Below are 72,089 nucleotides of genomic sequence, written 5' to 3'. Positions count from 1 at the left end.
ATTCACACAAGTCCCACGATTACATATTTTACAAGGTGCTCAAAAAGCCCCCCAACTCAGAAACACAGGTCTGAGATCACTGCATCTTTCTGTAAAGGGTATTGTCCCCAGCGCAGTAAGGTCTGATGAAGGCTATCTGTGCATCATAGTGCATTACAATTTCTACCCTACTAGTGCAAAAACTGTGCTGTTAAGCCAGTTTTATGACATGGAAGCTTAAAGTCATGACTGTGATGCAGATGACCAATGTTTTAGTAATGTCCCAATCCATGGAAGAGCCAGCCAGGGAGAGTAAAAGTGAGTGGGCTATGCCAGCTATGTCATCCTGGAGAGGAGTCAGCCTGGACTTCTACACTTCTGACATCCAGAAAATGGAATGAATACATTTCAGACAGGGAGTACACAATGCTGAGAGCAAGCAGCCACCAAGCAGTGTGCTCTCACTCTATGGTTGGAGTTGATGCATGCAAGGGGAAGCATGTGGATCTTTGGCTGGTGTTGTGGGAGTTCTGTTTGTCAAAGCTGCCGCAAGCCAATATGCAGTTGAGTAAACGAAATCACCAGGCTTAACAGGAATGATGTCACCACCAAGGATGACCTATGTGATGTCAAGTTCTATGGACAATTACATGCCACCTGCATGCAGCTGTCTGCCTATCTGGGGTAGCTCCTGATCTAGCAGTGGTAAAGCTGGATCCTCAGATGGAAGAGCAAAGGGAGATTTTGACCTGGTTAGCTAATGATCAGACCAGCCTAGAGGAAAAAATTACTTAATAAAAAGAAAAATAAATGCTGTAAAGAATTTCCTTATCTCCATTACATCACAACAATTATATATGCAGGTGTCATCAACCTGGCATGCCCTACGCATTTGTACACTTCAGAAAATGTATATAACTGTCAAGCAAACCTCAAACTGTCATCACACAAAATAAAAATAGAAAACAAGAATGTTATTTACATAACTTCTGTCAGTACTCCCAAGAGTGACACTAGCTTAGAAATGCAGAACTGGGCTGTTTGATTCACTTACTGTAAGTTCACAATTATGGTAAATTAGCTGAATCTTATTTTTAGGCTCAGACTCCTGAAGTACACACAGAACTGATGTTAGCCATTGTCAATCTTTCATCATCTATGTGTCATATTTATTTTTTTTTCCTATAATAAATACAGAAGTATATGGAATTGTGAGTTAAACACTGAATTGTATCTCTTCCAAGACACATCATCAGGTCTTTAACTCTATAGATTTGAAGCCGTACTACACCCTCGCATCTTGCATATTTTGTTTCAGTGAGAACAGTCAGTTTTTTCCTAGTAGACAGTGAGATTAGGCTAGCTTCCTTTATGCTTTCTGTGTTCATGACATTTCCTGTCTTGTCATGATATTTCTCTTGTTATGCTAATCCTTTGGAAATATCTCAGGAGACTCCACTTAATGGTTGTTGAAATATATCTTTCATGAGGCTGGCATTACCATTTCAGCACAATATTTATCACCATCCATTTACAGTATGTACCTCAGGGATGAAATTAAAATGTAAAAAAGTCTGGAAACAGAGACAATTGAGACAAAGTAAAACAAAACAATACACCAGGACCTAGGCAGTTCACAGTGCTGAATCAATGGTAAATGTAGTACTTCACGCTTTAGCTTAATTTGTTGGGATGAAATCTAATTAAGGGTACATATTATACTGGAGTTAAAGAGCACTAATACACTGAGTTTTCAGACACTAATACAGATTTCATGCGTAACGACACACTAATAACCATGAAATGCTGATCACAGGAAAGTCATAGGCAGGAGTGGCCTTTGAATGTATGTGTGACCTAGAGTGCTATAAGCAAGCTAGCCAATAACAACCAAATAATCAAATAACCACAGTATTTCTGCAGCTGGGAAAATTGTTCTCCAAAACACCAGGGTCCTTCTGTACTTGAGATAAATGTGGCCCCACATATCTTCAACAAAATCTTACCTTCATGCTGCAAGCAGGGGAGCTCTGCCCCCCCCCCACCCCCCCCCCGGAACTTAAATATACCAACTTTGAGATCGCACTACAGTGCAGAAGATGGAAATCTTTCCAGTCCGCACTGTACGGAGATGCCGGTTCTGCATGGTCGACATTTCGAATGTCGATCATATGGGTCTCGGCCATATGGTCTTCGACATTCTGAAATGCTGACCATGTGAAGGGGACCCATATATATATATATATATATATATATATATATATATATATATATGTGTATATATATATATATATATATATATATATATATATATATATATATATATATATATATATATATATATATATATATATATATATATATATACACATATATATATATATATATATATATATATATATATATATATATATATATATATATATATATATATATATATATATATATATATATATATATATATATATATATATATATATATATATATATATATATATATATATATATATATATATATATATATATATATATATATATATATATATATATATATATATATATATATATATATATATATATATATATATATATATATATATATATATATATATATATATATATATATATATATATATATATATATATATATATATATATATAGATATGGATATATATATATATATATATATATATATATATATATATAAACAGATGACAATTTGCAAGAAGTATCCCACCTTTAACATCCATGCTTCCTGAGTTATTTCAGTTTTTTTTTTCTTTCGCTTGATTCAGAACTGGACAAACAGGCATACTGAATTATGGGACAAGCAACATGGGAATTGCCTCACGTGCTGAGCGTACATAACATCTACTGGAGACATCCTATTAATTCCTGCATCTGGAGGTCTACTGCATTGTATAGAGAACCTGTAACTTTCTTTTACTTCAACTTGCCTGAGTTCCAAAAATCTCATTACAAAAGATGTCTGTTATAGTATTCAATACCGTTGTTATGGTGTGTGGATATCTAGATAACAAAACAACCAAAATATCAGTGTTAGCCACAGCAACACCATTTTCTCACAGGCCACACTGTTTTCATGTCTATCCTCTTTAAATGCTAAAGAAACCACCCAGTACTGAAAAGTAGCCTCCCTTGACATTTTATATGAAATCCTTATTCCTAATTATGTTCATTGTGAGCAAATTTTGTAGTTCTCTGAAATGCTTTAGCTTTAATAATGGACATTTATATGGCATCTATAAGTTCCCCATAAATGGCCAGTATACTTCTGGTTTGATTTTTCTCTATACCTGATTCCACCAATACTATATTTTGCTGACTATGTTTCTTATTCATAGAATGTGACTGCAGTACCGTAATTTCAGATAGTTTTTTTTTTTTCTTGTGCAGGGTATTAATTGGACGGCGCAGTGGTGCAGCGGTTTGCATTGTCACCTTACAGCAAGAGGCTCTCCAGTTTGAATTTCAGTTGTGCCTTCTGTGTGGATTCTGCATGTCCTCCCTGCATTTGTGTGGATTTCCTGTGTGTCTCCTCCCATGTTACAAAAACATTTATCTGGAGTATTTCACCCTGGGCCACTGCTGAAAATTGGCTCGTTCCAAGTCGGACTTTTCCGGTAAACAAACGTTAAATAAAATAAATTAATTAACAAATTATTGCCCTATAATTGTATGACCAATGAGATATTACATTTAAATCTGGAGTGTAGGAAGTTAATTCCTTATATATGGGGATCAGAATAACTTTAAATCTGGAGTATAGGAGGTTAATTCCTTAAATATGCAGATCAGAATAACTTGTCTTCTACAAAAATATTGTTATACTGTTGTGGTGCATAGTATTTAAGGCAGCTGGTCTCAATTGGCTGTCATCAATAAGTTTGGAGATTAAGTTGCTAGGTCTCAATCAAACACAAGAAATTTTCTTTTCTGTGATAGGTAAGTATTTGATTTTATTAATTATCTTTTCCTTACTCAAGTTTTTTTTGTTCCTGGTGGTTGGGGTAGGAGAGGTGGCCTAGATAGAGTCCCTTAATCCCTTTCTTCCAGTGTGTAGAGAAAAAAATGGCACTGTGAAGTCCAAACATGACAGCAGTAGCCAGAAAGATCTAGAGACTATGGTCATTTTTTTATTTATTATGCAGATTTAAAAAAAAGTTACATTCTTTTTCTCTTATTCCTTTATTTTGCATGTTTACTGAGCAATATTGTTCAGAACTAAATCATTGAATAGGTTTACAAATGTATAACCAGGATTTCTGAAATCATATCCTATCTTGACAACCAACTTCTATCAGCTAATCCACCTCCTCACCAACAAGTGTGCTCCCCAACACCCAGAACAGTGCATGTTTTTGGATAACAGATTATCAGAGTAAGTGTCTCAACATATAGCATACTAGCCTGTAATAATGCATGATCTTGAGTCTGTGGGTTTGATTCCAACATCCAGTACTTGGACTTATTTCATCTCACCCAATTTATAATGTCTCTAAATATCTTTGACTAAGAAAATCTAGGATTAAGCTCATTAAGCTGTCTGGCTGGACGGAAAGCCTTCTCCCTACATTCTTTACCATACAGAATCCTGTGTGTCAACCTTTGTTTAGCCTTCTATGCCAAAAAAAGATTATGTTCTACTAGATCTCTTTAATTTCTGCAAAACTTGTAGCACCATGAATAGACATACCAGGAGAGTGTTGTTTTTCATCACCACATAAATAGGAGCTGCTGCCTGATCAGACCCTTACCTATGGAATAAAGGCTCCTTGTTAATCAAACAAATCAACATTAACCATGTTTAAATCTGGTATTAATGTTTGGCTAGAGCATTGCAATTTCACTTTAGGTGTATGTAGAATGGTGCTTGATGACTGGCATGGATAAAAGATTGACTAATTTATTAGACTGCTAATGCATTCAGAAAAAAATGGGTTTATTTGACTATGCTACTCAAAGGTCATTTTAATAACACTTTTATTGAAATATACAGGAACAAACACATTAACATAATAAAAAGGATAGCAGCTATTTACACAGCTTCTTATATTAATTTTTACTATATACATTACTAAGATTCATTCATCAGCCAGACAGTATAAACTGATCATAGATCATAAATTAATGTTCTACTAATGCATTTAATTGTATCTAGTAATTGTATTCAGTGGTTAGTATTTTTGTTTTCATCCTAATAGTAGACATTTTTTTTCAGAATACAACACACTGAATACATTTATAAATTCTGTAAATGAAGCCATAATCTTATTTTTCCAATTCTTTGTAGTCATTTTCTTGGTTATTGTTAATAAGCTTTACAGAAATAGGGATTAAGATGTGGGTATATTTGGGAATTGGATCATTAAACAACACCAAAAGTTTAGTTAATATAAATTTATTAGACAACATTTGCAGCAAACATTATTTTTCCCCCAAAAAAGGGTTGTATAAGTTTGTAATCATAAAGCATATGTCGCCAATCTGCTATGATTAAGAATTCACACCTCTAACTATTTATGTTTGTATGTATTTCAATTCTATATGAAGTGATAGATAAGCTATGTAGAAATTTCCAAGAGAATACCTTCCAAAATAAAGATGATACATTTTTTTAGGATATTTCAGATATGCTCTCCCTACCTTACCATTTGTTTTGAGATTATTTAGAAAGTCAAAAATGTGTAGATTTTTTAATTATAATTGACATTCAGTAGCTTTACAGATTGTCTTCCCATTTATATTATAAGCCAGTTTTCTTTATCCAGGTCATATTTGCTCATTAAATAATGTGTGTTAAGCTCTTTACTCTCTCATTTGATTCCAAATGTTGGAATCACTAATCTTTAACCATATTTTTTTTAATTCAGATCATCCTAAATTCTGATGTAAATGGTATAGGAAATAATATGAAACATAATCCCCTGGATTCACTAATCTTCGGCAGTTTAAGAGGAGGATGGCAGCGCACCATGTATATTAAGGAAAGCACACTGCCTGAACTCCTAATACTACACAGAGCATGGGCGAGTGGAGGGGGCATGTCTGAGAGCAGAGCTCTCAGAATAAACATGCCCCTGCAAAGTAGAACAGAAGAATGTGTAAATAAATGAGCGAGACTGCTCATAAGTGTCCATATATCCCCACCAACAGTCCCTGTGTGTTCAACAGCAACAGTACACTTAAATAAATTGAAGAAACCCTTGTAGTAATTTTTTTAAAACTCGGAGTACAGCTAACCGTAGGTGTGCAAGTTTGCCCATCGCTTAGCTACGGGTAAAGCAGCTGAAAAGGCTGAAGAGGATAACAAGGAATATATATGCAAATGACGCAGCACAGTGGTTAAAGCATCCGCCTAATAAACAGGCATTCCCGGTTCGAGTCCCACTGCAGCACATGTCATTTTCCATCTGAAACCTGTATATGAACATATTTTCACATCTTTTTGCCGTATAACCTATGTAATAACATTTAAATGTGAACTTGAGAACTGCATTAAATGCACATGTGAAGTGTCACTGTCATAATGAATAAGGCACTTGTAAGCAGATTTAAGCAAAAATAAGCAGTAGTAAGCGTGTTTAAGTGCATATGTGCAGGGGTAAGCATTGCCTGCACCGATTAAGCAAAGTAGAAGCTAACTGAGTGTAAGAAACTGTAACCAGAGGTAAGCATTGCTTACCATCGCGCAAACCCACACAAACCTGCTTACAACTGCTTTAAACTGCCTTAATCACTCTGTATCCAACGGCCCATGTTCTGCCCAGCAACAAAATAAACTGCTTCTGCAAGGCTCAAACTCAGGACCCTGTACACTATAGTCATAGTAGTTAACCACTAAGCCATCAGAGCAATAGATATGAATGAAGTATCAGCAAACATATCCTCACCACAGGAAAACCAAACCAAACATGTGAACTGAATCTATGTACAGTGTGAAGTGGTATAATCTTCTACATAAGATAAATATGTGAACTGGAGTACTGCAATAAGCATAGATCTGAGGTGTGATTGTAATAAAGTGTAGAAGTCCCCAGGTCCCCATACAGTGTATATACACATGAATCACAGATACCAGACACATATATAACCTGTAATGAAGAATAAATCATTGCCAAATGGCAAATATAGTGATAATTAACTATTAAGCAATGCTAACCACAGCACAGCTCAAGTTAGTAAGTGTAAGCACTGTGTAGGGGAGCCAATTCAATCTGCCCAGTGGTATACCTCTTTAAGCAGTGCCAACCTTATGTAAGCAGGTGTACCCATAGCTTAGCCTTTTCAAAACTGGCCAATCATGGGAAAATGGCCATATTTAAACCCCACAGGCAGGAATACTTCTCATAACTGGTTGTAGCTTCCTACTGCAGGCAAAATGGCTGGTGTGGGTGAAGGCACTCGATTTAGGGTGCAGTTCTGGGGCATTCAGGAGTCAAAAATCATGGTATGGATCCTGGTAAAATACCATGATCAGAGAATACTGCAGGGCCAGTACCAGGGCTCGCAGTATAAAACGGAGGCCTGGAACAGTCTTGCCCATGACCTCACCAGTGCCACAGGTATCCGCCAGACTGGTGAGCAGGTCAGGCACCACCATGCTGACATGAAGCGGTGGAGTGGGGATGTACTGGAACAGTGGATCCAGGAGTCTCGGCAGATGGTCAATGCCCCAGTACTGAGTAAGTACTCATTCTACTAAGTAGTAAATAATTGCCTAGCTTGTGTATACTATGGATAGGTATGGCTAAATATCAATGCATTTCTCTGACAGCTGCAGATGAGCGGGCTGCCAACAAGCAAGCCCATGATGCAAAGCTGCAAAGACTGAGTCATGAGGCAGGTTAGTAATCAGTCTGCATGTACTGTCATAACAAAAAATATAAGAGCCTTAGAAAGTGTTGTACCAGTAGAAATAAATGTGCAATAGTCTGTGAATATAGGTATAACCCCTGGAGTGCTTCTGTTTACTCTTCTCTCATATGTTAGCGATCTGTTCCATACTATAAATAGTACTGTTGTATCTTAAGCAGTGTCACCCACACCGTGGTATGCAGATAAAATGGGTATGAAGTCCTGCATAACAATGTTGGAAGTGCCAAGTGGTCAGTCATATCGTAGAAGTTAGGGAGACTTAGATAGAAAACACTCAAAAGCTTTACATCAATTCCCTGATAGCACAGTGTACTGTGATGTTAGCTATAATTTTTTGTCACACACAGCAGGGGTTTGAATCCTGGGAGTGCTACTAAGTTGTATGCATAATCATACACCACAACTGTACAGATTTTGATACAATGTTCAGATAGAAAGCTATATGCATAATTACACCCAACTGTACAGAATTTGCTACAATGTTCATATTGTAAGTTGTATGCATATTCATACCCCACAACTGTTCCAATCTGTCCAGCATGTCTAGATAAATGGCCCATATCACCAGCTTAGTACCTTGTTCCCCAGAAAATTCAGTGTGATGATCCAAGAAATGTAAGCAGCTGTCAATGACATACAACTGATAGTCAAACATGTACATAGTCAGAGAATGTATATGAAAACAAACCTGCCATTCTAGCACCTCACCCAAAGTGTATGACAGCACTTCTCAACATATGTTGCATTAACACCTGCAACCTGTCATGCCTGTATGTAAGACACAGGTCACGTATATAATAATCTATAAACATACCAGTGTACAATATAAGGCCATTGTGTAGTGTAATAATACATGTAAGGGAAAGATCACTGCAGTGACTAAGAATGTGAAAACTACAGGGATATATTACTTGTTAATTGAACCCTCTCTCTCTTACCCCTACCATATGTGCATAATAACCCAATGACACTCCTCATCTGGTATGTGTACACTCCAAACTTTTGTTAGGACATATGTCCTAATGGTTTATAAATATTCACATTTGTTTCTATGCATGTGCCATGTTAAAATACACCCATATTGGTGGGCTGTTGCCATCAATGAAACCTGCATGCTCTTGTAATGACCACTGTTGTTCCATATATGCATGTGTTCTGCTTGCTCTGCAACTGTGTTAAATCTGGTGTGTCGGGTTAATGGGAATACCTATGCATGCTGTTATAACTAATTCTGAATGCTGTTGACTGTTACTAACCCATATCTATCATAAACCTGCGACAACACAGCTTGTACAGGAAGGCCGCTCCCAGTGGACCCACCTGTCCCACCTCAGCTGGCCATGGCACTGGGCAGCAGCACATCTGGGACCCAGCCTGGGACCTCCTCCTCCGTGAGCCCTGTGTCACCTTTGGGAGGAGCCGTTGCAGGGGATGGGGCTCTCCCCCCCCTCAGAGTGGGCGCGGAGGGGAACCTGTCACCCGTCAACAGGTCCGGGCCGTGGTGCATAGGGAGCTCGATCTGGAGTATCAAGAGTGGCTACGCCAGTTTGAGGGCTGAGTGGCGCTATTAGAGGGTGAGCCTGCACCTCCTACACAGCCCCCAGCACAGCCACCTTTGGGGCCATGAAGGTGCAGTGGTGACTGCTCATGGGTGAGGACCTCAGTCTCACTGTTTCCAGTTGGGGGCTCATGGGCTTGCGACTTCCAAACACCCCTCCCTGTCCAAGGTATTTACCCCCCACATGTGTCATATACCGGCCCTGTATGCATCTTGTGTGTCTTGTCTGTTAACCTACCCAGCCTACCTCCCCAAATATGCCTACTACCCCTCCTCAACATCTCACTCTCACCTGAAAAAAAAAAGGGGCAATCTGTTCCCACAAAAAAATTTTGGACCCATACATAGCTGGCCATTTTGCACACGAGTCCACTGGACACATGTAATCTGGTCTAATTGGCATCACAATGAATATATGTTGTCCTCACCCCTCTCCCAGGGGTTTGAGGGTCCAAATGTACCTGCAAATTTAGTGTATATGCACAGCTGTTGCTGTAGAAGAAATGGGAAGCTATGGTCCTTTCCTATACCCTTCCTGCACATGCCTAGCTATTTTCCCTACTGTCTTTCCCTCTTTGTGCCCCATTTTTCACCACTTTCCTATCAACCCCTTTTTCTTTTCTTTTAAGGAAATTAGCACGGGGGTAAGCGGCAGTAAGCACTTTTAAGCAGCGGTAAGTGGGTTTCCATGGGTTTGCACAGGGGTAAGCTATGCCTACACAGGTTAAGAAATTCGAAGCTAAGTGACTGTAAGAAAATATAAGCAGAGGTTATCAGTGCTTACCATCATGCAAACCCATGCAAACCCACTTACAACTGCTTAAAAGTGCCTTAATCACTCTGTAGCCAACGTCCCTTGTTCTGCCCAGCAACAAAATGAACGGCCTCTTCAAGGCTCAAACCCAGAACCCTGCACTCCATACACAAAGTGATTTACCACTAAACCATGGCAAATTTACATAGCCTAATGTTTTCACAAACATATCATCCAGCACAATCAATCAACAGTACAGGAAATTGTAGTAATACCATACCACACAACCTCTTAATGCAAGAATTCTGGACAAAGTGTGCCAAAATGTGGGTACAAGTAGGGATATATGTCAAATACTGCTCTAATACACCTAAAATGTTGCTAGTTACATAGTTATATGTATTAGACCACATATTTTGAAGGAGATGATGTCTGAAACACAAAAGTGTTGGCACTAGTTACTGACTACAGTCCTGAGATCATCCATATCAATTGCCAAGAGAATGAGGTACAGCCAAAAATATGAGCCGAACATGCATGGACATATGGACAGATATATATCTGGAAATGTAGACAGATAGACAGCTACATGTATGTGTATATATATATATATATATATATATATATATATATATATATATATATATATATGTATACAGATTGAAACGTGTATAGCATTACCAAATGGGAACAAAATCCTGAACCACTCACTACAACATAACAGACCATATGCACTGTTAATGGGGGTGGGGGCTCAAATGAGGGATACCTAGTAATTAGTGCTATGCTGTCCCCCCACAGCCCTAATGGATATGCTGTGCAACCCAATATCCAGCACATGCAGTTCTTGTCTACAGGACTCTCCACAACACAGCCACAATGCTTTAACAGTAAGCCAATTCACCTGTAGATGTCAGGGTAATATCTGTAGCATAACATGCAGAAAAGTCATTCTACCATAGGGAATGTACAATGTGGAAGGAGTACACATTACAATGGTTCAGATATGCACACACATCTATACATTGACAAATATGTTCAGGTATATAAATATATATATATATATATATATATATATATATATATATATATATATATATGTGTGTGTGTGTGTGTGTGTGTGTTAGGGTATATATAGATATAGATATATATCATGTATATATATATATATATATATATATATATATATATATATATATATAGGTACATACACATATACACAGACAAATGGTATTAGTAGCCATACATATGTAGAAGTAGTGTGGAAGTACTGGGTGCAAAGTATATCCCTCAGCCACAAGCCCTGTAACTGGTACCTGTGAAATGTGTAGTGTGGCAACCATTCCCACAAATGAGAATATTTACATTAAACATATACCCACTCACAATTCAACGGACATGACACGACACACAGGTATGCATATACAGAAATCCTTTATTTGTGTACTATACAATAATGCATGCCATTACTTACAGCACATAAAGTCTGAAATATATAATCAGTGATGAATGCAAGGCCCACATAAAACAGTAGATGCAAGCAATGTGGATATATAACGTACTATGCTGTCCAGGCCAAGGCTTTCAATTAGTACAACAGTAGACAAAGGATTTGCCTTCAAAATAGGTAACAATCAACAATTACTGATGTAGTTCAGCACCCACCAATTACACCCTGTAGTCAAGCCCTAGGGGGAAATGTATTAGCTGTGGTAATGTCAATGTATCTCTCACATGTATGGACCCTGACCAACATATTTTGTGGGAGTCCACGATATAACTGGGATGGGTCTATATCATAAAGACGAATGTTTACTTACCCGAACGCCTAAATGTCATCCCGTCTTCATCGAACCGAGAAAACATCATTCGTCCAGAAGCGCGAAAGCAGAAATGTCGAATCATCATGGTTGACCCTTCTGCGGTATAGCCCCATAAGGTAAGTGTGCGATAGTTACGGGCCTTATGGTTAGGGTGCGGGTTAAGGTAAGTGCATAGATGGTAATGTATGTTAGATTTAGTGTAGGGTTAGAAGTAGGGTTTTGTTAAGTGTATGTGTGGATTATTTAGTTTGTTTAGGTTTAGCTTTTTAAGGTAAGTGTGTGATAGTTACGGACCTTAGAGTTGGGGTGGGAGTTAAGTTAAGAGCATACATGGTGGTATATATAAGATTTAGTGTAGGGTTAGAAGTAGGGTTTAATTTAGAGTTAGAAGTAGGGTTTTGGTTAGTGTATGTATGTGGTTTATTTAGTTTGTTTGTGTAGGTAGTATGTAGCGGGCAGTGGGGTGGAACAAGTATGACAGTTCGACTTTTTGAATTTTGCGGTTTAGGACATTAGGTGTATATGCGGTTTGTGGAATATGTGTCGACATTTAGGCATTCAGGTAAGTACATTTTTGTCTTTATAATATAGACCCAGTGGGATGATAGCAGGAATGCTAGCAGTAATTAATGATAGGCCATTACCCAACAACCCCTAACTGTATCACAGCAGGACAAAGCCTGTCATATATGTGAAGGACAGAGGCAGAAACACAGGGCCATACTTGCAATATTGCTGTTACACATCCTGGAAATTGCTGGTGTTACAGGATTTGTTGCAACATACCCTTATGCAGGAATAAGACATCAGAAATACAAATGGAAGTAGCCATGTACTGATAGCACACAACATACAGACTGCCAGTGATATATCTAGGACAAGACCTGTGTAGTGCACAGACCAAACCAAACAGACAATCCACTGGCCATCATGTGGATAGGCCTACAGTTGAGAGCTATGCAGACAGACTGCATTCCATCCTAAACTACTATGTACACACAAAGACTGCAAGACCAGCAATATACAATGCACATAACACTACTCGCTCTGTCTGTAGGTCTGGAACCTCATACAAATGTGTAATTGGCCTGTGTCTGCAATTCCTGCTGTAAGAGGTATTGCAACCTGCTGTCTGTAACACTGCTGCCCACATACAGGAAGGATGTCCTCCATACTGGAAAGGTTAAGGGACAACGCCCACATGAGTCAGTATTTTATAGTACTGGGTTGCCATGACAGTGGTTATCTGAAGTACTACACAGCAGGCTGCATGCAGTAGCAACTGTTGCACACTGATTGGTGCAGAGTCCATCACCTGATCATGTGCATCGCTTACAAAAGCCATGCTGCAATCCATTCAAACCAACTCAATCACTCTAGTGGAGAGAGAGAGAGACACACACACACAGAAAAAGAACTTAAACAACAACAATCTGTCACAGCTGTCAGAAAAAAATGACAGGTAAATAAAACATATATGTATGTAATTGAATGTAGTATGTGGTATAGAATAATAGGATATATGATGTGGAATGATTTATATGTGCCATCTGTAGTTGTCCCTGTAATAAAGTTCTGCTGAACAACTGTCTGGACAATACTGTCTGTCCATGTAGGCAGTGGGACATACCCACCAAATGTTTCAGATCAGCAATGAATGACAAAGATTTAAGCCTAATATGTGTGTTTGGTATGTTAGTGTGGGCAATAGCTGGTGGTGGAAGTACTGCCGTCATGACAGACTCATGGGTGTCAGAGCACACCACTTGCAGGACAGTCATGTTAATGTGTAATGCAGCATGCATAAATGGCATAGGTGTATAATAGGTGTACCAGCAATCTCTCACCATATATACCACCCTAATGTTAGTCTGTGTTCATATATGACACCTGGCTGTGTTACAGTAAGGCAGAACAGTGCAGCTGTAAATGAAAGACAGTTACAGAATGTGGACCAGATGTCTGTATGCACCCCACATATAGATAAATATCTGTGTGATATACAATTAGACAAGTATGTCTACAGATATACAGACACTCATATAGATATAGGTATATAAACAACCCACAAGACGTATATATATATATATATATATATATATATATATATATATATATATATATATATATAGTGGCACTGACAATGGCATGCAGGTGAAATAGTCTGTATCAGGCCAGCAAAGATAGTGTCTCCACTGGGAGCAGGGCTACAAACACATAGCACAAAGCATGGCACAAACACATAGCACAATGCTTGGTACAATACAACATATGTCCCAATGGTAGGTAAGCAGCCAACATACCAATTGCATTCTGTGAACAGTTTGTTGTAGGTGATATGGTGGGGGGAGACAAAGATGTGTATTAAGAACTATGGTAACTCTGCTGTATGAGTTGCTCAGACCTGTTTCCATCTTTATGTCTTCCAGGGAGGATGCTCCATAGCCGTTTGCCAGCTTGCAGTGCTGCCGAAACAGAAGTCATCATTGAACATTTGTTACAAAACTATGAATAGCTGTTTAGCCAGACAGCCCATGATCAGCAGGAGAGGACCACCCTGTGGAATGAACTAGTCCACAGGGTCAATGATGTCGGACTGCAGAACAGCAGCTATGAGCAGGTACGACATCATTGCAGTGACCTGCTTCGCCATGTACTTTGGCGTGCAACTGCTGTATGGGGGGACCACCTCACAAGGGGGGGACAAGCCACCCTTCCACCCCTCACCCATGTGGAGGAGCTTCTCAGGAGCCTTGTGGCACCTGTCCACCTGCAGCACCAACAACTGGCAGGATGCATTGTGGAGGTGGGTGCCACCGACACACTGGCTGAGGAGCGTGCAGGTAAGGCCCCAGGGCACATTAGTACACCACTCTTGTGTATGCATCTGCATCTGTACAGGTACATCATGCAAATTTGAGATGTCATATACATAGTCTGTTGTTGTGTAATAGTAATAAACAGATGTGCATAAGCTGCAGTATTGTGGACTCCTACTGTAGATGTAACGTAATACTGTACTCACCCTTTACGAATGCCACAACTGTGGCCACTGATAACAACTTTCTCGCACTCTTATGTAGGTCCCTCCAGGATACCACCACAGCAGCAGCCTGTAGCCAGTGAGTATAGTTCATGTTCATGCATGACAATACACTGTGCATGCAATGGCTATGGGATATTCCATGCACACATCTAACACACCTACCCATACTGCATGCTGTACACATTCACGTTTTGTTGTTGTGAAATGCACTGCATCACAGTAGAGACCATGCTGGGGTATTGGAAGGGTACAACAGACACAAGCATGATAACTAACATCCTGTCATTGTGCAGTGTGTCCACAGGGATGAGAAGTATGGCAGGACACACAGCCTACAGTAGAGACATGTGTGAAACAACACCCTCATGGTTGTATCTATACACAATCAGGTTATGTAACTGTGGCAGACGTAACCCTGACCCCACAGCAATAGTGATAGCAGTATGTGCACTCCAAGGGATGTGCAAATGAGAATACCTTGCAACCATGCAGAGTTCTGGGATATGTGTAGGGCACCCCCCACAGCCATGGTAAGGTCTGGTGGGTGTCAGTGTAATAGTCCTGTACTGGTCATACATACACTGCTGATGTTGTGATCTGTAAAGCAGACATTAGGCATTCACAAATGATATCTGTTCACATATCATCCCAGGTATGAGGTGTTGTAACACATAGGGGCTGTGAGCATTGGAGCTGACATAACTGACACAGTACTACATATGCAGAAATGGTTTGTACACCTGTGAGGTATGGTGCATAGTACAAAGTAGGGTACAGAACAGGTCCACAGTAACACTTTGTGCATGGGTGCTGTGTTAACAAGGGGAAGGGCCATCATCTACCAACACAGCCCATGCATCACACACATGTATACTGCCACTAGCATGAAGTCACTATAGTTGCACTGCATGCTGTTGAACACCAGATGTAATGCATGCTGACAGAAGGGTAATGGGAGGACAGTGTGTGAAAAAGGTGTGCAACCCCACATGTAGGTGTGTGTGTGTGTGGGGGGGTGTTGATTGTGTCTGTAAGTGCAATTTGGTGGAGTGGAGTGTGGTCAATGCCTGTCAGATGTGTGTGTACATGTGTGTCTGTTTGTGAGGATGTCCATGTATGCACAGGCGATAGTGGGATTGATCACATGGCAGTACTTCTCCTTGGGATTGTGCTGTATATGTACATGCAGTGACACATGAGACACCAGGACAACCTGTCGGATATGTGAACACAGGACAGCTGACAGCATAACAAGGTCTGTAGCACAGAACATGCATTGGGAGGGAAAGTACATACCAGGTATACACATCATATTGCCAGCAGCAGATAGATAACTGGCTACCCATGTATGCACCACTACTAATGCAATGGGGAATTACCAGACCACATCAGTGAGTGTATCCAGGTATTACTGTTGTCCCCATGATGGGTTGATTGTGCAGCAGATGTGGCATGGACTGAGCAAGACTGTAGTATGAGACTCCGGTGTGTGACATATGTAGTGAATGTAGCAGCCCCAACCATATAGGGGCCATGTACACCATGACTGAACATACACAGGGTAATACTGCATGACAGCAGTGAGGCCATGTGCAACCTACTCCACCAAAGTCAGGGAGGTGATGGAGTAACAGGTCATGTGTTGTGATCACACATGTAGGCATGGAGAGGAATGATATGTTAATGGGTAGTATTAATGAGTGTATGTTAGCAAGTGCCATGCAGGATGGGGAACCTATGTAACTGAATGTGGGACTGTCTGTAAACCCAGGGAAAGGGAGGTAGTAAGGTGGACTGTCAGTGTGTGTGGGTGTACATGTGTGAGTGTGTGTGTGTGTGTGTGTGTGTGTGTGTGTGTGTGTGTGTGTGTGTGTGTGTGTGTGTGTGTGTGTGTGTGTGTGTGTGTGTGTGTGTGTGTGTGTGTGTGTGTGTGTGTGTGTGTGTGTGTGACTGTGTATGTGTGTGTGTGACTGTGTGTGTGTGTGTGTGTGTGTGTGTGTGACTGTGTGTGTGACTGTGACTGTGTGTGTGTGTGTAAATGTGTGTACTATTATGCAATGCTGTACAGGTCTTAAAGTGTGTGTTTGTTTCCCCCACAGTTGGCGAGGTGGGTCAGGGTCCTTCCTGCATGCAGACTGAGGTAGGTGTCTGTACAGACACTAATGATGATGATGGTACTGTTGAGGCACAGGTGGGGATGTCAGAGGCCGAAACTGCTCCATCATGTGTCATCACCCTCCTAGTCACCCCAAGCCTGCACACAGTTACAGTACCCCTACAAACCCCATCACACATGGCCATAGCAGAGGGACAGTTGGCGGTTGGTGCCAGTGGCCAGAAAAGTGTGGTGTCCATGCCAACTGTGTCGGGTCACTGTCGGCATAGCCAGATGTTTGGCAGGGCACCTCATCTGCAGATGTACCATGGTGCTCGTGGGAGGGCCGCTGCATGGCCACACTACCTGACATGTTGTGGCAACTAGTACCACCAGGAACATGTTTCAGGCCATAATAGAGGCACAGGCATGTATGGACATGTATACCAGACAAGGTCTGAGGCTGCAGAGGGCTGCTTTCTCATCTGTAAGTGGCAACCTCCATGACCTTGCTGCTACCCTCCGTGAACAGACCGAGGTCATGGGTCATGGATAGACAGTGGGGTGAGATGGTGGGCCTCCTCGACCGTAGTATGTCCATGCTTGAACATGTGGTGGGAGTGGTGCGACAGCCGCGTGGATGTAGGCCAGATACACCAGCAGCTGGTGGTCAATGTGGACATGCCAGGACACCAAGCCGCTCCCGCAGTAGCAGTACCAGCCCAAACACACCACTGGGGTGCTGTCCACACCACACCACAGCAGGTCATGTGCACATTGCCCTGGCCAGTCCCAGTTGGGACATGGTTCCAGTGGACACCTGTCATCATCAGGGGAGAGTAGCACCTCAAGGTCTGTACCTGTACATGCCCATTGAACCCCTGGCAGGCACAGTCAGCATGCCCATGGCCAGAGGCACTGAACTGCACACCCTGCCAGGTATGGTCTGCAGATGTCCAGCAACACCTGTATAGGGCAGCCACATGGCAGGACTGTGTGCATGCATACCCACACACTATGCAACCATGCCTAGGGTGACCCCATACCGACACACACCACATCACCATGCCCCAATCAATGAATGAAACCCCTCACTCACACACATGGTAACACATGTATGGACCACCCTCAGCCTCTGGCAAACCAGCAACACACCCTGTGCATATGATGATACCTGTGCCACATCCCTGTCATCATTAACATTGATGCAGGGACAGGCTAATATGGTTCTGATGCATAAGGTGACTGTTATAGAGTGCTGCAATGTACTGCAGTGTAAGATGTTGTCAGGGGTAATGTGTAATGCATACATGTCAGGTAGTGTAGCCATGCAGCTATGATGCTTTTCAGCTGTCAGTAACACAGATTTTTATCTCCATAATGTTATCCATTTGTGTTGTAGCTGTACATGTGTCAGCAGAAGGATGGTCTGCAGTCATATTTCACAAAGGTATGGCACTGTGGTGACACCATGGTGACTGCCCAAGGGTGGGGACCTCAGTCCCACTGTTACCACTAGGGGGCTTGTGGGCTTCTGATATCCCAACACCCCTCCCCATCAAGGTGTTTACCCCCACATGTGTCATATACCACCCCTGTATGCATATTGTGTGTCATGTCTGTTAACCTACCCAATCTACCTCCCCAACTATAAATACAACCCCTCCCCAACATCCCACTCCAACCTGAAAAGAAAATGAAGGGCAATCTGTTCCCACAAAACAATCTCTCCCCATACATGGCTGTCCATTTCGCACATGTGTCCACTGGACACATGTAATCTGGTCTAATTGGCATCACAATGAATTTATGTTGTCCTCAACCCTCTCCTAAGGATTTGGGGGTCTAAATCTACTTCCAAGTTCAATGTATATGCACAGCTGTTGCTGGAGAAGAAATGGGCAGCTATGGACCTTTCCTACACCCTTCCTGCACATGCCTAGCTATTTTCCCTACTGTCTTACTCTCTTTGTGCCCCTTTATCAACACTTTCCTATCAACCCTTTTTTCTTTTCTTTTCTTTTAAAGAGGTTAGCATGGGGGTAAGTGGGAGTAGGCACTTTAAAGCAATTGTAAGCAGGTTTGCGCAGGTATGAGCAGAGCTAAGCACTGCCTACACAGGTTAAGCAATTTAGAAGCAACCTGAGTATAAGAAACTGTAACCAGGATTTAGCAGTGATTACCTCCGCACAAACCCACGCAAACCCGCTTACCACTGATTTAAAGTGCCTTAATCACTCTGTATGCAACAGGCCATGTTCTGGCCAGCAAAAAAATATACTGCCTCTGCAAGCCTTGTACCCAGGACCCTGCACACCATACACAAAGTGATTTACCACTAAACCATGGCAGATATACATAGCCCTGATGTTTTCACAAACATATCATCCAGTCCAGTCATTTAACAGTACAGAGAATGTATTCCAACATATAGATGTATGTGTGTGAGTAAATATATTAATGTCTAAACAGGTACAACATATTGATATATGTATATATATATATATATATATATATATATATATATATATATATATATATATATACATATATAAATATATATGAACATATATACATGCAAATGCCTATATCTATGGATATATATGTCTATATCTACATGTGTAAATATATACAGCAGGAACAAACAACCCCTACAAGTAAGGCAACTGCCAGATCCCAACATTCACATTTATCAAAGTCAATGACCAGCAGATCGTGGTATATAGCACATTATAATATATTTAATGTTTGTGCTAAAAAGCACATTATTCCCTAGAGTGAAAATTTCCCCAGACCGGTTTTGGCTGTAACAATAAAGCCTTGTTCGGTGTAACATAACAAATAACAGAAAAAAGACAAAAGAAAAATTCCCTCTATTTATAAGTGTGGCAATCAAGCCTAATGTCAGTCATCTAAATTTCTTAAAGGTGCTCATTCAAACATGGAGAAAACAGACCTCCTAATTTAATAATCCATTTTTTCTCCATTCGATTTAGAATCTCATGCCAACCAGCAGTTTTAGATTTATTGCCTTTGATCGTATCTATCATTGTAAAGAAAAACCTGGCATTAGGGTGTTTAACTGTATGTTTGTATAAGGCATTAGTAAGATGTTTATGTCTGATATCACACAAATGTTCTGCTATCCGAAACTTGATTGCCCTAGAGGTTTGCCAGATAAACTACTCAATTGGTTTGACAATTCCCAAAGCAAGAAACAGTGTAAATCATGCTTGTATTACTACTACTAAAACTGGTAGATTTGTTAATGTTAATACAATACATTCAATGACCACACAGGAAACATCCGTTTAAGTGGTTCCCTAAAAGGGTAGATTGTATCATTGGGCGTAAAGGGCAGTGTTCCCTTTTATAATGGCTGAAAATGAATCCCAAATTCCTGCCCTTCCTGTAGGAAAACATGCATTTGTCATGCAGCAGTGTATTCAACCTATCATCTGCCTTGAGAATATTCCAATTATGTTGTACACTATCGATTAATCTAGCAGTATTACGTCCATAAGTAGTAACCAAGTGAATCACCTAGTTGGTATTAATAGCTCTAGACTGATATTCAAGCAAGGGCTCACGCTGTGTAGAATCAACCGTGTTCCTGGCATGTAACACACGTCCTAACTTGTAACCTCTCTGTAGGAACTGGGCGGTTAAATCATCCCTAAATTTCTGATAAGAGCTGTCATCTGAACAAACGCATTTAAATCTCATATATTGAGATTTAGGAATGTTCTTACAAATATGTGGTGGATGATAGCTTTTGGCATGGAGGAATGAATTATTTTGGGGGTCCTTATGGTAAACTTCAGATTTGAGAGTGTTGTCCAGTTGTTTGGTAACTAATACATCAAGAAAAGTAATCTGATCAGAATTGTAGTTAGCCGTAAAGTGAATTCCCCATTTGTTTTCATTAAGATAATTCACAAATTCCTGAAAGTATTCAGAATCCGACCTCCATACCAACCACAATCATCATGTCCATGTCCTGTAGAAAAATGTTGTGTGAACTGTCATATATTAATTGCTCTTCAATGTAAGCCATGAATAAGTCGGCATATATGGGGGCAAATGATGCCCCCATTGCCGTACCTTTAATCTGTAAGTAATGAGAATCACAATAGAAAAAAACATTTTTGTCAGTACATGTTCAGCTAAGCCAATTAATAAGGTGTTAAATCCAGGGGGATAAAGTTCAGATCTATCAAGCCAATATTTTAAGGTCTCAATACCGGCCCAATGTGGGATGTTGGTGTACAAACTTTTAACATCTAAACTACATAATAACCAACCCGGTTCAAGCTGGGACTCAAAAATGATCTTCAAGAATTTAGTGGTATCCTGAATTCTAGAAAGTATATACTTCAACAAAGGTTTTAAGTACTTAGTCAAAAACTGTGATAATGGTTCTGTCAAAGAACCACGGCCTGAAACTATTGGCCTGCCAGGTGGATTTTTGTAAATTTTTATGTATTTTGGGCAAGAAATAAATGTATTGTGGAACAGGATCATAGACAGTCAGATGATGTAATGCGTTTTATTAGAAATAATGCCCTCTTGTTTAGCCTGAGCCAGAAACTCATCTATTTGTTTCTTGAAGGTGGGTGTAGGATCAAAAGGTAAAGCTGTATAGTGGCAAATATTAGAAAGTTGCCGCAGAGCTTCAATATTATATTTCGCCCAATCTTGTACCACCACTGCTCCACCTTTATCGGCAGATAAAATAACCAACTCACGGTTTAACGCAAGTTCTTTAATACAATCAGATTGGATCTTTGAGAGATTGTCAGGGCCAACATGATGTTCCCTAGAGAAATAGTGAATATCTTTAAGAACACTTTTCTGAAACAACATGCCATTGGGGTTCATTGGGGGTTGGTAGGTGGATAAAATTCATCCTGGGAATCAGTAGAAACCTTATCATGGAAAAATAAATGTAAGTTAAGACATCTACAGAAAGATACAACATCATTAGCAAAATCATTTTCAGCAGCATAAAAGCCAGGAATGAATGTCAATCCTTTATTGAGTATATCAATATGTGTAGATGACAAGGGAAAAGAAGAAATATTTAAAACATTCATATTCATTATTTCTGGGCAAACATGCGTAATATATCTTCCATATCATATAGCCCATTTGTGTTTCCTTCCTCCCCTCTTTTGATAGATCTAAAGGGATGTTGTTGTTCCTTTTGGCTGTGGGTGCATCTGTGGTGCCCTGCACATCTGATTCAATAGTAGAGGAAGAATCCTCAGCTGAAGTATCATTGAGATAGATTTTTTTCAAAATAGAGCGTGGTTGCTTTTTCTAGTTGCAAATTTGTGTGACTGCTGAAATCTAACATGCTTGGTTGTGTTCTTAGAGAAAGGATCTCCACTAGTGTAATCCACTAAATCTCTATGGAATTTTTTCTTTTCCTTTCTTTCAATAATTCCTCATGTGGCATAAGCACTTGGGTAAGTTTTTTTAAAATTAGGAGAAAATTGGGGTTCCCCCTCAAAAAGTTTAATGGAATCAACCATTTTAGTGATTTCCAGTAAATCATGGTCAATGGTTCTTTCATAATGGCCTACCAGGACCAACAAAGCCCATACTTGCTTTATGTTGGGCTTCCCCCCCAAGCTTTCATCAATAAATCATCACTGTTGTGAACTGAGGGCTGTATCCTAACTCTCAAACCTCTGGGCATAATGCCTTTTTGCATGTAAGCTTTGAACAGCCTTAAATGCCATATATTGCATCGTAATAACTTCATACTCTTGCCAAGTTGTATAAATTGCATTAAAGAATTATCATTTGGTATAGATGTACAAACATTTTCACCCAGGATATCACCATCCAAACCAAAAACCGTCAGATCATTCCGATCAGAAGCTAGTCCTTTAAGTAAATTGTTAAGATCCATATTAAATAGCTGCCAGTGCAGCACCAACAAAAGAAAATAATTAAATCCCAATATTGAGAAATAATATTAATCAAAGTCACCCAAAAATTAGTTGGATGCCTTTAGCAATCATAGAAATAGATAAATAGCAATGTCTATATGTCCATTATGATCATAATAACCCATTCAAAACAGTGGATGCAAAAACCACAGATATTATTTGAACCAAAGTAATTAACCAAATAGCTGAGCTGAGTCCCAAATCAAAAAACGGAGAATATCAGCATTCAGCTAATATCTGTGTCCAGTTTAGCAAAGTAAAAATTATACAAATTGCTATGCAGGACAAATTAAAGCCACTGAATATTAGGCATAAGAAATATTGCAGTTTAAAGATAGGGCTCAATATGTGATGAGTCTACAGAGACCATCGGTAATACTTTTACCACGAGCATTAACCAAGTAGCTAAGCTAAGTCTATTAGTAGAAACCGGACAATATCTGCCTACTATAGCTATGGTTATTTGTAAAATACTGATCAGACTCATCAAGCTAAAAAATAATGGACCAATATATATATATATATATATATATATATATATATATATATATATATATAGACTGAGAAAACCATATCAAATGATGCTAAATAAAAAATCCAAAATAAAGAATAGGTGCTGCAAAAACTGCTAGTCAAATATGGCTATAGTTAAGAGTAATGTATGGAATAGTGGAGACCCCCTGGTGAAAAATATGTTCAAATATTCCACTATCACACTTATCTGTAGAACGCAAAAGATTCAAACGCAAAAGTAATGTCCATTCAAAGCATGAGTACAATACAAATAGCACCCAACATAAATTCAATAGAAAGGCTTAATACTATAATGATTAAATGTTTAAATAGCAATTCATTGCTAATCAATCAGTTTAGGCATTATAATGTTACCTTGCTCAAATGGCCACTTGTTCCTATAGTTTAAATCATTATAATACTAATAAATTATTAACAAAAATAAGCAACTCTGCTTAAAATGGCTACTAAATCCACAACAGTGAAAGGTCTAACGTATACAAGCAATAATATTTGTGTATATTCCACAGAATTAGTTGGATATTGCCCTTTGAGTATATAATCAGTAATACTACATCAAAAGTTCAAAAACCAGCCTGCTAAAAGTCCACAAAAGTGATCAATTTATTGTCCCAAAAATAATCTTCATTTCTTGAGTTAAAAAGCGGAAAGAACAAAAAAGGTGGATTGCTGAAGACGCAGCCTCACAACTGGAAGTAACCCCGTCGGTTGTTATTCAAAAAACAGATCCGCATGTGAGCCCAAATTCAAAAAGTTCCAATCATATATTGAATTGCCACCAGGATACAGTTTTTATGTAGTTCAAACTCCTTAGGGGTAAAAAACAGATGCAGTCCCTCTCAGAAAAATAACCAAATTGAAAAACTTACAGTTAAATAGTGATGAGCAAAAAGCTCCTCTGTCAGTAATGGTGTTAGTTTAAGCAAAAGCATATCACCATACCCAATGTTTCAAGTACGAACATAGCAACCAGTAAACATTGTTATCCACATAGCATAGAGCTGCCGAACTGTAGTTGTAAAGTCAAATACTGTTTCCCTGATATTAAACTACAGAAAGAAACCCGCAACCAGGTTCCTCACCAAGCAAAAGACTGACAAACTATGTTCGTATTATCCACAAACTGCTTGTCTAGTTTAAACCCATAACAACGGGTTATAACAACAAAGTGTTCTCCTGTTTCACACTGGTAAAAAGAACCAATTTGTTAAGCCAAACGATACTTGTTGACATTAGTTTGAAAAGCCACAAAACTAATAAAGAGCATAAAATATATGTCCAGCGCTAGTTGAATCTTGATGTGCAGGAAACCACAGGCCCAAAGCATTGTCCCTGTTACATGCCAGGAGATTGATTCTACACAGCGTGAGCCCTTGCTTGAATATCAGTCTAGAGCTATTAATACCAACCAGGTGATTCTCTTGGTTACTACTTATGGACGTAATACTGCTAGATTAATCAATAGTGTACAACATAATTGGAATATTCTCAAGGCATAGATGATAGGTTGAATACACTGCTGCATGACAGATGTTTGTTTTCCTACAGGAATGGCAGGAATTTGGGATCCATTTTCAGCCATTATAGATACAATCTACCCTTTTAGGGGACCACCTAAAGGGATGTTTCCCGTGTGGTCATTGTATGTATTGTATTAACATTAACAAATCTACCAGTTTTAGTAGTAGTAATACAAGTATGATTTACACTATTTCTTGCTTTGGGAATTGCCAAACCAATTGGGTGGTTTATCTGGCAGTGTGTAGTTGCTCAGCTTTTTATGTGGGACAAACTTCTAGGGCAATCAAGTTTTGGATAGCAGAACATTTGTGTGATATCAGACATAAACATCTTACTAATGCCTTATACAAACATACAGTTAAACACCCCAATGCCAGTTTTCTCTTTACAGTTATAGATAAGATCAAAGGCAATAGATCTAAAACTGCTGGTTGGCATGAGATTCTAAATTGAATGGAGAAAAAATGGATTATTAAATTAGGAGGTCTGTTTTCTCCAGGTTTGAATGAGCACCTTTAAGAAATGTAGATGATTGACATTAGGCTTGATTTCCACACTTATAAATAGAGAGAATTTTTCTTCTGTCTTTTTTCTGTTATTTATGTTACACTGAAGAAGGCTTTATTGTTACAGCCAAAACCGGCTGGGGAAATTTTCACTCTATGGAATAATGCGCTTTTTAGCACAAACATTAAATATATTATAATGTGCTATATACCACAGTCTGCTGGTCATTGACTTTGATAAATATATACAGCAGGTCATATATATATCAGCAGATATATACATATACATATATAGGTGTATACAGACAGACATCTGGAGATAACAATGGGGAAATAACAAAAACATATATGTCCTCATGCAACATTAATGGGGTTGAGAAGCCCCACACAATATACGTCTGGTACGAATAGGTATACTCCCCCCAGCCAAGCACGTTCCCCCCTGTAATACAGTACCAAGTGTTGCAGATCCCATAACCAGGACCACACACGACATGGCCATCCCTAGGATATATATACACAGACACATATATGCAGATACAGGCATATATATATATATATATATATATATATATATATATATATATATATATATATATAGATATAGATATGTAACTGCACATACACACACACACACACACACACACAGATATGTACAGTAGGATACATATGTAGTACGTGCACACAATATTGAGCAGTCAGTATTCCTACAGTCACCACCTTACCAACTGGAGGCTGTATGAGCCACACATACGAATGACATCCATAGCCTGCAACATATACCCACAGAGATATCAAATGGTATAACACCACACACAGGTGCGCATAAATGAATGTGAAAGCTATATTTGTGTACTATGACAGCTGTATATGCCATGTCATATAGCCGTTTAGACACTGACATCCATCTGAACAGTGTAATGCAACTGTGAAACAGTTATACTGAGACAGAAGTCTGGAAAGGTTGACATATGTTACTGTCCAGGCCGAGGCCTTCAAGTAGTACAATAGTAATGACAGACTGGCCCACAGCATACCAGACAATCAACAGTATGTAATGCAGATGTATAGGTCAGCAGCCTCTATCTACACTCTGTACACAATCCCTAGGGGTACAGACCCCAGTTGACACAATGGGATGTATCTGTTACATAACAAGGCATAACTGACACCATCACAATCACAGTGACAAACAGAACATTCCATATGGCAGGAGGCAGTAGGCCTGCATTTACCCACGGTGGATTGTATGGTAATGTACATCCAGATACCTTAAGGCAGCTTATCCCAGATACCCACACATGTTGTAACAGCCTAGGTTAGTCATGGTGCACCCCCCCTACACTCACTACTACTGGGCCATATACCACGGTTACATACACTGGCCTCTGCAGTGCATTAGAGCACACGTGTATTGTGTAGGTGAAGCCCACACTTATATGGTCCCAACCCCCCAGTATGTGTGGCAGACACAACAGCAGTGGAGGGATGGCAGGAATGACAGCATGACATACACACAGTCCACTACATAACAACTCCTGACAGCATGTCACATGTACAAAGCCTGGTATGTAGGTGGAGGACAGAGGCTGGAACACAGGCACATATGTGTAAAACTGTTGTCATACAGTAAGAGAGATATGTATATGTGTCTATATCTATATGAATATATGTATAATTATATATATATATATATGTTCGCCATATGTGCTGCACATGGAGTGGAGCCCTACCTCAGCCCCAATAGTCCCAACCTCTCAGTGCAAGGGGATGTCATATATGTATTGCAGGTATATTTGTAGACTATTGCTACTGTAATTGGGATCATCTTCACAGAAATGGTGTGTGTGGGAGGCCACATCTGCTGTTAACATGTGCGCCATTGGCTACTGACAGACATCCTAAGGTCATCATAGTACAGTACCACTGCTAGCACAGTAACACCCCTGTGGACTACAGCTGCGATATGGCCAACATATGTGGACAGTCTGACACATGCTGGTGAGTCCAGGGGTATACACAGAACCCCTACATGCAAGACATGTGGACCAGGCCTGTCAATGTGGATGTTAACAGCCATGTAGATCGGTATAACATGTAAATACTGGTATACATTTGCCCCCATAGGTTATGCATTCATACACCCCTGTCTGTCCTGACACATAATAACTGCTGGTACAGAGGTGCCATGGCCACATACTACCCAATGGTTAGTGACATACATCTGAACAGCATCCCACTACTTTGTCTGACATACATGACTGTCATGGTGGCCTGGCAGAAGTACATCTGGCAAGTATCTGGACATGACATCTCACTGGATAAGTACAGTAAGCTGCTAGGCATGTAACAAAGCACAGTGCAATCTGCAGGCAGACTGACATCTCCCATGTGGGAATACACATGTACCTGCATAGATAGCATGCTCTACAGGCATGTCACATCACAGAGTAACAGACACCTGTGTGAAAGTGCATAACCACAACCAATGTGAACACAGCCACATATGGTAAGCTAGCATACTATTACAGTATATGGACTATCTGATCTACACCATCCTCATATGAGCCACTCACACAACAACCCTACATATACTGGGCCACTAGACAGTGTGGTCCAATGCCTGTCTGTGGTATGGGACATGTGTGAGTTTGCCCCTACAAACATGTAAGCTGATAGGGTGACATACAGTGGAGCAGCATGTAACATCAGATAGAACAGGACCAAGAACAATGACATCTACCACAGTCTCTAAACAGACCAAGGTAAATATTCACTATACACACACTGTCGACAATTACCAGACTTACACATACCTCAGTACTGTACTCACAACCACAGAATGCCCAGGCTATGTCCTCAAATATAACCCCTACTATACATAACATGTGTAGCAGTCTGATATCTCACTGGCTTGTTATCAGATATGCTGTCAATGAATATGATGAACAGAACATATGCACCCCCTACTGCATGACATATGTACAAAGGTTGACAGAGTTGTGGCTGGAGGCACAAACACAGGACCAATATTGACATGTTGCTGTGATACCCTCAAACATTTACTATCATAACAGGGTTTGTTGCACCATATGTCCTATGAAGGATATGACATCAGTAACTCTCCTGGCTGTCACCATCTACTGACTGCAATCCTCACACTACCTTCTACAGTTGAGAGATAGTTGCTCTGTGGTAACACAAGGAACACAAGGCACTGCACACTTCCCAGTCTGCAGATGATCCTACAGATGGGGACTCCCCATAAACATAGCACTGACATGACAAGTATTAAAACATGTAGGACAGCCATATCCACACACACACTGTTAAACCAATATTACCCCAACTGCAGTATAGCAGCACCTACAGTCTGTAGTCAAGACAGGCACACCCCCTCCTGTGTGATGGCCTGTTTCCACAGTATATCTTGTCAGAGGTATGTCCCCAATCCATCTGTGATGCTGTTTGCCAAACAACAGATATCGTTCCTACTCACAGTGAATGAAATGGCCCAACACCAACATGATGTTCCCAGAAATTGGGCTGTGTTTCCATGCAATTGGCTATGGGAATATTACCACAGCTGTTCCACATGCAATCAGGTAGAGAAGGGCTGTGATTCATGCAGAAACCATCAGCTGATTATGAGCATCACTGACAATACACATGCTGCTGCCTAAGCAAAGCAGGTGTAAGTCTCCACATCCACCAGAGAGGGTGTGAGAGAGGCAGATAGAGGCAAAGATAAGTAAGGGTGGGTTAGGAGAGTAAAATGTAAGCATGTTTGTGTCACACACCTACCAGTCCAGGGTATCGAACCCCTGACTGACTATGTACTGATATCACATCAGTCATCCCTGCATGGTGGATATTGTGGTATATACTAGGGGCACCATATAAGAGATTTGCAAATCCCACTCAACACTGAGTCCAGTTGTTACACACTCACAACCATCTCCACATAGGACACAAATGGCAAACATTGACACATTAACACACACACACACACACCTGTCACATCTGGGATTAGACTTCCTACCTAACTAGTTGTTACACTACAGCACTACGCAATTATAGAATGTGCCATGGAGATTACTGAAGTACTCTTTCTCCAAAGGTTTATTTCACAGTGAGTGACATCAGCAGGAGTTCCAAAGTAGGGGAAATGAGTTGTAGTGAGTGTGACTAGCCAAACATGCATTGCTCCCTACACAGGCATGGGAACAGACACAAAAGCATCCACAACTCCCATGTGTGAGAATAGAACCCCTACCAGAGTTCTATATCATACTACAGCATTGCACTGTTATAGCACACACCACAGACATTGCTGGAGTACTCATTCCCCAAAGGTGTACTTCACAGTGATTGACATCAGCAGGATTGCCAAGGTAGGGCACTTGAATTGTATTGAGTGTGACTAACCTAAATTGCCCTAAGTAGTCTATATGCATTAACCGCTGTTCTGGCCAGAACAAAAATAACCTGCCTTTGCAGGTCATGAACCCAGGACCCTGTACACTACAGTCACAGTAGCTAACCACTAAGCCATCACAACAATACATGAGACTGAGGTTTCACCAAAGTAATCCCACCATAGGCTAATCAAATCGAACATGTAAAAGGAATGTATATACAGTTGTCCGTAAAAGACCTCTCCAAAGCCAATGTCATGATACTCAAGGCAGAAGTGACAATGTTTGTGACACCCATGGAGACAGGAGCTGACAGTCCAACTGATGAATCCTGCACTAAGGCACTGTATGAGCACATCCACTTGTGCATGATTCCTGACATCCCTCATAGAGCCATGATGCTCTCCTCCCAAATAAGCAGGCCAGTCTGGAGGTCTCCTGCCATGAACAGAGTATACCACAGAAGGTAGACACTGTTGAAGGAAAATGTATATTCCAAGGATGCAAACAACTCCCTTATCAGTCCCAGTAGGTAGTTGAGATCCCTCATGGAATCCTCCAAAGCTGGTTATGTAACTATAATTGCCAAAGATTCCACAGACAACCACACAGCATTCTATAGTTATGTCCAGAATCTAACTATCAATGCTCAGAAGTTCTCTGGGCTACAACAGAATGGTATTACATAGACTGCTCCCACGGAATTTGCCAATATTCTGGCATATTGAAAATAAAACACAAAAACGGCTTCAAGGATGGGGCTGAGTGCAGTAAGGCAAGAAAAACTGTGTATAAAAATGCACTCAAGTTACACAACCAAAGGCTCTTTAATAAAAATTAAGATAAAAATAAGGTAAGCACTTTCGCGACCACAAACTGTCGCTTCATCAGACGATCTTGACAACTGCACCGAAAGTGCCGAACAGAAATAGATCCTTATACTTAATGCTGAAGGGCCTCCAGGTTTAAATGGAACTACATCTCTTAAACCTTTTTTTAAAGTCACGCCGTCTTAAGCATTTTTCTTAGGATGTGCATGATAATAATATCATTATCTTATCTATTTTCTGTAATTTGCATATTTCTGATGTATTTCAATGTTGCTTATACATCCATTTTAAATGGTTGGAGGCTTATGCCAGATAAAACCACCACCATAACAGATACAAGCATGCAAAATCTGAAGGTAATGCTACTCAATGCTAGAAGTCTAAACCTCAAAATGCACTCTCTCGAGGCACTCCTAAAAATGGAGAACATCGGTATCTGTGCAGTAACTGAGACCTGGTTCAAGGCTCCAGAGAGCACCCCTGCAATACCAGGTTACAATTCTTACCACACTTTTCGGCCACAAAACCAAGACCGAAACACTAAAGGTGGAGAAGTGTCTATATTCACCAAGGATATTCACACCTCCAGTCTAGTTGCCCAACACAATGCATCTGAAATTCCCCAGGTGCAACTAACACTAGGTAAGACTGCAATCCAAATTGTAGCTTGCTACAGATCCCCCACCACACCCCAAGATTCTCACTACACCTTTCTAAACATACTGGAAAATATTAAGATACAACCAAACACCCTAATACTGGGTGATTTCAACTACCCTGCCATTAACTGGGAAAACTACTCAGGTACCAACTCCTTTTCCCAATGGTTCTTGGAATTCATAAATTCCAATGCTCTGGATCAACTAATCCATTGTCCCACCAGGGGGGCTCCAATATCCTAGACCTGGTCATTACCAACATGGGAGATAGATACTCCACACCAGTGGTCACCTCCTCATTGGTCAGGTCTGACCATAAGCAAATCACCCTTGACATCCACATCCAGCCCCCACCCCCCAGTAAGGAAACCTCCTTAAAAAACTTCTCCAATGCCAACTTCATGCTACTGAAGTCAGAAGTGACAACTTCATGACACCCACGCAGACGAGATCTGGAAGTTCGACTGCAGAATCCTACACTAAGGCACTGTACGAGCACATCCACTCGTGCATGAATCGTGCCATCCCAAATAGAACCAAGATGCTCTTCTCCAAAAAAAGGAAGCTAATCTGGTGGTCCCCTGCTATAAACAAACTATACAACAGAAGGAAGAAACTGTTGCAGAAAAGAGAAAAATGCCAGGATGCAAAAAACTCCCTCACCAGCCTCAGTAAGAAGCTGAGATCCCTCATAAAATCCTCAAAAGCTAGTTACGAAAATAAAATTGCCAACGATTCCAAAGACAACCACAAGGCATTCTATAGTTATAAAATACAAACAAAGAAACGGATGCGGGTAAGACCAAGGTGCAAAAAATGGGAATAAATACAAAAAAAACAGTGCACCAGGGTGACACACAATAGCGTTTAATAGTACAAAAATAGTACAAAAATAAAAAACTGAACAGAGGTAAGCGCTTTCACAACAGTAGTTGCTTCATCAGATGTCTGTTCAGTTTTTTATTTTTGTACTATTAAACGCTATTGTGTGTCACCCTGGTGCACTGTTTTTTTGTATTCATTCTATAGTTATGTCAAGAATCTAAATGGCAATGCTCAGATCTGCTCTGAGCTACAACAGAATGGCATTAAATATACTGATCCTAAGGATATTGCCAATATCCTGGCAGATCGATTTAGTGCCAACTTCACCCCCCTCTCACCCTCTAAAGGGCCCATCTCAATACCAAAAGATTGCCAAATTCTGGTAATCATGGCCACACAGGTAGAAACCACACTCTCCAAAGCTAAGAATACAGCATCCATGGGACCAGATGACATCCCAGGCTGTGTACTACATGAACTACAAAATGAACTGGCACCTCACCTAAGTGTCATGTTTAATCATAGCCTCACCTCAGGCTTCGTGCCCACTGAGTGGCGCACAGCTACAGTTATCCCACTCCATAAGGGAGGATCCACCTTGGATCCCGGGAACTACTGTCCCATCAGTCTGACAAGCCTGATCTGCAAGGGCATGGAACGCATTATCATGGAACTTATAAACAAAGATATTGGCAACCTTCAAACACTGGACCTCACCCAGTTTGGGTTTGTGAAGGGCCGATCTTGTCTCCTGAATCTGATTGACATCTTCAAATCAGTCTCCAGAGCTGTGGATGAGGGTAAGGCGGTCCACACAGCCTATCTGGACCTTGCCAAGGCCTTCAACACCACCCCCCACTCTGGAATCATAGATAAACTTACTAAGCTGGGCATAAATCCCTACGTCACTCGATGGGTTGCCAACTGGCTTACTGACAGAACCCAGACTGTAAAAGTAGCCGACTCCAAATCCAGCTCCAGACAAGTGACAAGTGGAGTACCTCTGGGTTCAGTCCTGGGACCACTCTTGTTTGGCATCTACTTCTCTGAAGTACAGGCCAACACTAAGGGACTCTGGCTAACAAAGTTTGCAGATGACTGCAAACTGGGAGCCATTATTAAATCCCCAAATGATGTGGATATTCTACAAAGGGGCCTTACAGAAACAGATGCCTGGTGCCAGAGCCATGGGTTCAAGCTTAATGCCAAGGAATATATAGTTATCCCCTTTGGAAAAAAACATGTATTCATGAATTACCACATAGGTGGCAGGACACTAAGATCGAAAGTGTGATGAGAGACTTGGGGACACAGGTGGACAGTGATCTCACTTTTGATAACCACATCACCACAACAGTCAGGAAATCCTTCTATGTGGCACACCTCATCACTAAGGGCTTTTCATCCAGAAAAAAGGAGGTCATTGTCCCACTGTACTCATCCCTCATTAGACCCATTATAGAGTGTAATGCCCGTTTGGTATGTACCTCACAAGACATCTGCAACAGCTGGAAATGCCACAGAAATACCTCACTAAAAGAATCACAGGCCTAAAGCAGATGCCATATGACCACCATAAAAAACTCCAGCTATACTCTGTGGCATATTGTCTACTCAGAGGCGATCTCTGCTTAACATACAAGGCCATGTCAAACCCTGAGCTGATGGACATGCTCCACTTAAAGAAATCCCAATCCCTCAGAGCCACATGCTCCAGGGATCTAAACCTTGTCATCACAATGAACAAAACATGCTGGAGGGATAGGTTCCTGACCCAGGGACTCCCCATACTCTGGAATAGACTGCCCATACATGTCAAGCAGAGCACCTCATTGGCACTCTTCAAAAGAAACCTTGATGATTGGATGGGAGATAGGAAATTCACCCTGGGGATCATGTCAGTCACCCTGCTAGACAGGGGTCCAGAGAAGTAAATATTGTGGGAAGAAATATCCAGGGAATTGTTATGGCTAGGCTTGCATAGGCCCTAGGGCCAATAGCCTAGTACCAACCTATGAACCTATGAACCTATGCCTTGTTTTTAATATGGTTTTAACATGTTTTTATTGTATATGCATTTAATGATTACATTTTAGCTGTAGTTTTAGATCTTTAAATACTGCAAGTTCTGAGATTGGCTTAAGCACATCAGCTGATTGTTTAAAATGATATATGAATTGTACCTTTTTGTAACTCATTTGTCTGATGAAGCGGTAGGAATTATTGCAAAAGCGCTTATGTCTTTGTGTTTTTAACAATAAATGTTTCTTGGTTGAGTGTAAGACTGGTGCAGTTTTGCTTTTTTTCTACAGGTTTATTTATCTGCACCTTTCTGTACCCTTGAGCCATTTTTTGATATACTGAGTTTGTGTAGTTCAGCAGCCTTTATCCACATTCTGTACAAACTCAGTAGGAGGCAAAGACATTTTGTGGTCAAATGGGTTGTAACTGGTACATAACAAGGCATACCTGACACCATCACGAGCACACCAACAAACAGAACAGTCTGTATGGCAGGGGGCAGTAGGCTTGCAGTAGCCCAAGTAATGTAAGTGATGTCAATATAGCTGAAGTATATGGTACTGTACATCCAGATACTTTGTGGCAGCTCACCCCTGATACCCCCACATTTTGTAACAGCCTAGGTCATTTATGGTGCTCCCCACCAAGACTCAATAATACAGGCTCATATACCACTGTTACATACACTGGCCTCTGGAGTGCATAAGGGCATGCAGAGATATTGGCCAATATATGTGGAATTCCGGACACACCCTGTACAGTCCAGAGGTATACAAATAATTAAACCAAAGGGAGAACCACCAGCTGGGACCCGATATCTGGAAGCCACAAGCTGCACCAACCACAAAAGAATGCGACAACAGTTTACCTAGGTTTCGTCTTTAATGAACAGACTTCTTTAGAACAAACAGTACCTAAACCCACCCTTACCAATATATCTTCTTACACAAATTACATTAATTTAACATGTTCATTAATCAATCAATGCATTAACTTAAACTGATATCATTACATTTAACCCTAAAAATACTAGATTAATTTTAAGTATACTGATACAAATAAAATACACTTACTTCAAATGTCATAATATTATTACATGTATTAAATAAAAAACATTAAAAACAAGTCAAAGACATAAACATATATAATATAACAACCGTATACTATATTACTAAATTAAAAACAGTTTGATGAAAACTACACTACTCAAGTATTTGTACAACTTGTTGCGTCTTTCGACTTTTCCCGGTTAGGGGTCACCACAGCGGAACTCCGGTCCGCTAATAATTGGTAGTTGATTTTTACGTGCCAAGTTACCAGCCCTGATGCACAACCTTCAACAAAGGTATGCCCATTCATGCATATCTCCATGCAGAAGACGCTCTAGCTGAGAGTCGAACCGGACAGCGTCTTACTGTGAGGCGACAACGCTACTGCAGCACCGCCACCGTGGGTTCAAGTATTTGTACAACTAATCATCCTAAAATATGCTTCAATTTTAAAATGGGAATCAAACTAATGTTGTCATTGATGCCTGGGAACACTGTGGCATCCAGTCTTAACTGCCACTTCATTTCACAAATATCCAAGTGTAGATCCAAAACAGTACCCTGACTGTTCTTCTTTATATGCTGTATTATACAAAACTTGAATTGATGTCCTGAATGCTGCTCTATGTGTCTAACTAAGACATTAGTGTTTTTCATATGCCTTATGTCCAATAAATGCTCACTGATTCTTTCCCTAAACATTCTACAGGTTTTTCCTACATAAAAGGCCGAACAATGGACACATTTAGCTAAATAAACAACATTTTTGGTATAACAATCAAAATGCCCATGTATGCCAATGGACACATCCACTACCACAATTTTTGGACCAGTAACCAAAATATACTGACATATATTACATCTACCACACTTAAAATTGCCCTTAACTCTGTTCATGTTACCAGTCCCTACATGGCAACAAGTTCCCATTTCTAACAACTGTTTGCATGACCTTCCTTTCCTAAATACATTTTTTGGGGCTTTATGCAATTTATTCCATACGTTACCATCCAGTTTCAACAGTCTCCAATTGTTGTGTATGATGTCAACTATATAATTTGCTTCATAATTATATGTAGTTTTAAAAAAATATTGGGTCCCTCATTTCAGTGGTACTATCCATCATACCAATTTCCAGTTCCACTATTGAATTTGTATTCATTTGAAAACTCCCATTATTATTCATTGTCAGTATAGCCATATAAATTCCATTGGCCCTTTTACGTATTATCTCATCCCTAATGGAATCACAAAGGGTAATAGAATAACCACGCTTGACAAACATACTCTTTATATACTCCACTTCACTAAGAAAATCCTGATACTCACTTACCATTTTGGCTGCCCTAACCATTTGACCTTTAATTATAGCCTTTTTCTGATGGGTAGGGTGCCAGCTCTGATAATTCAAATAGGAATTTGAAAAGGTGGATTTTCTGTAAATCCCAGATGTCAAACATTTCTTAGCCTTGTCCACTTTCAATTGGACATCCAAGTATGACAGTTCGCTCTTACTAAACTCAAAAGTAAACTTAAGAAATTGCACTGTACTATTTATATTTTCTATGAAAGCTTTCATAGTTTCTACACAACCATCCCAAATCACAAATATGTCATCCAAAAAACGGGTGTATTGCTGTATATGTTGCATGTATTCACTGGTAAACACGTACTCCTGTTCCCAGGAGGACATTATATAATTGGCATACATGGGGGCACAAGCAGCCCTCATTGCCACCCCAGTATTTTGCTTATAATGATGCCCTTCAAAAATATATATAATTATTTTCCAGCACTGCTTCCATTAAGGTAACAAAAACATTAATACGGTCCTGATTGTACATCCCGGTTTTTAACAATTGGCTTTCCAGCCATTGCAATCCAACACCATTTGGAATGACTGAAAAAAGATTACATACATCAATGGTCAGCAAAATTGTGTGATCACTTATCCTGACTACTCTTAATTTCTCCAAAAAATGCCATGAATCTTTTGTTATGTAATCAAATTTCTTTAACCCTTTCTGCATGTGAAAATCCAAAAATCTACTTATGAAACATGTCTTACTTCTCTTCCCATCAACAATGGGCCTAAATTTAATGTTGTTTAATCCTTTATGCAATTTCGGTATACCAAAAATGTTGCTAACCATCGGAAAATCATTTTTCAAGTAATGATACTCGGCCTCATCAATTTGACCTTGCATGAGTAAGTCTTCAATTAATAGATCTATTTTCAAATAAGCTATATGCACTTGATTCAGACTACTCTCTTCATATGTATCATCACCTAACATGCTTAACATGTAATCTGTATAGTAATTCCTGTCCATTATCACCGTACTACTACCCTTATCAGGTTTCATAAACCTGAGAGTTTTATCATTGATTAATTCCTTCAACAAGTTTTCTTCGTTTTGGTCTAAATTATTAGTATCATCAAATCCTTTTCTTTTAGCCAAGCTCATACTCTTCCTCATATATTCTCTTATATCCAATTCACAGGCTTTCTCATAGAAAGCAACCATTGCATTTGATGGTGGATTAAATTTACTCGGTTTCCTTAAAGTATGCTTTTCTTGCTTTGAATCATTTTCAAAATACATCCTAATGTTCATTTTCCTAGTTAACATTTTCAAATCAATTAAAATATCAGCCAACTTTCCCCTCATAAGTGGAATAAATGAAAAACCTTTGATAATAATTCTGCATGTTCTGTGCCCATTTCCTTACTGGAATAGTTATACACTTTATAATCTCCATGAGCATTTGAAACTATACACGGACTACTTAATGATGCAACATTTTCTGCCCCTTGTATGGCATCAATAACATTCAATAATTCACCCATTTCCCCATCACATATAAATTCAGATGTTAGTGCATTACATTCATTAATCCAACTACCATTAAAGTCCACTAAATCCAGACATATACACTGCTGCTGCTTGGTTAAATTGTCTGTGTCTCTTACTTCCGCATCAAGCGACTGTTGATCAGCATCATTCATAATGTCAAAATCAACATTTTCCCCACTGTCTTTAGGCTCAATAACAGAATAAACACTTACTTCCAACAGCGGTTCAAGTAAATTGTCTACCTCCATCCACCCTGGAGCACGTTGCGATGCTGTTGTGGATAGTTCCATTTCTTTGGTTTCGCCCCCTGCCAATGATATTCGCGACTCTCGTCTACTTTCTGCTGCTGCCCGCCTTGTCCATGGTTCCACAACCTCTCTGACTGCCTTGGCCCTCCATCTAAAGGGAATTCCATCGACTCTACTTCCCTGTTATACCCGTCTTGCTGTCTCGTCACTTCCTGTCCCACCTCCTTCTCGTCATTGGCCAATACTCGTCAGTTACCACTGTTACCCCTTGATAACGGATATACTCTCTTGTTTTTATATTCATCTGTATCCCTGCCAATCTTATGCAACTTCCTTTGATGTATTAAAGCACACCTAGATTCAATACTTGCCAACATATTTTTGTAATTTGTTTGATAATGATCAAAATTTAAGTCCGCCAACATAAATTCATTCTCTTCCTCTAATTCTTTCATGTAGCGGGCTATAAGCTGATCATTATATTTAATCATTATTCTCATCAGTTCAAAACCAGTCCAGTCATATAACTGATGCACTTCATCGATCATTTCAATTTTCCCTTCAATGCCATTTGGATATCTCCACTCCCGCAACCCTCTCTGAACCAATCCTAATTCAATATTTTTGTGCAGGTAGCTGTTCTCTATTTGCAACTTCTTCATATTAAATAACTTTTTCTCAAAGTCTTTCATATGCTCAACTAAAGTTTTGTTGACTTTCTTAATGAGATATTAGAACTACTGTCCTGTTGGAAGTTAAAATTATTAACCTTCCATTGCATCCTGTTAAAAGCTGAGCTGTTCACAATCGTGCCGTTGACATTTCTACCCCCATTTTGCGTTTGCTCACCAGCATTCGCCTCGTCCGATCCCATTTTCAGAGGTAACCACCCCAATTGGAGTGGGTTGAGTCAACGGAATCCCTAAACTTTTCAGACTTCCCAACATTAGGCTTCCATTTGCAGACTGCTGCTGGTCTATTAGCTGCTTAATTTGCAATCTATGCTCAGATAATTGTTGATTAATGCGCTCAAGCAGCCCCATGATCTCAGGGCCATATAAGAAGATATATTGGTAAGGGTGGGTTTAGGTACTGTTTATTCTGAAGAAGTCTGTTCATTAAAGACAAAACCTAGGTAAACTGTTGTTGCATTCTTTTGTGGTTGGTGCAGCTTGTGGCTTCCAGATATCGGGTCCCAGCCGGTGGTTCTCCCTTTGGAGTTTGGTTTTGATACTTTCATCTTTGTTCAAGTGGTATACAAATAATCCCTTAGTGCACAACATGTTTACCAGGTCTGACAATATGGATGTATACAGCCATGTAGATGGGTATAACACATAACGGTATACATTTGCCACCATCGGTTTTGGATTCACACACTCCTGTCTGGCCTGACACATAATGACTGCTGGTACAGGGATGCCATGGACACATACTACACACTAGATATTGACATACATCTGTACAGCATCCCACTGCTCTGTCTGACATACATGAATTTTAAGGGAGGCCCAGCAGTAGTACATCTGGCAAGTATCTGCACATGACATCTCACTGGATAAGTACACTAAGCTGCTTGGCATGTAACAATGCACTGTGCAGGCTACAGGCAGACTGGCTCAACACTGGCCTACATCTAATATGGGGGAATGCACATGTACCTGCATATATAGCAGGCTCAACAACCATGTCACAGCACAGGATGAGATACACCTGTGTGACAGTGCATAACCACAACCAATGTGAACACAGCCACAGCCATATATGGTACACTTGCATAATATTACAGTATATGGACTATCTGTTCTACACCATCCTCATATGTGCCACTCACAGAATTACCCTACATATATTGGGCTGCTACACAGTTTGATCTGATGGCTGTCTGTGGTATGGGATGTGTGTGTGGCCCTACAAACATGTATGGCAAAATGGTACCATACAGTGGGGCAGCATGTAACATCAGATAGAAGGGGAGCTAGAACAATGACATCTACCACAGTCTGTACACAGGCTAAAGTACATATTAACAATACACACACTGCCGTCATTCACCATCACTACACAGACCTCAGTACTGTACAATCATCCACAGAATGTTCAGGTTATGTCATGAAATATAACCCCTACTGTACATGTCATGTGTAGCAATCTGAAATATCACTGGCTTGGTATCAGATATGATGACACTATTTATGGTATACAGCACATATGCACCACTTCATGCATGACATATGTACAAAGGTTAACAGAGGTGTGTCTGACAGCACATACACAGGGCCAGTATAGACATGTTGCTGTGATAACCTCATAAATTTACCATTGTAATGGGGTTTGTTGCAACATATGTCCTTTGAGGGATATGAAGTCAATAACTGTCATGGCCTCACCATCTACAGACTGCAATCCTCATACTACCTTCTGCATTCCACAGATAGATGCACAGTCGCTAACACATGAAACCAAAGGCACAACACTGCCCAGTCTGCAGATGACCCTGCAGATGGAGATCCCTTATATACATGGAACTGACATGGCAGGTATTGTGACATGTACAACAGGCATATCCAGACAAACACTGTTAAACCAACATTACTCCACATGCAGTATAGCAGCACTTACAGTCTGTAGTCGGGTCAGGCACATCCCCCTCCTGTTTGTTGCCCTCTTTCCACAGTGTATGTTGTTAGATGTAAATCCCCAATCCATCTGAGATGCTGTTTGCCAAACAACAGATCTAGTTCCTGCTTACAGTGACTGAAAATGGCCAACACCACCATGTTGTTCCTAGATATTGGAGTTTGTTTCCATGCAATTGGCTATGGGGATGTTACCACAGCTGTTCCAAATGCAGTCAGCTAGGGGAGGGCTGCAATTCATGCAGAGGCCATCAGCTGATCATGAGCATCACCTAAAATACACATGCCGCTGCCTAAGCAAAGCAGGTGTGGGTCTCTACATCCACCAGAGAGGGAGTGGGGGAGACAGGCAGAGGCAAATACATGTCAGGGAGGGGTGGGAGAGTAAAACAGAAGCATGTTTGTGCCACACACCTAACAGTACAGGGTATCAAACCCCTGACAACTATGTAGTGCTATCACAGTTCGATGCAGTTATTAGATGTTCCACATGGGTTACCTGCTGTGGAGCACTCAGAACATATATGTGATGGTGAGTGACATCTGCAACACGGATACAGTAGATATACGGTAGATGATGTACATGTGCCTGTCTGCATGAACAGCTGCCAGCATCAACACAGGCACACTCACACAGGGACGCACACACATTGACACACTTGGTAGGGCCAGGAGTGCAACTCATCACTAGTGGGATTGTCACAACACATTGATGTGCAGGTATCACATGCACCACATGGGTCATATGGAGGTCGTACGGGCAAAGAATATGATGAAGTGTCAGACATCAGACAGCTTGCTTCAGTATGCCATAGGGGGTTGTAGTGAGTGTGGATATGGTCATACACACCATACCACACACATGAACACACAGGGTGCCAGTTCTGACATGCATTGGTGCATGTCTGCATGAGTGTGTGGTGGTCAACTGTGCCAGCAGGCTGTATAAGGGTAGAGAATGGGTATACATTGGCATCAGGCCACATGACAATGGTCTGCATTGTGTCTCAGGCCTGTAGTTTTTGCATTTGCCCACACAGGTGGGTATTGCATCCCCCATCCAGTCATCTGCGTGACTACTGTGTGTGGCCAATGCTGTGCATCACTTGCCATGTATATACTCCTTACTCCATGACATTGATGGTGTCTGTGATGTGCACACCTCCCACATGCATGTACAGTGACATGTGAAACTGTACCTGGGGTGTCTGGCCCATGCTGTGAACACAGATTATCATTGGATGTGCCAGTCTTGCCTACCTGTGGCAGGAACTGGTAATGGGCAGCAGGTTTACCCTGCACCTGCATTGATAACATGCTAACAGCATTCCCTGGTGTCAGTGTCATCTGTCCATACAGGGCATGTTGTCAGGCATGGTATGTCCATTGGGAGTCACATGTGAAGGTAGCACGGGTGGTGCAGGTGTCCATTTGGGAACATGGTGGAGGTGCACTGTCTGCATATACGTGCATATTGAACTGATGAGCAGGGTGACATGCCCTCTGTAGCCCACTGCTATCACTGCATAGTTACTATCAGTGGCCAATATGCAGTGTACTACCCACATATTGGCTGTTGCCTAGGTATGTGTGTGCATATGACACATGGGTTGTGTGTGTGCTCTGGGTAATAGTGGGATTGCTAATTGTGATTGGCTGGCCTTGATGTCACATGTCTGAGTATGGCTTTGCACCCTAGCCTCTCAGCTAATTTACATCTGTTATCCCTGTATGGTTGACATTGTGATATATAGTAGGGCCACCATAAAAGAACTGAGCAAAATCCCCTCCACATTGCCCACAGGTGTCACACACTCACAACCACCTCTACACAAGATATGAGTTACAAACACACACACACACACACACACACACACACACACACACACACACACACACACACACACACACACACACACACACACACACACACACACACACACACACACCTGTCATGTCTGGGAGTAGCACCCCTACCTAATGAGTTTATTACACAAAAGCACTATGCAGTTATAGTACACGCCACGGACATTACTGGAGTACTTCTTCTCCCCAAAGGTGTATTTCACAATGAATGACATCAGCAGGATTACCAAAGTAGGGCATTTCAACTGTACTGCGAGTGACTAGCCTAAAATGCATTGCTCCCTACACAGACAGTGAGATGCACACAAAACATCCACAACTGACATGTGTCGGTACAGAACCCCTGAACAAGGTCTATAGTACACTACAGCATGGAGCTGTTATAGGGCACACCACAGGGATTACTAGAGAAATCCTTCCCCCAAAGGTGCATTTCACAATGAATGACATCAGCAGGATTCCCAAAGTAGGGTAGTTCAACTGTACTGCAAGTGACTAGCCAAAAATGCATTGCTTCCTACACAGACAATGAGACACACACAAAACATCCACAACTGACATGTGTGGGTATAGAACTCCTAACCAATGCCTCTATTACACTACAGCATGTTGCAGTTATAGGTTGCACCACAGGGATTACTGAAAAACTGTCTCCCCAAAGTTGAATTTAACAATGAATGATATCAGCAGGATTGCCACAGTAGGGCATTTGAAATGTACTGCGAGTGAGTAGCCTATAATGCATTGCTCCATACACAGACATTGAAACACACACAAAACATCCAGAACTGCCATTGGTGGAGATGGAACCCTACCACAGTTCTAAATCACACTACAACAGTACACAGTTACAGGATGCGCTACAGAGATTACAGAGCTACAACCTTCCCAGAGGTGTATTTCTAGGTGGGTGACATCGGCAGCCTTGCCAAAGTTGAGTGTTTGAATTCTAAGGAGTGTGAGTACCCTAAAAAGCATTGTTTTTTACTCAGCCATAGACACACAGATTCACACACAAACACACAGTTGCCAAGTCTGAGGTTGGAACATCTGCCTAACTACATTATCACACTACAGCAGTACACAGTTACAGGATGCGCTACGGAGGTTACTGGGCTACACTCTTCTCAGAGGTGTATGTCTAGGTGAGTGACATCAGCAGCCTTGCCAAAATTGACTATATGAATTGTATGGAGTGTGAATAGCCTAAAAATCATTGTACTCTACTCAGTCAGGCACACAAAAACAGTTGCCAAGTCTGGGGATAGAACACTTATCTAAGTGCTTTATCACACTACAGCAGTATGCAGTTACAGGATGCGCTACAGAGATTACTGGATTATGATTAATTGAGTACAATAATTGAGTACAATGCCCCTTTTGGGATGTACCTTACCAGACACCTGCAGCAACTGGAAAGACCCCAAACGTACCTCACCAAGAGGATCAAAGGGCTCAAACAGATGCCATATGCTGCCCGGTTAAAGAAACTCCAGCTCTACTCAGTGGCATACTGCCTGTTCAGGGGCGATCTGTGCCTGACGTATAAAGCCATGTCCAACCCAGAATTAATGGACATGCTGCACCTCAGAAAATCCAAATCCCATCGAGCTACGCGCTCGAGAGACTTGAACCTCAGCACTGAAATAAATAGGACATGCTGGAGGGACAGATTCATAACCCAGAGGCTCCCTTCACTCTGGAATAAAATCCCAGTCCAAGTAAGACAGAGTCCCTCATTGACTCTCTTCAAGAGGAATCTTGATGAGTGGATGGGAGATCGTAGGTTTAACCCGGGTATCACTTCTGTGTCACTGTTAGACAGAGGCACAGTATACTAACCTCGAAAAAGGGCATAGCAAAATTAATTTAAAATGGGTGGCGAAAGCTTATAAATGCCCTAGGGCAGATAGCCTAGTATGAACCTATGAACCTATGAACCTATGACTTTCCCAGAGATGTATTTCTAGGTGAGTGATATCAGCAGCTTTGCCAAAGTTGAGTATATGAATTGTACGGAGTGTGATTAGCCTAAAAAACATTGTTCTTTACTCAGTCAGACACACACATACAGATTCACACACAAACACACAGTTGCCAGGTCTGGGGCTAGAACACCTACCTAACTACTTTATCACACTACACCTGTACACAGTTACAGGACACACTATGGAGATTAATGGGCTATGATTTTCCCAGAGGTGTATTTCTAGGTGAGTAACATCAGCAGCCTTGCCAAAGTTGAGTATATGAATTGTACAGTGTGTGAGTAGCCTAAAAAGCAATGTTCTCTACTCAGTCAGACACACACAACCAGATTCACACACACACACACACACACACACACACACACACACACACACACACACACACACACACACACAGTTGCCAGGTCTAGGTTAGAACACCTACCTAATGACTTTATCACACTACAGCAGTACACAGTTACAGGACACACTACGGAGATTACTGGGCAATGACTTTCCTAGAGGTGCATTTCTAGGTGAGTGACATCAGCAGCCTTGCCAAAGTTAAGTATATGAATTGCACAGAGCGTGAGTAGCCTAAAAAACATTGCTGTCTACACAGTCAGAGACAGACAGACACACACTCACACAGTTGCCAAGTCTGGGGTTAGAACTACTACCTAACTAGTTTATCACTACAGCAGTACACAGTTATGAGATGCACCATGGAGATTACTGAGCTACAGCTCTCTCAAAGGTGGATTTCACATTGGATGACCTCAGCAGGCTTGTCATAATACTGCTATGGGGAGAGCGGTGTGTGCATAGGCCATAACCCATTCATGTAGGGGTTGACATGCCACATGCGGGCACACATGGGGTCATATGTCACAGGTACGTGTATACAGCTACTAGATGACTACTTCCTTATACAGTCATGTTGCACAGCTGGCACGAGCACCACATAGTCTGTCATACTGACAGATACGGGTGACTAGTATCTGCAGTGAGTGACATCTGCACTTCATTTGTTTGGGGCCCTTTGGCTTTGTGCTGGGTAGGACAAACCCAGATGGCTCCTTGTTATGGTCTATGACACATCTATGTCCATCTACCTTTGGCTTATTATAGTGTGTTGTCCTTACATATATGTCTGTATTCCTATCCACTGTGTGTGCAAAGCAGGAGTGGTGCATACTGACGTGTCTGCACTAAGAACTGCAACTGCCAGATATGTCTGGTCCACTGGTGTTTGCAGACATGGTTTTCATGTGTTTGGCTTTCATGTGTTTAAGTGTGTGAGCATGCCCAGTATGACCTTTCAGTACGTTGTTGACTGACATTGCCTTCATTCCTCTAAGTGTGTGAGCATGCCCAATATGGCCATCTGGATTGCATGTGTGGATCAAGACCAGGTAGTTTGTACTGCAGTGCTGACCTTTGTGTTGTACACTGACAGGTAGCGTGCTGTGTCTGCAGGGTATCTATCAGTCATTTAGCATTTACTGTTGCTACATTTCTGCATAGCGGGGGGCACACCTGACTGTTTCTACTTCTCTACACAGGAGTGAGGGGGGGCACACCTGACTGTTACTATAAGTGTATGTAGGATGGGGGGCACACCTGAGACCTTTACACATTTGCTAGGACTGTACTGGTATGTTGGGTACTCCATTTCAGTCTGTAGTCTTACCTATCGTGCTGGCTACAGGCATGCCAGTGTACTACAGATCTTAGCTTTAACTACATACATATTAGTTTCTGACTTCCTAGCCTTCACATCTTACATCCAACTGCCTGGCCTGCTGTAGTCTGTCTGTGTAGGCCTGGGGGGGAGGGTTACACATAGGGCTCATTCAGAGGCCATAGTACAGCATTTGTTTGTGTTTGTCTACACCTAACCTGCTGGTTGCAACTGTTGTTGGGTATGTGATCCCCCCCAACTGGCATGTGTGAGTCACTTACCTTGTGGGTGTCCCAGTATTGAGGGTGGTGCTGCAGGGCTGCCTATGTCAAATGCACATAGTACACTCCCTATACATGGTTGAGCACAGGTAGTGTCATGTTTGGCATCCCTTTTACTGCATGTGCAAGTCGGAGAGAGGTGTCATTCCCTGGGTCCCTGCTGTGTCAGTGCATGTGCGATGCATTGCCTCTTTGCCACGGCCAGGGCATACTGGGTATGCCTCCTTCTGCCTACTGTGCCTGTGCAGGCCTTGGCAATGGTGGGGGGCTATGTGGCCCTGCCCCATGCTGTTCTTGCTGCAGCTATTTCTGCAGGATCTTATTGTGTAGCATGGCACATACAAGGACAATTTGGGTACATGTAGTTGGTGAGTACTGCAAGGCTCCACCAGATGTGTTCAGACACCAGAACTGTGACTTGAGCATCCCAAACACATGCTCTATTATGATTTGTGTTTGTGCGTGTGCCTCATTATGGAGTTCTTGTTCGGGTGTATGTGCATTTCTGATGGGTGTCATTAGCCATGGCTCCAATGCGTATCCAGCATCCCCCACTAGGTGACTGTGTGGGATATCCCCATTGGCAAATTTCTGGTACAGTTGCGTCAGATGCCAGATGTGGGAATTGTGGTAGCTTCCAGGGCAGCCAGCACACACATTCATTATTATGTCCTGGGCATCGTATACGACCTGGCAGTTGATGGAGGGGAAGCCATTGCGGTTGATGTAGACCCTACCCCTCTCACTGGGTGGTGCTTTGATGTGTATGTGTGTGCAGTCTATTGCACCCACTACCTCAGGGTATTCTGCTATTTGGTGGAAGAAACGCATATTGCTAGCCAACGCCTCATGGGTGATGGGGAAATATACGTGCTCACCGACATGTGCTGACATGGCATCCAGGAACTGGTGCAGTACCCTGGATGCTGATGCCTGCGATATCCCCATCATATCCCCAGTTGGCCTTTGGAAGGTACCTCTAACTAGTATTCATAGGCCTACACATACCTTGGTATCCACTGGGATGGGGTCCCCTCTGTTAGTTCTGTGTGTGAGGTGTGTCTGGCACAGCTCAACAATTTGCTGTAGGAGTTCCCTGTCCACCCTATAGTGTTCCACTATCTCCAGCTCATGGTAGGTTACCCTGGGTCTGTACACTCTTCTCTGTCTCCTCACTTTGGGTTCCTCAGCAGCATTCACATCCTCACCACCCTCACCCTCTTTCACATGCTGGTTTATGATAGCAAAAGCAGCCCCTAACATGTTTTCTCTTGCTTTCGTTTTGTAAAATGTCCCCGTTTGTATACACCAGTGGTGCAGAGTTTTTGGGAAAAACAAGGAGGAAAGGTGTTTGCATAGTTTATAGTGGTGGGCTGGGCTGGGCTGGTCTGCTGCCTGTGTGATTGGCTGATTCTGATACATTTCACCTGTCAGCTAAGCTAGTTCTCCTTGGTTACCTTCCTACTGCTGTTTTCTCCTTCCATTGGCTTCCTGTTTAAGCCTGTGTGCGCGCTGCACAAACGGAGTGCTCAAAATGTGCACAGAGCTGCTATTTCCTGGTTTAATTTATTTTTTCTTCCTGTAACACCCGGTGTGCGGCGCGCACACCCGCTTACACTTTGTAAAGAGTGCTAGGCAGGTTTAGACACACCCCTAGCTTAGCTGTGCTAAGCTATTAGCAATCCCAAGCCACAGGACTCCAATCCACTTACAGTATGCCTGACACACACCCCCATGATGTCACCTATATCCTAGTCTTGCACCCAGCTATTCATACTCTTACACTGATGGGACCTGCTTCACATGCTGGGGAAAACTGGGATTCACTATCCTTCCCCTCATTTGCATAGGATTGCCTGCTAATGCATAGTTACATGTCTCACACTGAGCCTCCCACCTTAGCAACCACTACTCACTGGCCAGATTGTCTTCTGCATGGCAGTGACTTGCATGGCAGAATACTGATTTTAGTTAGCATGCCCATTTTAAGTTTATTTTCTTATTTTCTCCCTGATCCCGTTTGCGCGCCGCTGCCCTATACTTAAACAGCCGAGATCGGCGAAAAAAAAATAAAAGTTGTTTTTTTCATTTTTTTTATTGTTTGCAATGCTAATGGCCTTATACTTGGCCATTGGCATGCTTGCTCAGTGATATGCAGCCTTTATTTGGAGCTGTCATAGCTCCATTTTTGATTTTACAGAAATGTACTCGGTTACTAACCGAGTACATTTCTGCAGATTTCACTAGTCTTGCACGGACTATTGCAAGCTTCCTGGATTGCAAAATCACCTCATTTGCATGGATTTCTCCTGCAAATGAGGTGATTTACATACCAGGGCTTAGTCCATGTAGGATTAGTGCTGGAGCTCTCATGCATGCCCCTGCCGGCTGTTCCTGGATCGCACGGCAGACATATTGCCTGCATGGGCTCCTGCACTCATCTTGCACTCCATGCAAGCTTTTGAGAATCCGGGGGAATGTTTTATCATGGGGTATTTATATATAAAGAAAAAAATTGAAATGTTTTTAATATGTTGTTGATGTAAGTAGAGTCTGTTGAATTATTGATGCTTTTAAATAAATATTTCTTTAACAGCCACTTCATATTATTATTTCATATTATTGTTTAAATTATGTTTCAGATCTGTACATGTCCTATAGTGATAGTTCTTTTTATTTAATAAAATGGTTTCATGCAGTTTTTTTTTTCAATTGCCCGAATAATCAGAATTTAACCATAAAGCTACTGTTATAATAACTGTTATTATAATAATATTATAATATTATTATAATATAATAATATATTTTATAATAATAATATATAATAATATATATTATTATTATTATTATTAGTAGTAGTAGTATTATAATAACATAACATATAAGTCTAGGTCAGGAAATCCTATTCCACCATCTTTCCATTGTTTTATATGATATTCTAGTTTGCCAGGGTATCATAAGAACTTCAAACAAATTTAATTAAATTGTTTAATGTGATCTTTAAAAATAACTAAAGAAGTTCTCTGTATAATGTATATTTTGAGTAAAACAATAATTTTGGCTAAAATCCACCTAACTTCCATGGAAAAGAATGACTTACTCCAATTGTTTATAATTGTTTTAATATTGTCTAAAACATTTTTATAATTTATTGTTGATATATCTTTACAAATGCATTTAAAAGTAATGTATAGATGTTTAACCACTCTATTATCCCATTTAAATTTATTAGCTTTCAACTAATTTAACTTTTTTAATTAATTACATGCTAGTTTCATTCTGACTGATCTTTAGACTGATATCAGTTCAAAATATTTAATTAGTTGTTATATTAATTAGTGAAAAAACAATATTATCTATTGTTAACAGTATATAGTCAGCTAATAACTGAATTGTGTTAGTATATTGATAATTGAATATATGCTTCCCTTGTTCAGGATTTCAGAACTTATGTGAGCAGTAACTATCACTTTTGACCAACATATGTCTATTGTTGTAAGAAAGCCCTTCTATATTGCATAGCATATAAACAGTAGGATTGCGTCTAGATCTAGGGATGCCAGTGCCTCCCTTTATTCAGCCATCATTAGGCCAGTCATTGAATATAATGCCCCCTTTGGCATATATCTGTCCAGACATATACAGCAACTGGAACACCTACAGAGATACCTTAATAAAAAGGACACAAGGCCTAAACAACATGTCTTACATGGACTGACTCAAAGCCCTGTCACTATACTTGGTATACTATAGACTGCTAAGAGGTGACCTGTAACTATCATAGAAGGCATCCTCTGACCCATTACTGATGGATTTACTGCACATCAGGAAGTCAAATGGCATCAGAAATACTCAGTATAGGGATGTAAACCTCTTCTGCAACATCAACAGAATGGTTTGGAGAGACAGGTCTATTTCACAGAGGATATCAGTGTTATGGAACAGACTCCCAATCCACATAAAACAAAGTTCATCCCAATCAATTTTCAATTGTAACTAAGGTATATGAATGGGAAAGAGGAAATTTATCTCAGGACTGCCCACTGTACTATGAATGGACAGAGGCAGTCCTTAAATGCTTTGTCCTATGCATGAGTTCTGTCAAATTGTCTATGCTATCATCCTAGTTATTCTCATTCGGGGCAATATATAAATATCAACCATGGGATGGGTAAGGTCGATCTATAACTAAATGAGATAGGTTATTCTGAGGACAATTAGGGAAATAAGCTACACTTAAAATGTCCTGCAAGGGCAGTTACCTCTAGTTCTTACCCATGATCCTATGAATCTATTTATTTTGAAAAATATTGCATCATTAAGTTTTATGTATGTGGTTAAAGGCTCAGCAGCCAAACCAAATAATAAGGGAGGCAAATATGTCCATTTTCATATTTTACTTCTTCTTCTACTTTCGGCTTTTCCCGGTTAGGGGTCACCACAGCAGATCACCTGTCTGCTCATGATTGGCAGTAGAGTTTTACAGTGTTGAGTTGCCAGCCCAGCGCCCAACCTTCCGCAGAAGGCACACATATGCACACACTCACACCTAGGGCCAATTTAGAGTGTCCAATCCACCTACTGCATGTCTTTGGGATGTGGGAGGAAACTGGAGCACCTGGAGGAAACCCACACGACCACAGGGAGGACATGCAGACTCCGCACAGAAGGCACCCCAGCCGAGGATCGAACCGGAGAACCTCTTGCTGTGAGACAACAATGCTAACCACTGCACCACCATGGCTGCTCTCCTTTTTCATATTTTACTAAATATCATTAAATCTATACTATTTCAATACTGCAAAAGCAGGCTTTCAAAAAAGAGTTAATAAAAAACCATACAGCCATACACCTTTGTAAATAAAAAACAGTTTTAGATAAAATTCTAGTACATCTTGTGATGAAAGGACAAACTGTCAGCCCAGCTAGCTGGAATTTTGTAAATAATTATATGTCATTGGTGAATCTCAAAATGATTTGTATAAGATGCTTGTGTTACAAATGTATTAGAACTGTATGTCATGTGCATAGCAAACTGCTTGTACAGACGTGTGGGTTGAAAAAGTATTTGTAAAATGCTTGTGTTTAAAATGGATCCACAGTGTGCCCTACTGGAAGAGAACAGAAATGTACGTGCACTATCATAACTGTTTAAATCTATATATTTCAAACTTCAGAAAAATAATTGAAATTAAATTACTTTATGGCTAGGCCATAAAAGATGGTATCTTTCATCTTTCAATGCAGCAAGAGACAAAATGTCTGTACTATGAAACCTTCCGTATTGTCTTTAGGGTGAACTAATTATTAGTCTTGAAAGCATGAAGGAGTGCAATTGTTTGATGACTTCCAGCATCTGTCAGAGGTCTGAAGAGAAGCCCTTGTCTGTATATTTCTACAGGTAGATGCTAAATACTGCCAGCTTCTAGTAATGGGGGTTTTAGCCTGGGAACTAGTAGAAGTCAGATGACAAGAAGGGATGTCATCCTGCAAGCTATCCCAGCAGTAATATTTGAGATATTATTTTGAGAAGTCTCTTGGTGAGACAGAGCATTCTGCATTCTGTCTTGGACCTGACAACAGCTAGAAGACCCATTCACCACATCTGCCTTGCTCTATTAGTAAGTTCTTAGGTTATAGCAATTCTCTTAGATTCAGTCAAGAATATAGTGAAGCTTAGTTTAGTGTGGGGAATAGACGAGGTGAAGGTGGATGAGTTTAAATACTTGGGATCAACAGTTTAGAGTAATGGTGAGTGTGGAAGAGAGGTGAATAAGAAAGTACAGGCAGGATAGAGTGGGTGGAGAAGAGTGTCAGGAGTGATTTGTGACATACGAGTACCAGTAAGAATGAAAGGGAAGGTTTACAAGAGGGTAGTGAGACCAGCTATGTTATATGGGTTGGAGACAGTGGCATTGACAAAAAGGCAGGAGTCAGAGCTTGACATGGCACAGTTGAAGATGTTAAGATGTGCACTGGGTGTGATGAGGATGGACAGGATTAGGAATAAGTATATTAGAGAGTCAGCCCAGGTTGGAATGTTTGGAGACAAAGCCAGAGAGGTAAGATTACGTTGGTTTGGACATGTGCTGAGGAAGGATGCAGAGTATATTGGGAAAAAGATGCTAAGGATGAAGCTGCCAGGTAACAGGAAAAGAGGAAGGGCTAAGATAAGGTTTATGGATGTGGTGAGAGAGGACATGCAGGTGGTTGGTGTGACAGAGCAAGATGCAGAGGACAGGAAGAAATGGAAACAGTTGATCCACTGTGGCGACCCGGGAGCAACCAAAAGAAGGAGAAGTTTAGATATTTTTCTTTATTTATTTGAGACTGCTCTGCAATGCTGTTTTACATATTTCCTGTGGTTTTAAACTTTGATGTCACTGTGAATATATATTTTGCATTGTCTTGTTCTTTTATTATTTATTATTAAATATATTTAAACTTTTCATTGTGGCTGATCTGTGTAGAGATATTTAAGTTTTGAGACTTGCATGTTTATTTGGTGACACTGTGTGGGCCACTCCTAATATCCTTGCTCTTTGTCAAACTACCATTTGTATTAGTATTAATATTGCACAGGAAGATTGAGCACACTTTGTTAAGGGCCTTAAAGTAGCTGATAAGGAGTGACTTGTAGCAGTAGAAACTACCTTATAGTCTGGACAGAAGGGGCATAGATAGTAAACCTGTGCCAGCCTTTCCCAGGTGTGTGTGTGTGTGTGTAAATCAAACTTCAAAGAGTGTGTGTGTCAGCTACTTGGGCAGGGGCACAAAGCACTGGTTGGAGAAAGAGTGTGTTGGAGGTCTTGGCTTGGTCACTCAGCTGAGATTTCAACTCTATAACTGTGCCAGTGGGGAGTCTTAGTGGGGATCTGGAGAAAGAGGGAGAAACCAGCCTCAGACTGACTGTAGTCTTTGTGTGCTCTTAAGGGAAATTGCACTTGATGAAGAGAGTTGCATCTATAAATACTGTGTGGGTACTTGTCTCCCAGTGAACATTCCCCACTGTTGCCAATGGCAAGGATTGAGGCTCCTTGATTACTGGTCCAGTGGTGGAGCATCACACATCTCATTGCATAAAGTTAGTAAATTATGTTAATGTATACCATGGCATTAATTTTGTATACCTGGCTAAACTGTTAGAGACAAAACAAAGCAAAACTGTACTGTTTTTAACAAAAAGATAGAAAAGATAAGAGTTTGAATGGAAAGTTATATTGCCACACTGCTATCTTTTGTTAATATGATACAATTAATTATTATTGGCTCAGAATAAGTCTGTGCTGTTTTTGGGACAAATTATTTTAAGACCAACTTTTCGTTCAGCTGAGAGTGCAGGAAACTCTAGCTAGTTAGTCAAGTTGCCAAACAAACTCCATATGCTTTAATAAATTTATTTTCTGTGATAGCTTTGTGACATGTACATCATTATTGCAATATGTATATTCAGTTGCTCTTTAGTAATCTGTGACAAAATAAATTCATATTTTCTAAAGTTAGTTTGAGACTGATTCATTTTAAGAACTCAAGGGCAATGAAATAATCTCTGGTAAAAGGAATGCTGTCTGTTCTAAGATCTGCATCATGCGAAAGGGAAAATGTAGTTATCAAGATAAGGCTGTTTGTTTAAAAAAATTTGGTTGTGTGTGTAATACTAAGAAAAAATATTTATACTATGTAGAACTCATCAGTAGAGTTTAGTGCAATCATAGTTTTAGAAATGAATTGCCCAAGTTATAAAATGAGTTAAATTCTTTGAAACATCTAATTAGTGTCTCCTGATAAATTTACAAGTATGTTTGTATATGTGTGCTTGTGCATGTGTGTGTGTGTGTGTGTGTGTGTGTGTGTGTGTGTGTGTGTGTGTGTGTGTGTGTATGTATGTGTGTGTGTGTGTGTGTGTGTGTGTGTGTGTGTGTGTGTGTGTGTGTGTACTCATGTGCTCACTCACCTGTGTCTGTATTCTTTATGTCTGTAAACACAAGTGCAAACATGTCTACACATTTGTGTGTGTGCTCACACATGCTTATGTGTGAGTGTATGCATGTGAAGAAATATCCATGGGTAAGTTGATGAGTGACTGTGGTGTATGGCTATATCAAGTGATAGGGGCAGAATATTTTGGGGGAATTCTTGACCATTATTTATGGTTAAACATTTCAAAAATATGCAAAAACAAAATTACAAAAAGGTTACCAAAGACAGGACCTGGTCTAGCATCAAACCACCAGCCAGTTAACAGATGGCATTAACTCTATTCATTGCTCATGAGTTTCATACTTTAGTTCTGTGTTTGATTTTTTCAATCATCTCCAGTTCTAGACTTTAAGAACCTAAGGAAGTCACTTAACCAGAATGTGTTTCCAGATAACAATGAAAAGAGGAGCTTATACCTATTAGACTTAACCTTTATCCAAAAAATGGAGAAAAATCAGACATACTTTACAGACATCTTCTCATAAGCAGATCCCTGTGGATGGTGAAAAATGAGTGGGATGGAAGCAGTGTTTTTTTAAATGATCAGTAAGAATAATAAATGATTTACCAGTGCTCTATTGCAATGATAAGACACAAAAATTATAGACAATATTACCAGGGGTTAATAAAAGAACAGTTAACAATTCTTGGAGTAGGCCCAAATATAGTTAAAAAAGATGCAAGGAAAAACAGCATCAAACTCTCTGGAAACCAGATAAGGGCAATAACCTTCAGATTAATGGTACTCCCCGAAATGACTCAGGGGTGCAACTAATACTCTTCCTGACAGGAGCAATTCACTTATAATAGGGTGAGAAAGGGTTGGTAAAGACTTTGTTGACAGCATGGTTCCACTAGGCTCAAAACATCTTTGCAGAGCAGACCCAAGATGGCACTTATATTGACTAGGGAATGTTTGGCCAGGCCAGTGGGATGTTTTACTTAATTCAAATAAACCTGCTATTTCTCATAAATGCAGCATCTAAATCTGACTTATCCATCGTTTATATTACTCATAACAATATACATTTACAACCTCTGTCAAAATATAAACACAAGCTGTATACAAAATCTGTTAAAAACTATGTATCGCTAAACCATATGATTGCACACATATAAAAAGTTGTACCAATTATTATTTAATTGTTCATAGTATTTTTGACTTTTAAGCATGTTACAAAGTTTATTGCAGTAGCGGTACCGATCCTTACAGATCTCTTCTGTCAATGTTTTCCAGTGTAGAAAGATTATAGTCATCATAGCTTTTTGTATCTGTAGTGGCTAGTGTTCTTCCACCATAGTAAGTTCAGTCTTTATGGGTCTCATTCACAAGAAGCAAACTGTTTATTACTATACAAAGGAGGATATTTCTCTTTTGCAAATAGGATATTCTTTATTTCTTTTTCCCATAATTACTTACTGTACCGGCATTGACATATCATATGTAAATAGTCTACATTTATTTTCCCACACCTACAACATTTCCTGTCTACCCACCTTCTGTCCAGACATTGCTTCAAAGTTATGTGCCAGAGCTGTGCTTTCTTAAATTGTGTGAAGAAATGTTATGATATGGATGGCCCATTTCATCTGGGTGCATCATACAATTTCTGTTCATTCCCACAGATTAATTTGGATGTTTAACATAACAATCCATTATTTCATATCCTGGTCTAGAAGTGGGGCACAATAACAGTCTAGTCCTTTATAAATGTCAGAAATCAGGTGGAGCTTTAATTGTTTGCCTGTCAGTCGCCATCTTATCTGTTGTCCCAGCCTATCTTTCCTTCTGTCCAGTCCTTGGATCAAACTTTTAAAGTGCAGATATTGCCAGCAAAACAACTTTTGATTACCACATCTCTCCTTGCATTCAGTCATAGTAAGAGTACTCCAGTCACCCTAAGAGATTAAATCAGACCAATAAACAACATTCTCATCTGTCCATTCTCATCATACACTGGGTACCCCATCAACAGGTTGTTGCTGATTTTCTGGAATTTGGTTCCATACATTAAATTTCTCTCCCTTCAGCTTGCTCTAATGGAGCAATCCAAATAGTTTAAGTTAGTGTCTGCCTGCCTCGCATATCCTCCTTTTGTTCTCCTGGGGTTTGCGCAATTACCCATATTTCTTGGTGGACCCAAAATAGACAAGGGTTAGCTCTGACTTGAACAAGGTGACCTAGGTCAGAAGCATAAGCATATCTGGCCAAGTTTGATAATACCAACCCTCCATATTTCTTGTCAGCCATCAACCTTTTCATTACCACCCTAGAAAACCAGAGAGGATTTTCTACAATTTATTGATTAATGGAAAAGTCACTAAAGTGGAAATACATCTAGCTAAGAAGAGTAACTTGGTCAATAGACATAGTCTCACTATTGTAATCCTTGCCAGAAAAGGAAAATGTATTTGTCCCCATTTGCAGAGTCTGTTTTTAATAAGTTCAGTCATCAGGTTTAAATAATTTCCTGCTATGTCCCCAAAAAGTGTAGAGACTTTAATTCCCAGGTAGATATGTATAGTCACCCAAAAAGTGCAGAGAGTTGAATTCCCCGGTAGATATGTAAAGTCACCCAAAAAGTGCAGAGAGTTTAATTCCCCGGTAGATATGTAAAGTCACCCAAAAAGTGCAGAGAGTTTAATTCCCCGGTAGATATGTATAGTCACCCAAAAAGTGCAGAGAGTTTAATTCCCCGGTAGATATGTATAGTCACCCAAAAAGTGCAGAGAGTTGAATTCCCCGGTAGATATGTAAAGTCACCCAAGCTACACTGAGTGTCATAATTGTCTTTTTGTGGGTTGAGGCTGCAGCATTTAGTGAAAACAATTCTGTTTCTTCCAAGTTCACTGTCAGATCTAATAATTTCCCAAAATAGTTAAAGGTTTACTGTCATGTATTCAAGCTCATTGTATTTGAATTGACATATGTGTGAAACCTAATTTGCATATCTGAAAATGCGAGCACCACAATGTCGAACCTTGTAATAGCGAACGTTCGATATTACAAGGTTTGACATTGTGGTGCAGATCTCACTAAAGAGGGGATCGGGAAATGTACCGCTTCCGTCACTGTAGTGCGATCTCGGAGTTTGTGTATATAAGTAGGGGGTGTGGGGGGCACAGCCCCCTACATGGAGGGTGCAGGGGGGCTTGCCCCCTGCAAAAAGTGTGTTTTAATGCTGAGTGGATGTGAGCATTTCAGTAAGGTCGACATGTTCAACATTCGACTTTACTGAAATGCTTAGTTCAGAATTTACTGTCTTCGGTGTTCTGATTTTCAAACATGTTGTTCGGACATCTGAACATTCGAACACAGTGAATCCAAATATATGATAGTAAACCTATTTAAACACCATCAAGATCTCTGTCTTATAAATCTGTGAATTCACAATTCATAGGGCACAGTGATATAAAAGGAAGAAATCCAGGACATATCCTCTCCCCAGTGATGTTTTGCTCCAAAATTTTATGCTGCTTATGGATATATAAGTTGAAGGTAGCCACTGCCAAAATAAAAATCAATGGGGAGAATGTGTACTACTTTCTACTTCCCTGATAAAACTCAAAATAATGTGAACAAATATAATTAGTAATCACCTTGTCCAGGAGAGATGAATATAATGGCTGACACCCTTTTAAAAAGTCACATTTTGTTCCATAACAAGACAGAACCTTTCTCATGAACTCACAGAATAAGAAATCAAACTCTTTGCTACAATGTACAAATAATACTGTCATTAGTTCAGATGCATAGTTGTTTTATTGTTACATATTATAAAATAACCGTAGTATCCCAGGAATGTTCTGCCTTTCTAATACAAAATCTTACTGATTAATTCTTACCAGCCTTGGGATATATTTATACAATCTGTTAGTCAACAATTTAGCTAGAATTTTGGTTTCGATTGGCATCAGTGAAATAGAATTTTCAGGTTTTTGTAAATCTTTTTCCTCTTTACAATATTCATTGGAACATAAGAACAACAGAGGGGGCTGTTTCCAGAGAGCGAGGGACAGAGGGAGAGGAAGGGGGAATCCTTGTTGGAACTGATTGATAACAACTGTATTTTAGATATTCTTTCTAACAAGAAAGGTGATTTTAAAATCTACAGTTACAGTAATGTACAATTGCAGTAATTTCACACTGATGTTTTTGAAAAGGGGATTCTTTTGTCCCTGTTCAAAGAGCTAGTATATATATGAAGTTTTAATTAATTTAAAAATGTTTAGTAGGAAGTTAAATTTGGAGTTTTATTTCAAAGAATGTGATAAAAATAATAATCTGGGTACTGAATGTGTGCGACCTAGCTGTTTTAACCCACCCCATAATTTTATTGTGTCTGTTTTTGAAAAGCTTTGTGAGATTAAAATTCGTGAACAACTATGTCAAGTACCGGTGGTCAATAATTGCCCTTATAATTTGAGTCTTGACAAGATGAAAGCAATTAGATTGGTATATGGCAACCCAAACTTAAGAACTATGAAACCTGATAAGGGAGGGGGGGCTTGTTATTATGGACATCAACAATTACAATAATAAAATGTTGTCTGTGTTATTCTCTGACACGTACGAGGAAACAAGTCTTAATGTGATGCATATATCCTATCATCGAGTAGACTTGCTTTTAGAAGATCTACTCTTAAACAATCAGATTTCCCCCTCCCAGTTCAATTACTTAAAAGTGGTACATCCAAGGATCCCCACTATCTTTGGGATGCCAAAGATACATAAAGACCTCAAGGATCCTTCCCTAAGACCAATTGTGGACTCAAAGGCTTCAAAAACCTTCCCTTTAGCTAAGTTTATAGATTTCCAGACAAAGAACATACTAGCTGGTTACTCCTTTTGCTTTAAAGACTCTTGGGATTTCTTGAGGAAAGTCTCTAATGACTTGTATATGGATGAAATTATCTTTGTGACCATGGATATTAAATATTTATTTTCTGTTATTCCCCACGACTTAGGAATTGAATGGTTTTATGAGTATTTATGCCATCATTCCAGTTTGGATCATGATACCATTCTCACCTTAAGAACACTTATGGAGGTGGTCTTAGATAATAACTTTATTATTTTTGAACAACAACTTTTCAAGCAAGTAAAAGGTGTCGCAATGGGGGCAGCATGTGCTCCCATTTTAACCAATATCATACTTGCATACTGGAAGACCAATTACATTATCAGTTTCGGGTTTAGGTCATGCTGGTCACTGTATGAGCATTTACTGGGCAATATTGTAATTTTTTGAATGGATACAAGAGAAAAACTGGATTCATATTTTGAATATAGCCATAGTACCACTGATTTTCTCAACTGGAGTGCCTTCTGTGTGGAGTCTGCATGTCCTCCCCGCAGTCAAGTGGCCTCCGAAAGACATGCGTGAATGGACGTGCCTTCGCTGAAGGTTGGGCATCGGGCTGGCAACTCGGCACCGTAAAAATCTACTGCCAATCATTAGCGGACCTGAGTTCCGCTGTGGCGACCCTCTAACCGGGAAAAGCCGAAAAGACAAACAACAGCAACTATGACCCTCTGTGATGAGAAGGTTAATTATTTGGATGTGACAATTAGAAAGGATGCAGTTAATAAGTGTTTTGCCTCTAAGGTTTATATAAAGCCAACTTATTCAAATATGTTATTACATTACGATAGTTGGCATCTTGTCCATCAAAAGAAGTCCTTGGTAAAAGGACAATATGTTCATCTTGCTAGGATGGTATCTGTCACATGGGAGTTTCAATTACAATGTCAGTGTTTCACAAGAATGTTGGCCAGTAGAGGTTACCCAGAGACTTTCTTAGACAATATAATTGGGGAAGTAACACGGAAAAGATTAACAGGACAGTATTTTCCTTTATTAGGTATCACAGAAGTTCAAACCAATGTGATAATTCCCAAAAACGACAATTTAAACAAAGCCCTGGTTCTAACATACAACAGCAGTTTTGGTGATGTTAAACAAGTAATACAGAAATTCTGGAGTGTTTTTAGTATTGACCCAGAGTATAGTAATATAGTTGGCCAAAGAGCACTAGTGGTGTATAAAAAGGATAGATGTTTGAAAAATATGTTGAAGAAGGCTAAATGTGGTTGCAGGAGGGTAGAATGACCAAGTGTGGACACTGCCCCAGTGTAAATAAATGTTAGAAGTAGATGAGGTCAAACTTGAAAAGTATGGTACCATATGAATAAGGAGGAAATGTAGTTGTGGTACAAGAGCAGTGGTCTACCTGGCTTTATGCAAAAACTGTAATAGTTTTTATATAAGAAAAACAAAGAATTCTTTCAGAAAAAGGGTTTATCAGCATGTATACGATATCAAGAAGAAAGACCTTAATAATGCTTCATTTGGACATATTTCAAGATATGAAGGACATTTTTTTTAATTTTTAATTATTGACTATGTGGATCTGAGACAGAGGGGTGGGCCAGTGGATGACTACTTAGAATACAAAGTTGCAGTGGCACCTTCGCACTAATGCTATACCCAGGTCTAAATGAATGCATATCTATTAGTTCAGTGCTGAGATTAAGAGCAGCTCTTGTTATGTAATGAGTTATTATAAGGTCATTCAGTAAGCTTTATTGTTAGCTATCAGATTTGTTTTATTATCATTTTTAACTGACTTAACAGCTGTTCTTTAAGATGATTTTGATGTAACAGGTGTTATCAGGATTTAATTGGTGGGTGGAGGTTTGAGTATTTAAGCTGTTTATTTGTATCATATAACTTATTCTGATGAAGTCCTGCTCTTTGGGGATGAAAGCGCTAAATAAATTCAACATTTAGAGATTCTAATTCGATTTTCAACCTTACTTGTTTTTAATAATTTGTGTTTTGGTGTGTTTGAACAATAAAGGATAATGTTAATAAAACTGGCAGAAAAAGGGAGCATCCCCCTTAGGGGACATTCTTTGTAAAGTATCAGTAGACAAGTCCCAATTCCCTGCTCAGTAATTTATATAAACTGATTAATAGACCATCTGGTATTGGCACCTTACCTGATTTCAGTAAGCTTACAGTTTGGAGAATTTCTTGCACTCAGATTTCCTGTTTCACTTGGTTATCTCATCTTCCTCCTGCTCTGGCCAATTTATTTTATATTTGAACTGCATTCACTCCTCCTTTGAGAGGACATTTGTTTTTGCATACAATATAGTAGAAGTTACCATCACAGTATTAATTCCCTGAGCAGAGTACAGTATTTGCCCAGCACCATCCCTTAACCCAAGGATTAGGTAAGCTTGCTTTTTCTCCCTCAGCTGCTGTGCTAAAAGCTTATGGGATTTTATTCATCATGTCCGGTGAAGCAGTTTTAATCTACTAGTTGGCATAAATTCTGGCCCTCATCTTTCTTAATTACCAGCATAGTATTATAAAGTACCTCATCTTTGTACCCCGTGTCCATATATTCAGCCACAACTTTCTTTAATTACTTCTGTAGCTTATGTATTTATTGCTTCTTGTGCTTCTGGTCCCCTTTTTACCCCCAATTTTGTTTGTAAATGTTGTCATCTTACTCCTGAAAACCTAACATGCTGTAGCCCATATTGCTGGCTGTCACAATACATTCCTGCCAGCATGGGCATGCTCACAACTTGATCTCATCTACTACTTTGGAATTTTTAACTGTCAGTGGATCCCCCCTAAATCTATAAGTGAAGCACAGACAGCTCTCTAGCCAGCAGTCCAATGTCAGCATACTATGATCTGACAGCACATCTGGAATTATGTTAGCACTGCCCACTCCCTCTAGCAATATCTAGCACACAAAAATAACAGTCTGTTCCACTAGCCACTCTCTTTTGTGATGCAAAATAAGGAAAGTTGATGGTCTTTGAATGCCTTACATGTCTTACATCAATTAAATGAAATTCTTGTATCCAGGCCTGTATGTATGCCCAATCTTTTGTTAGTCCCATCTTCCCTGCCAACAGCTTGCCTATAGTATCATTTAGTACCACATTCCCTTTAGTATTTAAAGTTGTATAAAAGGACTGAAAAGGCTTTTCAACTTCTTCATTGAGCCCATAAAAATTGCCTTTAATAACATAATCACTACCACTTTTTGCATCAACCACCACGCATCTTCCATCCTTGTTCATTATAGTTTTAACCTTCACCTAGCCTAACTTTCTGCTGATTAAAATGACTACTCCCCTTGGATGCCCATTTACAGAGTGCTGCTACATACCATCACATTCAGCCACTTAACATCTTTGTTATGTTTCCTTTTTTCAGTTTAATTTCCTGAAGACAAGCAATGTGTATCTTGAATGCTACTAATTTTCTTCAGTAGCACACTTGGCTTCATCTCCAAATAGACAACCCTAACATTTCAGAACAGAAATCTGATAGGCTGCCCTTTCCACTAATCAACAGATGTTGTCTGCAAGCCATTGCATTTATATTCATCCATCTAGACCTGTTAGACTAGAGCTGTAATTCACAGGATCACTACAATAGTTGAAAATGAAGTAATGGATTCATACTCAAGCTGCACCCATTCATTTCCACTCCTGGGAATATGACTTTAGAATTTCAAATTATCTCAGTATATATTTAACAAAATCAAGACACTATCAATATTACTATATTCATTCAAACTTCATTATTTTTAAACCCTCATATATAGACAGATTTCATCCCTGTGAATACAACTTATCCCCAATAGTCTCCCTTGTAGTGTTATCTTGCCAAACATTTATCCAAATTCAGATTTTTAGATACACTTCACTGAGTTCATGTTAATTACACACTTAAAAGCTTTGAAGTGAGACTGTGGAATCAATCATTCATAAGCTTTTTGTGAGTGAAGATTAAGAGATTAAGGCCCAAAAGCCCCCTAACTAGCCTCACTTATAATAAATGCTCTCACTATCACATCCTTTCTCCTGTCCCAGGTATTATAAGTCCTTGATATTAAGAGTACCTTATTCCACACACTTATGTGAATCATTTAATTGTGGTCATTTTGGTAAGCCATGGATAATTCTGGTATACCAAATGGACAGGCATCAGTCTGATAAAATGTTGTCATGCATCTGGTCCTTTGGCTAGAGACTTAGACCCAATTAACTCTCTATGAACAGTAAACCACTTACCATCCTTGACAGTCCAACTCTAACCCCCCATGTTAATAGTACTACATTACACTATAGTACAAACCATAGATGTGGAACGTTTATTGAATCATAACCCAGCGTCAGGTAGGAGAGTAATTCATTCTCCAACTCCTATGTTCCCCCATAAAGAAAATTATATCAGGGGTACAAATCCACCCCCATATAGTTTAAAGCTAAGCAGCATACCTTGGGGTTATTATTCAATTGAGAGGTCCCTTACTGCTACTGTCACCACAACCTGCACCAAAGCTTTGCAATTTTGTTTCTGTTCCCAGCTATGGAGATCATCAAGACTAGGACCTGAGCCAATAAAATCCATTACATTCGCTGTTTCTTCTTCTAAGAGATCGGCTACGGGTAAAAACCTGTTCTGCTGCTCTGTTCTGAAGCTCATTGATTGTTTAACATGGGGGGCCATATTAACTTTCCTAAACAGATCTTCTGTTGTGACCATGCTTCATTTTATTTTCTTTCCCAGGGATTAACTTTTTACATTTTGTGAGCGTATCAGCTTGCATTTCATCTCAGAGGTTGATGTAGCTAAGTTTGATATGGATTGAGCAGCTGTTGCATTCATGTCCAGAAAGGCTTCTGCTTCACTTGGGTAGCTAAACATGAGTTCCTGTATCCCCTTTTGGACTTACAGCATTGCTGGATAATGCAGTTCCATCATATAACCCAAATCTCAAAAGCTTTTTAAAGCTGGATGAAACTTTTTCTTTTATTGAAGTGAGCATTGCTGTAATCTAGCATGAATCACCCAGCATGACCAATTATCTGACACAGTACTCTGACCACTTGCAGTGTGCCCTCATTATCTAGATAGTTCAAGAACTTTACAATGAAATGTCATGGTAGGGATGAGAGAATCCATGTCTGAATTGTGTGAGCCCTTTTCTCTTCATGTCTTGCTGTCCTTTTTAACTATATTGCCAAATAATTTATTTTCCAAGTCACTGGGTTTTCTCCCTCTACACCTTCTGGCAGGCTGATAATTTGTAGGTTGTTCCTACAAGAACAGTTTTTATATCACCTATTTTTAAGCCCAGCTTTTTCTACCAGTTTGTGATATTTGTGGTTTGATGGCTGTGACAATTTAATAGATCACTTTGCCTGAGTATCTTTTATTGATGCTGTTCAATTTTTAGGTGTAAAACAATTTTGTCTCTGTTGATTGTAGTTGTTTAATGTCCTTCTGCACATCTTGGAGTAAAGCAGTCAAAGATGAGACAGAATTGGTAGCATGCTGTTTTTTGCCACTGCTCCAGCTGCTTTAGATTTGGATTTCTCAGCCATTTTTCCCAGTGCATTTAACATGTGGTGCAAACAGTTAGGGATTATATTAGCCAATCAGCAGCCAGTTAATGTTTCAATACAAGTATGAGATATATTTTACTTTTAGAGTAGCTGAACAGTATTTCCTCTAGCAAGAAAATTCCATCCTCTCCTCCAACGGCACTAAAATTGAACCAGTAGATAGCACAAAGCTACTAGGTGTCACTATAGACAGCTCCCTAAAATATGATAAACACATAGCTCTTACTATAAAAAAGGTAAATATTAAACTCAGCTCTCTGTATAGGTCCATAACATTCCTCACCCCTTCCACTAGATTAGCCACAGCAAGAACACACCTTCTGTCCATATTACTGTATGCCTCCCCCATCTTTATTAATCTTAGAAAATCTGAACTGTCTAAACTAGAGATATGTTACCATAAAATAGCTTGTTTTGCTGCTGGCTTCCACAACAGAACACACCATTGCACAGCCCTGAAACAGCTACATTTGCTCAAACTACCTAACCTACTATCTCTTAACTGACTTACAATTGCCCACAACATCATACATCATCCTGATGCCTGTCCAGCTCTAAAGAATCTTGCTCAGCCTTACAACACCCGTACCCTCGGCTCAACCAAAAAAAAATACTCCTAAAAGTTAATAAATCTAACAACTCTTTTGGCAATTCCATTCTCCAATCAAATAGCAAAACTATGGAATAGTACTCCCCAACACATACTTAATTCCCCCATGATTTTCAATTTCAAACTTCTTCTTAAAGAACACCTAAATAACAAATGGCTCTGTTCCTGTATCACTCTTGGTTAAATTCTTCCCCCTCACCCTTAGTATACATTCTCTACTCTAACCTCCTACTAACATTTTTCTACCTTGTACCACCTTGCACCTCTTATTTTGCTCTGTTATAATATAGCTTGTTTCTTCCTTCCAATAGATATCACTGTAAAAACTAGTGCACATTGTTTCTGCATCTATTATAAACCCATCCTGCTATGCTTCTGTTGTATTAATACTTAATGATTTTAAAATGTTTGTAACCATCCCCGGGATTCATGAAGCTCGGCGCAAGGCCGGTGGTAGGCTTGCGCCGACAGTGCGGCATGAAGATGGCACAGTAGCGCCAAATGCATATTAATGAAGGCGCGCTACAGCCATGTGCACAGGAAAGGAGCGCGAGTGCATAGGGCATGTCGAAGTGCCACACGGAGGCGTGGAAATGCCAGCTGTCGACGTGCAACCTAAAATGTTGTCAGTGTCCGTGGATACTGAAACATATGCAAAGCATGCAAGAAAGTTCCTGCGAACACAAAATGAAGCAGCAAACACAAATGCACGGTAGGGAATAACGGGTCCCTATCCCGCGAACAAATGACATGGAAAACCGTGTGCCCATAGTCCAACGCAGTATAGATAGCTATACCAAGTGGAAGTGAAACACATCATATGTTAGTGAGCCACCAGTAGGTACATCCAGCCCAATGGTTAGGGTCACCAGGTGACCCATAATGTGAGGGAGGGTGCACAGCTTGGCAGATGTGTCCATAACAAAATACACAATAAATGTACATATCTAGCGACCGTATGTCCGAATCATATCCCACAAGGCATGTAATAGTCACATACAAAAGGTATGTCCGTATTTCACATACCAAATGTGACAGGAAATAGAATAAGCATGTAAACGAAACAGAAGGAGCATATAAACAGCTACAACAATAAGGAAACATGTAGGCTGAAAGGAACAGTATTATCCATACCGTCGACTGTGGGTACGTGCTGTCCAGTACAGTCAGATATGTGTATGGAATATATCCCATCCTGGACATAGGAAAAGGTGGCATCCTGCCAATGATTAGAACAGTCTGCCAAAATCCGCAAATCAGTGGTACAAGCCGAACTTGTCAGGATGTGTCACAGTTGAACAGGTAGTACCTGGGTATACCAACCATGTAATGAAAGTTAAGTATGGGCGTGTACCTATGTGCATGAGGTATAGCATGTGGAAAGCAAACATGGCAGGGTAGTCCACACAACCATACAGGTACCTGACATATGTAGGGTATTCAATGTGTTACTCTGGCCGTGTCATGGGCCAACAACCAAAGCAGTGATGTATGGGGTGTGAGGAATATGTGTGTGTGGGGGATGGGTAATGGTACAATCCTCCAAGGCGATACGATGTCGTATGCAGAACAGGTGAACCAGAGGTGTATGAGGGAGCAGTGGGTGAAGCAGAAAGAAACACAAAAACATGTATAAACAGCTGCAATACAACCAGACGGGCCATACTGTAGAACACAATCCCACAAACATATGAATATTGAAATGCGCGATACAAATGTATAGACATGTCACCGGCACATACCCACAGATTGGTCCTGATGGAACTGTCCATAACAAATGCAACACACCTGGATGCATAATGGACTACCCAGCATCCCCTCCACATCACACAACCCGCTCCCTTACCTGAACGTCCACCAAATCCAGCCATACTTGGTCTACTGGTTTGGTGCAGCCACATCTACACATAGTGACCACTACACATATGTAGTAGGTAGTGTCACACTAGGCAGTTGCAGAATTGCACACAATGTATCCCTTGCATGTAAAACCCCCAGCACATTTTCATAACGCCAGAAGAATGGTCGGCATTCGTCTTGTTTTGGTCTTGTTCAATTTTTGGGATATCCCTCATGGGATAAGTAACCTGTGTAAACATTAGAATGGAAGACACGAAGTCCAGTCCTGTAGATATCTGGACACAAGTTGGAATGTGCATTAGTGGTGCACGACACTGTCCAGCCATAAATGGTCATGCATAACCTACTACCCAGGATCAAACACCTGCCCGTGACACACGTGTCCCGACACGAATAAGTGAGAGAATATATTGCACACATTTGCATAGTGGCACATGGTATAAGGGTGATGAAGGCACTGACGTAAACAGGATACCCCTGATCCACTGTGTGAGGGACAATTAATGTGTGTGTAGGTGTGACCTGACCAACAACGGTACAATGCCAAATGTCTTGTGACCGTAGGAAATAACTATGCACCATACTGCATGTAACAGTTGCCTAAAGCGGTCATGTCAGGATAGAATAAACGTAATTTGTACAAGAAACAGGCAAACAACAAAAGTGCCAAAGGTATAAGGCTCACAGCTAGGAAACAAATGAATGTTCTAAACCTGCACTGACCGTGGCTATGTGTTGGCCCAAACAATCTGGTGTCTGCAGTAGGGTTATCATCTGTCCCGCTTTGAGGACAGTCCATCATTGGACAGTTGTGTCCTGACAAAAGACATTTCAAATGGCAAATGTCCTGGGATTGTAGGACATAATTATGTCCCATATGTTATGTAATAGTAGCAGGAAATAATTATTGCAGTATCTACAATACCTAAATGTTACAAGAAACAGAATAAGCAACTAAACCGCTACAACAATAGGCTTTTATGTAGGCAAATAAGTAAAGTTCTATCTGTTGTACTGACCGTGGGTATGTGTCGGCTTGTAAAATCTGATGTGTGTTCCGAAAATATCCCATCTTGGCCATTTGAAAAGGTGCCAACCCTAGTCACCAGAATACAGCACAACCTGTACATATGACAATGTCAATGATACCAATGGTCAGAACATTCACACAATAACTGGCCAGACCCTTAAAAACTCACAAAGCCAGTGACCTTTTGGGGAAAGGTGTTGAATGAGAATGACTACTTACAACAATGAAGAGTAATAGACGCATTTAACTGCAGAAAATTAGTAGTATTACGAATCTGTCAACACATTCCAAGTTAATAGTACTAATATGGTAGAAGTGTCTGTGATTGCCCCTGAGTTGTCATAGCCTTGTCCCTGTCACTGTAGACACAAGTCCCTGAGTATTAGAGAGGTCCGTACACAGACGTACACCAACCAACTGTCCCATCTGTTGACAGGACTATTGCATACCTGTAGTGTATTCATAACAGATGTCCAGAATAATATTCATTGTATGTATAAATGAATGAAATAGTCAAATGGGAAGGGAAACCACCCCCCCAACCTGCATTATGTAGTGGAACAAAGCCCCACCCTAAATTATGTAGCACTGACCCAATAATGTGGTCAGAGGTGCCCAAATACCTGAGTCTGTAAACACAGGTAGAATGTTAAACTCTGGACTAACTCTGTCCATGTGCTACGTCTGATCTTTGAACAGTTGCAGGGCAGTGCTAGTCAACAGTCGGCCGAGCCTAAACCCGGACCAGCACATAAACACTCTGACAATCAAACACGCTTATGTGCGAGGACTATAAACGTAGGAGTTATGAATATCCTTGGAGTGAGTAGACTTGCAGCATGGGTCCAGAGCAGTAGGAAACAGGGAATGTCCTAATTGTAGTACTGCGGTTTTCCCAGCAGGAGAATGGATGCCTGCTGTGTAAGGGAAGCGGTGAGGCGTATGTCAGAGTAGCTATGAACCATGGATATACATATAAATGAGCCAGAACACCAATAGTGTATTGGTTACAGCATCCGCCCAACGTAAAGGCATTCCCGGTTCAAGTACGACTATAGCACATATTAATTGTGTAATGAATGCCTCTGTGCTGTAAAGCCAACATTTATACATGTAAAGGTGACCGCATTCACATGGGTCCATTAACCGGATTCCATCAAAGTGGTACTATCATAAGGAATAAGGCACATGTAATCCTAAAGACGTGCCTGTAAACATATGTAACTCAGAATAAGTAGATGCAAGTGGGCCTGCATGGGTGTACACAGCTATTAGCATAGCAAATGTATGTTGTCTTCTACAGCTGTAACTTTCATATATATATATAGTTAGATAGATGTGTGTATAGATAAATATCCACCGACATAACAGAAATATGCAATTATATATCTACATATTTATCTATATATACACATATATATAAATATATATATATATATATATATATATACATATACATATTATATATATATATATATATATATATATATATATATATATATATATATATATATATATATATATATATATATATATATAGATATATATATATATCTATATATATATATCTATATATATATATATATATATATATATATATATATATATATAGATATAGATATAGATATATAGATATAGATATATATATATATATATATATATATATATATATATATATATATATATATATATATATTAGGAACACTGAAAGACGAAAGCAAACCTAAGGGTTGTGAAGGGAATCCAGAGCAAGTTAGGAATTATGAAGTGCTTGCAGCGTATGTCACATAAAGCTGCACAAGTGTGAGTAGAGCACCGCTCTCCACACCAGAGGCAGGGCTATACCAGTGGCCATAACATCATTGAAGTGCTACGTCAACATTGTAAACAGACGGAATGTAGGACATGTTGCGGCCACCTACACTTGCAACCTGCAAATCGTTCGTAATCCATAACACCAGGAAAGGCACGTATGTGCAAATATGAATGGATGGTGAGCCTGTGAATACACGAGGCGGTACAAAATGTGTGTAGGGCCCCAACGCTCATGAGAGGGCAATGTGTAAAGGTGTGTCATGGCTGCAATATCAGGTGTATAATGGCTGTTATGCGGGGAAACTCAACACAGGTGTGCAGGAGAAACTATGGATATGTGGGCATGGACACAGGAGTGATAGGGTATGTTGCGCTGAGTGCAATGTAGCGGCCCATGGAGGTCAGCTAGTACGTAGGTGCGATTCCCAGATACAGCATCGTTCGCATGGAGACATGCGTGAATGGGCGTATGGTTGTCAGACATTGTGCGTCAGGTCTGGCAGCCCGGCACGTAAAACCTATACGCCACCCATGAGTGGAATGGAGTTCTGCTGTGACAACCCCAAACCGGGAAAAGCAGAAAGACACAACTACATGAAGACAACAATTTGTCGACGTACAGTCACAGTAACACAAACACACATCCTATCAACAGTAATAATATGAATGTGTACAGAAACAAACACAGTAGCAGGAAAAATAGGCTGCGCATACGAGGAATAGGTCGAATGACACTATCACAACCCAGTTAGCAGTGGCACCCCAGACATGAAAAACGTGCGACATCTGTCTGCTGCATAATGTCCAATATACTGAGCACAAGTTCACCGGAGTGAAATGTCGGTGTCAGAATGACTAAGACAATAGTATGCTGTTGAAGCAGGGATAAAACCAATATGCATGTGTAAGTGTCCATGTCCAGGAAATGTATAGGTTAATGGACACACACACATGTATATATAGATAAAAACGTATATATACACATAGCTATATTAATTTACATACACATATATATCCATACGGATATATATATATATATATATATATATATATATATATATATATATATATATATATATATATATATACATGTATATATATATATATCTATACACACACACACAAGGATATACTACGGATATATATAGATAGATATATATACACAAACAACAGGTAGTGATATATACACATACACACAAAACAAACTATATGTCAGTGTAGATATACACATTCACATAAATAGGTTACTTCACAGCAATTAGGGGTAACATATTTACAACCCAGGCATTTGTGACTGGGAGGGCCAATAAAGAAATGTTGTACCC

This window comes from Protopterus annectens, chromosome 13.part0, assembly GCF_019279795.1.
Source record: "Protopterus annectens isolate FY-2018-M chromosome 13.part0, PAN1.0, whole genome shotgun sequence".
NCBI lineage: Eukaryota > Metazoa > Chordata > Ceratodontiformes > Protopteridae > Protopterus > Protopterus annectens.
The sequence above is the reverse complement of the archived record's forward strand: the minus strand, read 5'-3'. Positions refer to the sequence as shown.